The sequence below is a fragment of the Macadamia integrifolia genome, chromosome 12, assembly GCF_013358625.1.
Source record: "Macadamia integrifolia cultivar HAES 741 chromosome 12, SCU_Mint_v3, whole genome shotgun sequence".
In the NCBI taxonomy this organism is placed as follows: domain Eukaryota; kingdom Viridiplantae; phylum Streptophyta; class Magnoliopsida; order Proteales; family Proteaceae; genus Macadamia; species Macadamia integrifolia.
The window spans coordinates 25,740,760-25,812,848 of record NC_056568.1 but is presented as its reverse complement, the minus strand read 5'-3'; the positions used below and the strand labels follow the sequence as shown (position 1 = coordinate 25,812,848).

The 72,089-nt window shown below is 38.5% G+C and overlaps 3 protein-coding genes and 1 long non-coding RNA gene across 12 annotated transcripts in view; 1 reads left to right on the top strand and 3 right to left on the bottom strand.

Moving 5' to 3' along the window:
* The window catches only part of LOC122058182 (phosphatidylinositol transfer protein 3-like), a 20,455-nt gene extending 9,397 nt beyond the window's left edge, over positions 1-11,058 (bottom strand). For 2 of the 3 annotated variants that reach the window (XM_042620722.1, XM_042620723.1), the window contains exons 1-5: positions 10,760-11,058; positions 9,105-9,281; positions 8,322-8,498; positions 7,792-7,890; positions 7,414-7,656 (exon numbers count right to left, since the gene is read on the bottom strand). In XM_042620722.1, the coding sequence (XP_042476656.1) occupies positions 7,414-7,656; positions 7,792-7,890; positions 8,322-8,498; positions 9,105-9,173 (588 nt within the window). In that variant the 5' untranslated portion in view covers positions 9,174-9,281; positions 10,760-11,058. Of the gene's footprint in view, positions 1-7,413; positions 7,657-7,791; positions 7,891-8,321; positions 8,499-9,104; positions 9,282-10,648; positions 10,740-10,759 lie in introns of those variants that run through there. The other variant, XM_042620724.1, reaches the window with a different exon arrangement.
* A 28,355-nt stretch (positions 11,059-39,413) lies between these two features.
* LOC122094831 (protein FAR1-RELATED SEQUENCE 5-like) lies at positions 39,414-41,243 on the bottom strand. The gene is made up of 3 exons (XM_042665424.1): positions 40,920-41,243; positions 40,063-40,820; positions 39,414-39,825 (listed from the first exon to the last, which is right to left on the bottom strand). The coding sequence occupies exons 1-3, from the start codon at positions 41,241-41,243 to the stop codon at positions 39,414-39,416; spliced, it is 1,494 nt and encodes a 497-aa protein (XP_042521358.1).
* Positions 41,244-54,905: 13,662 nt separating this feature from the next.
* On the bottom strand, positions 54,906-56,227 carry LOC122057352. The gene is made up of 2 exons (XR_006133509.1): positions 55,497-56,227; positions 54,906-55,421 (listed from the first exon to the last, which is right to left on the bottom strand). It is a non-coding gene; the product is annotated as an uncharacterized LOC122057352 (long non-coding RNA).
* A 14,602-nt stretch (positions 56,228-70,829) lies between these two features.
* LOC122094681 (type I inositol polyphosphate 5-phosphatase 10-like) overlaps positions 70,830-72,089 on the top strand; it is a 6,553-nt gene continuing 5,293 nt past the window's right edge. For 3 of the 7 annotated variants that reach the window (XR_006144960.1, XM_042665266.1, XM_042665265.1), the window contains exons 1-3: positions 70,830-71,199; positions 71,646-71,677; positions 71,895-71,973. Coding sequence is in view for 4 of the 7 variants with exons in the window: in XM_042665266.1 (XP_042521200.1) it covers positions 71,648-71,677; positions 71,895-71,973 (109 nt within the window). In the remaining 3 variants the exon portion in view is untranslated. Of the gene's footprint in view, positions 71,200-71,645; positions 71,678-71,894; positions 71,974-72,030 lie in introns of those variants that run through there. The other 4 variants (XR_006144959.1, XM_042665264.1, XM_042665267.1 and 1 more) reach the window with 3 other exon arrangements.

The window sequence follows — 72,089 nt, the reverse complement described above, 5'->3', positions numbered from 1 at the left end:
GTGCCTCGGAGCATATGACTAGTTCCTCATACCTATTTTGCTCCTACCTACCTAGCTCTGGTAAGGACAAATTCCGGGTTGCTAATGGCTCCTTGTCCGTTATCTCCAATAATGATTCTGTCCAATGCTCCCGTACTATTTCTTTATTTTCTGTTCTTTATGTTCCAAAACTTAATGCTAACCTGCTTTCTATTTATTGTGTTACTGTTGAACTCAATTCTTGTCTCTTTTTATTCCAATTATTGTCTTTTTCAGGATCTAGTGACAAGCGCAACGATTGGCTATGGTAGGATGCGGGACAGGTTATATTATCTAGAACAACCCGCACTGATGTGCACACACCCCTTTCTACTCACACCCTTCTAGTAGTTAGTGTCCTTCAAAAAGTGCACTAATGACATCAACACCTTGGTCATCCTTCATTTCACACTTTACGTTTTATATCCTCAGTTAATAAAGCATTGTAATCCTAACAATTTTTGTTGTGAAACTTGTGAACTTGCTAAACATACTAGAACCTCTTATTCTCTTTCATTTAATAAAAGTGCACGTCCTTTTCTATTATGTCCCCATCTAGGGTTTCCAACCGTGATAGTTTTCAGTGGTTTATTTCATTTATTGACAATCGCACCCGCTTAACCTGGATCCTTCTTTTTCGTCATAAATCTGAGGCATTCCAATGCTTTGAATCATTCCTCACCATGGTCCGGACCCAATTTGATGCCAAGGTTTGGATCCTACTGAGTGACAATGGAATTAAATATATAGATGCTAGCTTCCGCCAATACCTTGATAGTCAAGGCCTTGTGTTTCAGACTTCATGTGTTCACAATCCTGAACAAAATGGTATTCCTAAGAGGAAGAACTGGCATCTTCTTAAAATCTCACTCCCTCCTGTTTACAATGAATGTTCCTAAGTGTTACTGGGGGATGCGGTCCTTACTGCTGCCTATCTCATTAACAGGGTTCCCTTCAATGTCCTCGACTTAAAAACCCCTATTAGTCATCTCCCATACCCCTCCTTTGCCTCCTATCTTCCCCATAGGATCTTTGGTTATGTCTGTTATGCTCACAACTCCACCCCTGTGCGTTCTTAACTTGATCCTCGTGCCTTCCGTTGCATTTTCCTTAGCCATGCCGCTACCCAAAAGAGCTACAAGTGTTTTCACCTCCCATCTCGACGGCCCTTTGTAACCATGGATGTCACTTTCCATGAATCTGAGTCCTATTTTCAGTCACCTCTTGAGGGGGAGACTAGTATGTCCAAGCTTCCTTCAAGTCCATTTGTCATTGACACTACTCGTCTTAAAGGAGAGCACGTTCTTTAAGCAGAGCCACCTCTCAAGGAAAGCAATAAAGGGGGCTTACTTACATATTCTCACATGGAGAAATATCCCACATGCGACCCACCACAGCAATCAATGCTCCTAGATCCACCTCCTGTGTCTCAATTAGGTAATATAGATCCTCCCATTGGTGTTACTGATATTCCTCCCACTGATGTTATTGATATGGATATTCCCATTACTGTTAGAAAAGGTGTTAGGACATATACTAAGTATCCTATTTCTAACATTGTTTCCTACTTATCCCGGTCTCCATCCTACCATTCCTTTATTTCCACTTCGTCCTGTGTTTCTATTCTGTAGGATTAGGAAGAAGCTATAGCTAACACTGAGTGAAAAGGTGCTATGTTGGAGGAGATGCAGGTTATTCAGAATAATGGTACTTGGGAGATTGTTCCTTCTCCAAAGGGCAAGAAACTTGTGGGGTGTAAATTGGTCTTTACATTGAAGACCAATGTAGATGCCACTAGTGAGGGGTATAAGGCCAGACTAGTTTCCAAGGGCTTTACTCAGACCTATGGCATCGACTACTAGGAGACCTTTTCTCCAGTGGCTAAGATGAACTCTGTTCGTGCTCTCCTATCCTTTGCTGCTATCCTTGGTTAGATATCAAAAATGCCTTCCTGAAGGGGATTTGGAAGAAGAGATCTATATGGACATTCAATCAGGCTTTGAGTCTCCATCCACTATTGGAAAAATATGCCGGTTACAGAAATCTCCTTATGGTCTAAAGCAATCTCCCCGGGCCTGGTTTGGTCGTTTTCTCAAGGCTATGCTGTATTTTGGTTACAAGCAAAGTCAGGCCGATCACATTTTATTTGTCAAGAGCGATGGTGATAAAATTACTGCTCTCATCGTTTATGTGGATGATAGAGTGATCACAGGGAATGATTCTGAAATTTCAAAGATCAAGGCCCAACTTGCAATAGAGTTTGAGATTAAGGATCTAGGCCATCTTAAATATTTCCTCGGCATTGAAGTTGCTCGATCTGACAAGGGTATTCTCATATCACAAATGAAATATGTCTTGGACCTACTTAGTGAGACAGGTATGCTTAGGTGTAAACATGCTGACTCTATTATTGAGGCTAATCATCATCTTGGCAATGATGGTGGAGACCCGGTTGACCAAAAAAGGTATTAGCGACTTGTTGGCAACTTGATTTATCTCTCTCACACCCATCTAGACATTGCATATGCCGTAGGGATTGTTAGTCGATACCTCCATACTCCGTTGTCCACTCACCTTGAAGCAGTGTACCGTATCTTAAGATAATTAAAATCTATTCCAAGGAAGGGCCTCTTGTTCTCAAACAACAGCAATGCCAAACTCGAAGCCTTTATTAATGCTGATTGGGCAGGTTCTGTTGATGATCATCGCTCTACCTTTGGTTATTGCACTTTCCTAGGTGGTAACCATGTTACCTAGAGAAGCAAGAAGCAATCTGTGCTCTCGAGGTCGAGTGTTGAGGTAGAATACCATGCTATGCCTCAGGGGATTTACGAACTCATCTGGGTCAGAGCTCTACTCAGTGATTGGGAATTGTTACTATTGGTCCTATGTGGCTCTACTATAACAATAAGGCTACTATCAATATCGCTTATAACCCGGTTCAACACAACTAGACTAAGCATATTAAGATCGGCCGGCATTTCATCAAGGAGAAGCTGGAACAAGGTTCCATTTGTCCATTTGTCACCTCAGAGAATCAGCTAGTTGATGTGTTCACGAATGGTTTTTCATCCTCTAATCTGCAAGTTGGGCATGCGTGATATATATACTCCAACTTGAGGGGGAATGTTAAAATGTCTAGGTTTGATGTATCTAGACTTGTGACTCATCTTTATGCTAGATGTAACCCTAATCTGTCATATAAATAATGGTGGCCTCTGTTATATTAGACAAGCCGAATCATTCTCTCATTCTTTTATGTTAACTTTCTTCTCACCCTGAGCCCACTTCTGATCGGTCTTCAATGCTTTGCACCTAGCTTGCTCAGTCAAGATGTTGATAGGATCAAATACACAGTTGCCAAGGGCCAAGGCATCACTAAGGTCAGGCTAGGTAGAAACTACCCAACCCCAGTAGGATCTCCAAACAATACTCCAAATGATCCCTGACGTATGATACTAACACCCCCAACAGTAACTATAAAACCCACACAAAGAACAGCAATTAAGAATCGTAACACCCTAGCCGCAGGTCACAAACTAGGTCAAGTTTGAGAAAATTTATATCTCACTTATAAGGTGTAAAATAAAACCCCAAATTACTGACCTAACCTGGAAGCTGCATGACGAGATATGAGACTTCTTGAATATAAGGGCAAAATAGGAGATTTTTATAACTCGATGAGCAGGCCTCTGATTGCCTCTCACCCTTTCCTTGGGCATCTCAACTCTCAAGTGTTTAGGCACCCCACCCCTCAGTCAAAACCCTTTCAGCCATGGAAGAAAACTCTTCAATTTCATTAATCAAAATCTGACTCTATGGCTTACAATCGGTTATAAATGTTTTTGACAGCCTTGTACAAATTGGCAAGTAATGAAATTGGAAACAACTGAAATAGGAAAGTAACATGAAAGGAAAATAACTAACTAAGAAACTAACAATTAAAACACTCCTAAACTAATCACTTGTCTAACAAGAAGAACTAAAAACGAAACAAATAACCAAATAGATTCTAACAGCCGAGATCTAGCTCCTTTCCTGCTGCCTAAGTCTCACAAAGAGACAGAATTACAACTCATCTCTTCAATTGATTGGAAGGGCTTTGGGGCTTCTAGCGGCTGATCAAAATATGAAACAAATTTTCAGTTGAAAACCTTGCTGGTGGCTGATCAAAATAGGAAACAAATCTTCAGTTGACAACCTTGCTGCCTAAGAAAGCTGGAATAGAATCCAAGAAGGAGCTTCTTGATAGACTGACGTGTCACCCATATTTTGGGCCAGCAACGGAGCACACATGGCCCCCCTCTTTGGAAGCTCAATCTACATCAGTCGCCTTGGTCACCTAAGCAGGGCACCTTGTTGGTGTCGCCTTGCATCCGATCCCCCTCCAACGCCTTGGGTTGCCTAGATGCCGTGACAATTATGCCCAAATATGATGGATTTTCCTTTAAACTTGAAGATATACTAGTTCTTGATGCCGCCAACCAGAATACCGTTGTGATACATCCATGGTCATCCTAAGAAAACATCTGTCAACTGCATTGGAATCACATCACACCATACCTGCTCTTCATAATTATTAAATATCAAAGCACGGAACATCCCTGATTCACTCTAGTGTATTACCATTAAGAAGAGAAATATTATAAGGATGAGGGTGCTTTTCTATACATAGCTTAGCCTTGTCAATAAAGGCTGTGGAAACCACTTTGACGCAACTCCTTCTGTCTACTATTACCGATTCACCTGTGACGCCTTAGGTCCACTGTTCATACAGGTATAGAATATACAATATCTCTGCCAGTCCTCTCTCTTAGTTTCTTCTACCAAGATACTGCTAACCATGTAGACCCCATATGCTTCCTCACCTTCCTCAAGATACAGCCAACCACATAGACTTTGAGCATTTCTTCAGACATACCATGGCTTTCTTTTGTGATCGAGTCGGAGGAACGGTTTCATCAGCAGCAGCAATCTTCCTCATATGTGGCATTGATATAGAGTAGGATACTAGGAGGAAGGGTGGGGTCTTTTGCTTATTTGCACCTTTGATGTGGTTTGACTGATTTCACACTCATGATGTACTATTTTGAAATTCGATAATATCAAATAATTTTCTCTGTTTGTCACTTGCACCTGCATATTTTAGTTTATTTCATTTATTTTTTTATGTTATAGTACTAAATCATGTGTGACGTAGGCTATCTTTGAGAAATACACAGGCAAGGAATGACGTACACTACCAACCTAGGGTATCAAACCCAACTAACATTTTGATTGTGTTTTTTCTATAATCTAAAGGTTCTATTGTGTTTAGGTATGCTTACATAGGGTCTCTTCCAAGTTTCAGCAAAAACTATGACCATTTGACCACCGAAGTGGTCAAAGGAAACCACGCACCGAAACCTGAAGGATTTCGACCACAACATATTTCGGTTCTGACCAAGGTCAAAACTGACTTCTTGAACCTTGCCAAACAAACCCGATATGCACCGGGACGAAGCCAGCATGGTTACTAAGGTCTGACACTCTGACCCACTGATAGACAACTAAACCATGACTTCTACCATTGAAATTCCAGCGTGTTCTGGACGTGGGGGTTTTCTAACTGATTGTTGCTTCTAGTTCTTTTCTAATTTTAAAGCTCTTTACTCTTTGTGGGCCATAATCCATAGGCCTCTTTGTCTATTTGTAGTCGTAAAACCACACAAATAGTGTTAAGGATGAACTCAAATGCCAATTCAAATCCCAACCAAGAACTTTTGGTACCATGAACTTGAGTACATATACATCTAAGCATAGTTGTGATGCTATCTAGGTGATCCTAGGCATGGTTTAATAACTCAAGCGAAACATGCGAAATCTCGCATGTTTATTTTGCATGTTTCGCAGGTATCGCCAGAGGTCGAAACGAAACCTCTGATGACTTTCAAAAATCCACTGTTTTGACTAGGTTTTGACTGGTTTCGACCATGTTTCCCTTGTTTAGACTGAAACATGAGAAATTTTGACCTTCATTTGAGCATTTTTTCTCCCAAGTGTGGGAAACTTGGAGAAATAGTGGATATTTTCATTTTTTGACTACCAAACTCGGGGAAAAAGTGTTTTGGCACATTAATAAGGAAATACCACCTATTTGAATCCAATAAAAATAGTTTAAAAATCAAATTCCCAAAGGATAAAAGTCAACCCCCTCGTCCAAGAACAAAACTGGATTTTGATTGTAGGGGCGATTTTCAACTTTTAAATGCTAGGGTTTTTCTCAATTATGAAAATTTTATAAATCCCAAAATGTTAAAACATTGCTAAAAACCAAACGTCTGGTAAAATAATCTTTTGTTTTGATATCCCTAAAATTATTTTCATTCAAATGATTTTAACAGCATTCGCGCACTTTAAAATAAGTTTGACCCGAGCATAACTATGTCATTACAACTCAGATTTAAGTAATCTTAGACTTGTTGGAAAGTTGGTTTTATGTTATACTTAATACAAAAAGTCTCATGTAAAAATAAAAATCATTTGACCAGTCAAACTTATTATAAAATAAGAGCATTTCTCTAAATGTTGATTCTTTATAACTTAATGTGACTTAATGTTGATTTTTTATGATTTGATGTGGCTAGATGTTGATTTTTAATGACTTGATGTGGATTAATGTTGATTTTTTATGATATAAGGTATATATAGCTTACTAAATAATGTAAAAAAGATAACATGCGTGCCTTGAGGGTAGTGAGTCGCTACTTGGATGGAACCGCCTAGACACTATTTGGAATTGAGTCACTACTTTCGAGTGCTAAGTAATTGAATCAATACTGTTGAGTGATGATAGATAATTGTTGATGATGTAATATTTTTATTTATTTTGGATCATTTGGATTATGTCTTATGTTTTGATGTAGATTGTATACTATACATAGTCATTACGTAGTATAGTTTCAGAATTCAAGTCAACAAGTCAGCGTAATGATTATCGAACCTTTGGTTCACCACACAAGTAAGACTTTATGTGTTTCTTTTATGAAACTAATGATGTGAATGTGTTAGAAATGTTTAAAATAGGATGTACATAAAAAATCAGACAAAAAAACACTGTTTGGGGGTTGAAACCTAAGTTTCCACCATACCGGGAAAAATTCCCCCGTATCCTTGAAATTTCCCAGCTTTTAACCGAAATTTAAGCCTCCCCAAGGGTCGAAACCCGATACCGTGAACCTTGATCCTAGGTGTAGGAGGAAGAAAGCAATCAAGACGACACCAACACAACTATGCATCTAAGTAAATTCAATTTCCAAGCTAAACACAAAAGTTCAAAGCTCAAAATGGTTGAGCAGTAAAGTAAATGAAAAATTAAGATGTTCTTAAGAAAATTAATAACAACAGGTGACATACCATCCAAAAAGATTCAAAAATTTTTGGTGGGTTATAGAGGATTGCTAGGCCCAGCCTCTCAGGGTAACAGTTCTGCAATACATGAGCTGTTTCACGAGTGACCTTCACCGATATGCTTGCCATTGTCCACCCTTGAAAGTCAATTAGCCATACCATCTCCTCCTGATCTGGAGCCAAATTCATTATGGCATTCTCCATACAATAAACCAAATATTTTATCTGGCCTCTTGTTGAGGTTGTGTTCTGTAGAAAGAACAGTCACAATTTAATCATGCTTCTCCCATAACAAAGGGAAATTAAGGAAATAACTCATTTAAACCATATGTGGTCCCCAAACATTCCATGTAATCAAAATGGTTCGCATCTCATGCTATATACCTGGAAACCAGGTCTCATGACAAGAACGGGCCTTCCATACTTGTCTAAGTAACTGGTCCTGTAGATCTTTCCTGTCTCAGCTTCACAGGCAACATCTTCCTATAAAGCATGAAAGTAATGATTTCAGTTACCAAATAAATGAACCCCATCCCTCTCTTGGAGATAATTCTGTCAGCTTGTCAGCAATTACATATCAAGCCCAATGTCACAAATTTGGGAAAATCTCACACTAAAAGCTCTAAAGTCATGAACACGGATCAGGCTTGCAAAATGCAGCTGAGCAAGTGTGCCACAAGGCACAATTCTGAAGCATCGTAAGCAGCAATAAATTTCCATTCCTCCTCCGCATCTAAAAATAATTAAAAGGTGGGAGAAGTTGAAACTTCCTTGTAGTTATAACAAAATTTGTATAAGTTCTCTTTCCAGGGTAGAGAAAAGTGATTGGAACACTTCGTTAACAGCAGAATCTTAGACAATGAAATCTTAATCATCCAAAAGAAGAACAAAAGTGCATAGCAACCGTTGCATACCCAACAGATCTTTTCTGGTTTGTAATCAAGCCTCCATTTCAATGTTTCTTTCAGCATTTTACACGCCTTCTTCGCATTCCAATTCCTTGATCTGAGATACCTTAGAATTGAAGCATCTGAACACAAGTTTGGTAGCTTGTCCGCAATAGGACCCATCAGCTGTCTAACTTCATTAATCTGAAAGAAAGTGGCAACCACCATTAGTTCCCCCAATAACAGTTTCTCTTCATTAAGTTCTTTGTCAATGACATTCCAAAAGCATTTCTCAATTAAGGATAGTCCTATACTCTAGATGGGTGGAAAACACCATGAGGCAGGACAGGAAATCTTCTACAACCAGAGAATGATGAAGCTTCCATCACTGCTCTCTTCTACGTACAGTATGCAAAAAAAAAATCTGGCACAATCGCTCATTGAAAGGGTCTGAGACCAACTATTTTGTGCATCCCAGGCAAGACATCTTCCTGACTAGATGCAACAATCACATCTCCATCCTTGGAGAATAGGGAATACAGACCAACCAGAATACTTCCAAAAGGATGACCACATTATCAAAAAAATTGTTCAGTCACAATATTCCCTTGAAGAGAACATATTTGTCATCAAAATAATTCCCTTTTTCAAGAAAAACAGTCAAGACGCAGTGAAGGCAAGAAAGATGGATTAAACGTTGCTTCCCGTCCTGACGTGTTTATTCACAAAAAAACTAAAAAACTAACATTTTAATGACAAATATCAGACAATCATTTTTGAAAAATCATTGCAAATGCAATTCAAATGTACCTTGGCTTGCTGATCTTCATATGAAAAAGTTTTCTCTACCCCACTTCGTTGCAATTTCATGGAAGACATGTTCCCCAAATTAAATGGACGTAATAAACAGCTGGAGGTGATAGTAGGAATCAATCACAACAGTTCACCAACAATTCCATGGTAGATAACGGGGAAAATGTGAAAGCTCTGAAAGAAATATAGGTAAGTCAATAAGTCCACAGGAAATAACATGTATATTAAATGAGTTCTGAAGAATGCACAATAACTTATACCAGCATGAAAAAAATCTAAGTGAATGAAGTTTTACATTTTCAACAACGAAGCTTCTTTTGAAAAGGTTGGAAGCATAATCAATTGGCTTTTTTTTTTTTTTTTTTTTTTTGGGGGGGTTGGGGGGTGTGTGAATAACAATTCAACAATTGTTTTTTAATAAAGTAAAGGTGGTAAAATCCATTGAAAGGACTTGTCATGCCCAATTTAGAGCACCCAAGTAATAAATCAGTTCATGGTTCCCCAGTCAGAACAAGGGGCAAGCCTAAAGTAACTTCAGTAGAAGTCATGGGAAAAGACATGCATGGCCTAAGATTAACAACAAATATGGCTCAGAATAGTGTATATTGGTCAAAAAGAATTCATATAGCGGAAGCCTTTAGTTGGAATAAGGCATAACTGAGACCGAGTTGTATGGCTTCCTAATCAATTGTCAAAGTATGAGTATCATCATTCAGCTAAACAATGCAGCAGAAATTGTGATAACACAAATAGTAAGTTAAGATAGATAATGAGATATTAACCTAATCTTTTAGCACCACTATAACTTGAGAATTATAGATTGACTGATTCAAATGTGTGAGAAGTTCAAAGATGAGGAACATATGTCTAAATGAAAATGTCTCTAAAGAGAGAGAAACCAGCCTGAGGGATTCAGTACTTTATTTGTTCAGTCTGGTTAGTCAAGGAGGGAGATGAGTGTGACTGTGTGTGTGTCCCTGCAAAGTCTACTTCAGTTACAATAAAACAAAGCAAACATTTATATCCTTGTCTGAATGTCAATAAGTTGTAACAGGAAAGTCTACTTAAGTTACAATAAAAATAAAAAAAATGGCAAATCACAGCAAAAATGCCCCCAGCCAATTTCGAAGTTCTACACAGAAATTTGCAACAAATTAACCATAATTTTGTTTACAAATCTAGTCACAATGTCTGAAGGCCCTTCCAAGTGATCAAACTATACAGATCAGCTTGCCTTTCATTTGACAACATCCTAGTTGGGCACCAAAAAATCTCATAATAATTGAAAAAAAGTTCCTACAGCCTTTTGGGTACATAAGAGGGTAAAGATAATTCTGGAACCCTAAGTTTACAGAATTCACACACACACACACACACAAAAAAAAAAAAAATTCATTCAAACTTTGAGAAGATAAACAGTAACCCAATCTATATAATCAAAAAGGAACGAAAAATAATCACAGATCATTGAGAAAACTGAACTTTACTGATTCTGAAAGTTGAATCGCACAACCTCAAATCTACAGAGGGGAAAAACTTACCGATGTGAAGAATCGTAATCAAACTCAAAGAAAATTGGATATATAAATAATGCTAAGGGAATGACAACATCTAAAATGGGGAAAAAAAAAAAGAAGAAGAGAAATCCATACCTTATCTTAGAGGAATTTCAACTTGTCCAACAAAGAAATAAGCTCATTCTGAGAACAGAGAAAAGCTAAGTGGAACCATGAAATGGTAAGTTATCAACTAACCAATTTTGGAAGAAATTTCTTCACCACAAACGAAACCCATAATCCGATATTTATACTTGTTGACCAGCCGATGTGGCACTGACAGAAGAAATGATAACTTCAAAATCATTCAATACCTAGACATGCGAGCATATGGAAACTGTACCATGTGGGCTAACCTGTTTAGCAACCACATGTTCATTTCCAAATCTATGGGAGGCCCTTTGGGTAATAGAATTGAAAGGGATTCCAACTGAAGCAGATGGTTTTGCCATGTGGACCTCTGCGATTTTGATCATTGATATTTGAACCCATCTTTGTAAAGCTAACATGGTCCACCGAGGGCATATTTGGCATATAACCTATGGCACTGCTTATGAACAAGAAGAAGAAGCCAGAATCAGGGGGAAAGAACGGCTTCTGGCTTCTGGCTTCTGGCTTCTGGCTTCGGGCTTCGGGCTTCGGGCTTCGGGCTTCGGGCAGAAAAGATTCCAAAGCGCCCAAGAAACTTCGAAAAAATGCACCATAATGAGGCTTTTCCGTTTTCCGGAAGAAAAAAGGTATTCAAGACGAGAAAAGAAAATAAATTAAAACAAAAAAATCTAGAAGAAAGAAGAAAAAAATTAAAAATAAAAAGAAAATAAAAAATTATGTATATTTAGCTATCATTAGAAGAAAATTAAAAAAATATATATTTTTTCTTGTATAAAAAATTAAAAATAAAAAGAAAATAAAAAATTATGTATATTTAGCTATCATTAGAAGAAAATTAAAAAAATATATATTTTTTCTTGTATTTTAGGTAAAACTATTTTTTGAAATTCAAAAAAAAGAATATTCTATTGGTTCAAGACATACCAAACATAGTGAGAATTTTTTAAACAAAAAAAATAGTATTTTTCTTTTCTTTTCTTTTCTTTTCTCCTCTTGGCTAATCAAACACAGCCAAAGAAAAATGAATCTAAAAAAGAGAAGAAAAGAAAAGAATATAAATGAAAAGCAAAGAAAAAAAAATGTGACTACCAATAGAAGAAAAGAAGAAAAAAGTTTTTTTTTTTTTTTAAGGCAAGACTGTTATTTGACAGCAAAAGAAAACTTCACAATTCTGAAGGTGAATTTTGAAATTCAAAAAAAGAATCTTCTCTTGGTTCAAAACATACTAAAGATGATGAGAATTTCTTAAATCTAGAAATTAATACATTTTTTGTACTTTTTTCTTTTCTTTTCTTCTCTTGGCTACCAAACACAACTTTAATGGAAAATAAAGGAAAAGAAAAGTTTAGAGATAATGTTTTTTGTGGAGTGTACTGTACGCTTGCATCTCCCTTTGTTTATATCTCTTCTCTCATTTATGAAGGACATATCTGCCTCTTGTTGTGGGAGGAGAAAGAGATAGACACAAGGAATGCTAGTGTACACTACACTCTTAGATAGAGAAGAGAACTCAATACGAAAAACTTGTTATAAAGACGAAAAAAGCACAACATCTATCACATCACTTACCACCATGTTCAACTTCCTAACCATAGGGCTACATGGAAAGAACCTATCCAATTGCACCATCAAGTTCTTACTACACTTCACGTCAAATTGTTTAGGATTAGGGAAGCATTTCTCTGTCTATATTTCAATTATTTTCGGTGTTAATTTTTGAAATACTATTTGATATTTTTGTTATGATTGCATTGGTAGTGAGACGATTATAAATACCTATAGGCTGGAAAGTGATGTACTCTAGTACCTACCTACCGGTGAAGGTTCGGGTACTTTTAAAATTAGTTTAAAAACATTCAACTTCCGAGGGTAGGTCCATAACCACCACCATTTTTCAAGGTTTTAGTTGAAAATTTGGTAGTTTAAAGTACCTTTTTTTCATTCCAAAAAACGCAAACATGTTTCAAAGTAAGGGTGTAAGTTTGGCCCTAATGGCTCGAACTTGCCCTGGCCAGCCTTGAGCCAGAATCGTGTCTAACCCGATTATGACGATCAACCCGGCCCAGCCCAACCCAACCCTAACTAGGGTTGGGCTAGGCCTGGGTTAAGACCTAGGCACAACCAGGCCCAAGTTTAACCTTGATCTATTATTGTGTTTAGTAATAGTGTTCCTCTTCCCCTAGGCCCACGTCATGTGTTGCACAAGCATTACACAAGCTGTCTGTATGACTTCAACTCATATCATGTGTTACAAAAACCACATACTCTTATCTATTGAGTTAAGATGACCAAACTATTTCCCCCATTTTCTTTACATAGGTTGCTTTGTGTCTCCTGCCATGTTATGTATTGATATGAACTTAAGATACAGTAGAAATCAAGAAGAATTGGGCCAAATTTTTGGCCTATCCAGTTTTTGGGTGATGTTGTGATGCCAGACGATTAAAAGGTCTATCTTATAACTAAATTGACAACCTTGTTTGCTGTAAATTTATGGATTAGGGGTTAAAAAGGGCTTGCTATAGTCTTAACATCTTCCCGCACCCCCCTTTGGTTAGTATAGGTTTAACATTTGTGACCCTTTGGAGGAAAAAAAAAATTACAGGACCAGCCAGAGTCTTGTACCCATCACTCAAAATTTCCTTGCCACAAGCTACATGAAAAAGATTTCCAAAAGCCGATAGAAAAATTATGGGTTCGGTTAGAGTTTTAAGAAATTCGGCCCTACCCAACCCTGTTTCACCCTTATTTCAATTTTTAGCTTTCATTTGAGATCAATTCGGGGGGACACATTTAATAAGTCAGAAAGATGATACATGTTTAAAATGTGTTCTAACCAACTACGGTCTGGTTGGGTCCCCATTTGGCCCCAATGTGGTTCTTCCCCCCCCCCCCCCCCGGCCAAAAAAAAAAAAAAAAAAGACATCCTTACTTTTGATAACCTAGTAAATTGTGGAGTCATCATTCCTATGGATGTTTCCTTTGTAAATTAGAGTTGAAATGTGTATATTTCATCTCTTTATCCATTGCCTCTTCTTGAAGTCTGTTTTTGGCACTCTCTAGACTCAGTCTCAACATCTTCCTCTTCTTGTCCTTGTCTTTTTCCTCATGCAATCCTTGTAAGATACTCCTAATTTGTGAATTATAAGTGCCCCCCTGCATATCCAAAGTTAATCCTTGGGGAAAATTGACCATAAAGGTATGCAAACAAATATCATAATCCTTAAAATCCACAGAATAAACATAAAAAGTTTGGTCCAAGGTTGTTACAAGATGCGGTTTCAGTTAAAGAGTCCGGTTTGGTTCACAGTGTTACAGGTAGAAAAGAACTGTTTATTAAACGGTTTTTTAGAAAATGTCACACCTAAAAACCTGCTCTCATAAGAAAATCATGAGCAATTATTTAATATAAACCTAATCCATTTTTTTTTTATTTTGAATGACTGCTTTTAGGAAGAAAAAAAAAAAAACATAAACGATTTCTTCAATATAAGATTCAGGAGGGTGTTATTCATTTAACATATAAATAAAAACTTAAATAATTATAAACAATTTAAATAGTTAAGACACAAAACATACTATTTTTTAAACGGTCTCATTTTCTAAACCAAATCTAACCATTTATTAAACAGTTTCACAATTACAGTGTAAACAGCTCGGTTTGATTTTGAATGGTTTTTGTTTGGTTTTGACACCCTTTATTTGGTCCCCTAGTAAGGGGAAACTATGGCTACAATAGGGTTGGGTTAGTTGGGCTTTTTAAAACCCCATCCCAACCTTGGATTCTTTTAGCTTAGCCCAATCTTGCCACAATATTATCATCTTTTGCTCATGGGCCTCAAGGCTTTAAAACGCGTTGTACCATGTTAAGGAGGCTAGAGATTGTCAACTAGTTCAGTAATCTCCCCTAAGCGATGTGGGACTAAAGTTTGCACACTGTCATCGATCTTCCTAACACCCTCATACTTGCCATATTCTTGGTGGGGATGCCTCACTGATCTCTCAAGTGGGTTTGGTACTCGTATTCTTGGTGTCACAATTCACCCGACTATTAAAAGGAAAAAATATACACAAATCCATTTGTCACATGTCAAACATACTACACACTAGTTTAAGCATAGAATCATTCACAAGTAGACCATCTAAGCAGAAGATAGAACATCTAATTATCCTAAAAATGCATACAATAAATTGAGTAACCTAAAACAAGGTGGGGCTCAACTCAAGGCCTCGACCCTGGTCCAACCTAGCCCTGGCATTGGGCCTGAAAATCAATCCTAGCAACCCTTAGGATTGAAAAATCCAACCCAAGACCTTTTTGAGTTCAAGGTGGGTTACGGCTCATATGACCAAACTTGTATGCCTAGGGAAAATATTATACTAAAAAATATGATATAAGATTAACTAGAGAGTTTTCCTGAGGATTAGGAATATTTATTACTTCGTTTGCATTCTCAAGTACTCTATTTTTTTTTTTTTTGAAAGAAGTGGTCCAATTTGGTCTGGTCTCACATAAACCTAGCCTAAAACATGATCAAATAAGATAATAATTTTGAATGATAATGGAGAATTTATTTAATGGGCAAAGAGTTAAGCAAGCCACCAGCTTGCCACAAGCTAGCATTAGTGCACCAATGAGGAGAAAAGCAATGAGAGGGGCATAGGGTCTTTTCAGGGGATGGGAGAGAGATAGACACATGGTTAAGCAGCTAACCAGTGTGCCTAGAATTTCCCTTATTTTATTTGTATGATTTACAAGGAACTAGTGTAATACAATTTTTTCTAATAAATATACTTTTAACAATGGTTTTTTTTTTTTCCAGACACTAATGCTTCATATATTAGTTGTATTAATCCATTGATTATACAAAAACGTAACTAGTGGCAGTTCATTACTTCATCTAAGGACTAGGGGTGTCACAAAAGCCTAGCCATCCTAAGCCCATTCAAGCTCGCCCTAAGCCTAGATAGGGGGATTTGGCTCCTCTGTGGTGCAACATAGTGGGATTTAGCTCCTCTGTGGTGCAACATAGTGTCCGGCGCATATCCAACGCCTAGAACCGCCTTGGGCTGCGTGCGACCACCTTGGGCTCCTTTCCAAGGCATTTTCTGGCTATTGAATGCACGTCGGACACTGTGTTGCGCCACAGAGGAGCTCAATCTTAGATAGGGTTGAGTGTGATGTTGAAAGAACTTTCATTGAGAACAGTATCTCTTAATGTCTACCTCATACTTTTACTCTTTGTAGGGGTGACTCATCATGACCACTCGAAGCATTAAATACCTATCACACATTTATAAATAACAAATGAAATTATTTTTAAAGCAAATAATATTTAAATAATGATCAATAAATTATAATAAATAATAAAAATCTATAAAGATAAAAATAACTCTTAAGATTGAAAACATTATTTATAATTATATATATATATATAATTTTATTAAATTAGATTTGTAAAAAAATAAAAATAGCTAGAAAAACCTTGTACACTATTAAAATAAAGTTGAGAAGATGATATAAGTTTATTTGCGCATAATGTATTTTAAAAAATATGAAGAATCGGATCACAAGAAACGGTAGTCGGTTAGGTTCCGGTGTATATGGTTCGATTCGGTTAGGTGCAAGATTTTTTAAGTGAAACCAAAATTGAACCTTTTAGTAAATAATTTCATAGATTAAAACAGAAACCATTTATAAATGGTTCTGGTTTAAATGTATGTTTTCTAATTTTTTATCCAAAAAATTCTTTACCTTTAAAATTTGTAGTGAAATGGATGTAAATTGTAACATTGAATTGATTTTTTTTTTTTTAATAGTTATTTGATGTAAACATTTTTTTTTATTGAAATGTATGTAAACTTAACATTGAATGACTTAAACTTACAATATATATGTTAATCCGTTATCAGTTTATTTAAATGGTTTATCAACGGTTTAAACTTTAAAACCAAAACCGAGTTATAGTTTCAATTTTAAAACCATAATCAAACCATTTAATAAACGGCTTCACGGTTTCAGTGTAAATGGTACGGTTCAATTTCAGTAAATGATGTCGATTTCAAATTCACATCCTTACACTGAACACCTAAACCCTTCCATAAACTAATCTATCTCAACAAATTATTCAAACCATAGAAAATTGAAAATCTTAGGTTTAAACTACTCAATTTTTCAGACGGGATCAATGATACTAATATCAGGTCACATAGAGTTTCAGGTGAAAATATACCATTTTAAGTACCACATTGTCCTACAATGATAAAAGCATAAAATTGTGAGGGGATTGTGAAAAATAAAAATCTTAAGTCGAAACAATTAAAATTTTCAAGTTGGATTTGATGACACTAATATTAGGTCAATTGGATTTTTAGATGAAAAGATTCCGTTTCAAAGTCCATAATTAACCAACAATGGTACAAACATATAATTGTGAGGAGAAACATAGTAAAAAATGGAAAATCCTAGATTCAAACCCCTTAATTTTTTTCAAGGGAATTTGATGACATTGATATTAGTGTCAATTCGAGTTCTAGTTCAAAAGATTTCATTTTAAATGTCCTCATTTGCCCAAAGTGATGGGACAAAAAAAAAAAAAAATGAAGTCGTATAGGTCTTTATGGTTACAGTTTCTAATAATCACACTCTAATTCATATAAGAATGGGGTTATTTAAAATCACGATTATTTGTTGGCTACTGTAATTACAAGGTTTTCAATTAGTAGGGTTTTAAATACCACAACAATAAGTAAGCTCTACATTGTTGCACCTTTTAACTACGATTTTTTTCCCTAGATACAAGGTTTCTTGTTGCTTTAATTTTAACTGCGATCTTATTTCTACAATTATAAGGTTTTTTGTTATCACAGTTTTAAATACCACAACAATAAGTATCTCATATTACTGTGATTTTTTTTCTTTTAGTTACAAGGAGTTTTGTTACTACGGTCTTAACCACTGCAACAATAAGTATCTTATGTTACTGTGTTTTTTAACTATGATTTTATTTTTGCAGTTACAAAACTTTCTATTCATGTGATTTTTAACTATGGTTTTGTTTTCGTAGTTACATGGTCCTCTGTTACTGCAACTTTTAAATATCGCAATACAGGTATCTCATATTACTACACATGAAGAAACTACAGTTATAGGACATTCATAGTTGCGATTTAAACAGTCGTAGTTAAATAAATATCTATAGCTAAAAGTGTGTTTTTTTATAGTGCCCTTTCACCTGTTAAAAAGTCAAATAAGCACATATCAATATGTAAATAAGAACCAATATGGTATTGAATTTATGGTGTAAAATAATAAAAGAAAGAATTTGAAAAAAATATAAAAAAAGGCTAAAGCAAGATTATTTTCTGACTGCTCTTTTTTGGTAGTTGTTAACTTTTATCATTCTATAAGTATGTCACTTCAAACTTATCCTGTGATATCCACACCCAAATATGGTCTAAGTTGAACTTTTATAGGTAATGCACTGGAGATAAGGATGTCAAAATATAACCGAAACCATTTATCAGAATTGAAACCGACCATTTATGATGGAATCGAATTAGACCATAAATAAATGATGTGATTTTGATTTCATATGTTTTATTCTTAGTTCGATTTGGTTCAAAACTAGATAACCGATGGTTGCATCGAATAGAAATCGAAAAAAGAAACTGGATATAAAGTACAGCATTAACATAAGTCGCGACTCTGAGCCATCAATTGTGGGGGTAAGTTAAAGAGTCCATGACTAGTCTAACACTAACTCTAACTTTAACTCTAACTCTAACTCTAACTCTAACTCCCAAGTCCAAAATCGCCTAATACTCTAAATATAACTTTAACTCTTTAACACTAAGTCCAATACCATATGACACTCTAACTCTAACTCTAATTCTAACACCAAGTCCAAGAGCATCTAATGACTAACACTCTTAACTATAACTTTAACTTTAACTTTAACTCTAACTCTAACTCTTTAATTATAAGAAAACTATGTTATTAACTCTACTATATTAATCAATTTTTATATCTTTTTAGTTTTGCAATCTTCTGTTTCGTTCTCTTTGTCTTCTTCCTTGGACTTTGGTGGGATTGGTGATTCTAGTTGTTGAAGACTAATTCCATATTTCATTAATAAAACTCAATCTCCTCCCTAAGGAGTAAGAACGCTCATGATGTTCCCTTCTTTTACCATGTCATTCTTTCCAGTTCACACTGCCAAGATTGTTGAGAAACGCTTCAAGTGCATAAATTATTCATGGTTCGTCAATTCTGGGAGTTTTTTACTTGTATAAAAATTTCAACTTAAAAAGTTGTTATATTTTCATTCAAAAGTTCACATGGTTTTACAGTTTATAAACAGTAGCTGACCCTTTACATCTTCCAACAATTGTAACTCATGCGAAGATAAACTCCCCTGACAAAAAGGTAACCGATTTTTATTCTTTAGTTGGTGAAAATATTGTTGTCTCTATTTAAAAAAATATATATATTGTCAACTAATTTGAATGATAGTTATGAAGAAACAATAGTCTATCAAAATAGAAGGCACATGTGTCATAAGATACATCATGGATATCAGGGCCCAACAATATATGTGCTATGACTGAAATTTCTAACACCATTTGCTATATAGAAGTATAAGACTACAAAAATAACCACCTGAAAAAATCAATCTATAACCTTTAGCACAGTAGCTCGGCATGGCAGCCACCATGTATGCAATTGCTATTTAGTGTTGTGTTATTCTTTTTTCTAATTTAATGCTCTTTATTACCTGTATCACTTATAGAATTACAGTTTGAAAAGTTAGAAAATATTTGACTATATATTGTGCTTCTAGTGCATGCATGTAAATATGGATTGAATTTTTTATTTTAAATGTGGTCTACTTATAATTTTTTAGAAATATGAGTTTATCTTAATGTGTTTAATATTTTTGCATTTGTAGTTGCTTTACATATTATATTTTCTTTCTATTGATAAAATGGAAAGGTCTAAAATTGAGATAAAAGAGTCAAATGATGGTCCTTTGGTATCACATCCCCCTTCAGTTGGGATTGTACCAGGGCTGAAATTGGAGGTTCATAGTGAAAATACTTCCCTTCCTAGAACAGCATTTTGTTGGACTAGTAACTGATTCAAATAAACAAATCCAAAAGTCTGTCCAAATGGAAAGCCTAACGCTCAGAGCACTAAATGTGGAGCATTATTCATGGTTGATCCTGACAAAAATGGCAACTCCCAAAGCCGCTTTAGTATGGTGGTTCCTTATATTTTAATTTGACCACTTTTAATAAATTGCTTGAATAATCAAACCTCAAAATAATGCAATGTTCCCACGGTCATATTTTAGTCAACAATCAAAACCGTGATCCCCCAAAACTTATAAACGAGAATTCAAGTGATTTCTTGTTTTCCTAGGGGGACTATATATTCCCTCTTTGCCTCTCTTATTTAGAAATGAATTTGATATTACCAAAAAAAAAAATCTCAGCTAAAAAGCATACACCATGGAACCTCGTCTACCAACACAATATCATTGATGAAATGTTTTAACAATAGGTAAATTTTATCAGCACATACTCTCTGGGAAATCAGTCTTCAAAGACCCTCCAATTTCTTTTCTTCAACAATCTCATATTCTACTAAATAGAGTCCTTCTCATTAGAAAGACTTTTCAATCAATTGAAGAACATGCGTTTGACACTCCTTAGACATGCCCAACTCAGTCCCCCACTCTCCGACTTAATACGAGAGTAAAAAAATTGTGACACCCAAGAATACGGTAAGTACCATTCCTGCCTAAAAGATAGGTGAAGTTCACCACCAAGAATACGGCAAGTATCAGGAGGTTTGAAAGATCGGTGAAGGTGTGAAAACTTTAGTCCCACATCACCTACGGAGAGATTACTGGACTAATTAATAACCTCTAGCCTCCTTAAAGCATAATGCGTTTTAAAAACATAGCATAATGCGTTTTAAAGTCTTGAGACCCATGGGCCAAAGAGGACAATATTATGCAAGGTTAATGGGGTCAGGGAATTACAAATGTATCAAAACAAACCCTAACAACATGTGGGGCCACAGTGGGGACGCTGTGCCAAAAGGGGAGAAATTGTGACAAGAATACGACAAATACCAAATCTGCCTGAGAGATCGGTGAGGTGTCCCCACTAAGAATACGACAAGTAACAATGGGTTTGGGAGATTGTTAAGGGTGTGCAAACTTTAATCCCACAGTGCCTAAGGAAAAATTACTAGGCTAATTATTAATCTCTAGCCTCCTTAATATGGCATTACACATTTTAAAGCCTTGAGGCCCATGAGCCAAAGATGGCAATATTGTGCAAGGTGAATGGGGCCGGGGCATTACAAAAACCAAGTAGATACTCCGCACCATCTCAACCATGATAAAATCTAAAAAAGAATTATGAAAAAGAGTCTAACTCTTAAAAGAACATAAAATATATTTTTCCAATGACAAGCCCTTTGATTTCATGTTATCTAAAATAAGAGCCTTGTCTAAATCCACATCAAAGCATAAGTTTCTACTCTTAAAAGGCTTAGGTATCCAAACCTTTCTAATTTCCATGAGGGTAATTTCTTCCTCTTCCCAGAAAACTTCTGAGCCAGAGTTTGTAATATGTAGAAACTTGAAACACTTTTCATACACAACCTCTCATATTCTTATAAGTTATGTCTTTCTCACCGAATGAAGTAATTACTATAGAAGTGGGCCAATAAATTACAAGCCCTCTCAAACTCCCTTTCAAGATCCTGTAGGAATCAATGGCCAATACTAGCCCACCATCCCTTACTTCAAAATAGTTTTCGACCAACACTACTTTGTCTACAACCACACTATATAGTTGAAGGAAACAATCCTTTAATCGCCCAACCCTTTCTAGCTACAAAAAGCTTATGGTACTTCATAATAATTTTATAGACAACAGTCACGTTATAATCTCACCTTTCAAATATGCTGAGACTATCACCTCAGTGCATTTCTTGTGACAACAATATAGTTCTTTTTTTATTAACTAAAAGCCCATGGGATATGGTCCTTAATTATTGTCATGGAATTGTTCTTCTATTTTTTATTGCCTCATCATTAATCTAAAATGGGCCCTATGTTTCAAATTAATTAGAAAGTTCACATCGGGACCAAATTTTTCCAACCCATGTTTTACTATTCCACAGTGTTCTAGTAGTGTAAAAGCAAGGATACAATATGAAATCATCCGTGATGATGCTCAGGCAACGGACATTGCTCCAACGGTATAACACTATCATCTCTTAGTTATGATTTGAATCTTCTTTTTGTTAAGGTATTTTTTTTCTTATTTATAACATATTAATTCCTTTTTGTAGAGTAATGTTGAGCTGACTGGATCAGCATCCTAATCAGCAGCCAACAATTCTAAAATCGTGGAAGAAGGAGATCAACCCCCCTTAGTTGGACCTACCGAAGTATAACTCTAATAATCTTAGTTATATATTTATGCAATCCCTTCACCAGCACATTTTTTTAGTTGGATTTGTAATTTACCTTAATCCTCCTGTAAAGAAGTGAGATTGTACACTCTAGCTAGCCCAACTTAAATGAACCATCAATGATGAACATGTATTCTGATCAGGAAGCAAACTTTTTCCCTCCATCACTCTAATTAACACCATTTGCAATGCTTTCTCAACAGCCAAGCTCTACTAGGATTTATGAGGTAACATCTAATCCCCTTACAATAAAGACCATCTAGTGTTTCGAACAATTTTCTAAGACTGATGAACCTCCTAATGGTTTAAGAGATGCCAAATGCAATTACAAATTCTCTTGAAGAATTTGGGTGTTCTAGTCAAAATGATAGTAGCACACTAAAACACCATTTAGAGAGATGTTAGCAATGTCTCTACAGAGGTACAAATAAAAAGTAAAAGCTCTTGAATTTTGGAGTAGAGGAGAATGAGGGTAAGATCACCGATACTATCTTATCTTGGATCTAGCTTGCCTCCAAAGACTGATGCTCCAATGAGCGTCCAACAAGCTTGCGGATGGTCAACATGTGGAGATGAAAAATCTGACTATTCGACAAAACTCGACCTATATCTCCTCACGCGGAACGATCGTAGAGATGAACGAGGATTTGAAATCGATCTCGTGGACTCATCTCCCTCTACTCTATTTTTTCCTCTTTCTCTCTTTATACACACTAAAGCCCTAACTTGCAGAGGGGTTGGATTCATTGAGCACTAGCATGAGCTTCAAGGTCACAGGGACTTTCAGAGGGGTTGAAGTTGTCACACCCCACTCCAGTAGAACCAACTTAACATTAGGAATACTAGCGGTGTGAATAAGACACATACCTACCTTACTAACCTACCAGGATCTCTGATAGTAGTACCTTAACATTTTCACAATCTCACATCACAAACCAACGTAAGCAGCAGAATCAGAGTATAGTAGCAGAATTATAAATAAAATGGGAAAAACGTCTAATGATAATATAATAGCGATAACTAAGTTATTCTGTTACATTCATCCATGACGTATGATATAATCTCAAAAAAATTATAAAATCCACAGTTATACCAAAAGTATCAAAATATGATATACAATCTCACGGTGTGGTGTAACCACAGTGGTCGCAAGCATAGTCTTGATCGTGCTCCTCCGCTTCTGGCATCCACCAATCGCTCACACCATACTCTGACCGAGAAGATATTGGGTCACCCGCCATTGCCACCATGGTACCTACATCATCATCTAAAAAGGGGTGTATACGTGGGGTGAGCTTTTCAACTCGCTCAGTGAGGGGTGGGGTCACATCCAAGCAAGACAATAGCAGTAATAATTTATGATGCATGATTACGAAAATTAAACACATAGTCCATGATGCTCGTGATACAATTCATTAATTTATTATCCACCTAACAATACAAACTAAGTCTGGTAAATGCTACTATAGCGCATTAGGATGTATCCTTCGTCTCAGAACCGCCATCGACTACGTAAGGATACAAACCCTAGCCATGATTAGAAGCTTATTGGTCCCCGTATGCATCCATGGGTCACCCAACAAACCTCTGATAACCCCCTCCTGGTAGTCATGGCGTCGGTACATCATCCGGCCACCTCTGGCTACAATCACATCGTACTGCGGGTATGGCATTCCAGAAAGTCATATCAAATATACCATAATGGGTTATGCAACACCTTAACCCCTGTTGGCAAGGGTTCATAGCATAGGGAGTGATACCTAACCACACATATGCTACATGCCTTTATAGTGATACAGTTATTATGAATTACACGATACCGACAAGACCTTGACCACAAAGTGAAATTCATCTCCAAATACAGTCCCGGGTACACGACACCATAGAGACCTTGGCCATAAAGTGAAACCCTAGACCGTTTACCTAATCTAGCATATATATCACAGTTGAGTATGGACTACGTGACCTCGGTACCAATCATCGGCCACGAAGCGCATCCATTTCCAAATGTAGTCCCGGGGTGCACAATACCAGTGAGACCTTGGGCACTAAGTGTAACCCATAATTATAACTAACTCTAATGCGCATAATAAATGTATGAATGCAACATACATACGACAATCACGGCACTGGTACCACCTATGCCACGCCAGATTTTGTCTCACACACAAAACCAAACACTCGACGATCACAGTACCGGTACCACCTCGGCCACACCAGATCCCGTCATACATATAATTGAACACTTCATATGAAATCCATAAGAATGTAACATGTGATAAACACCATCGTCATGTGGGAAATATAATTAAGCATATTAAATCTAGGCATGTGGACAATTCTATAATAATTAAACAATCCAAAATAAAACAACCATCCCTCACCTAGTTTACGATCGGGTGTGTTCGGGTTCAAGTACGGCCATCAATCGATGAATTCAATTTTGACTTTGGGGTACGTACGCATCATTGTCCTGGACACAAGGGAACCATACATCAATATGCATCGGGAATATCGGGAGGGACCCACACAGGTCACCCCCAAAGGGTATAGACACAGTTCTTAGGTGTCAATATTGTCACCGAAAATAGGGCATTTCCACAAGAAATATCAGTCCTATTTTCTATGGAAGTGACAGAGAGCACATAAGGCTCTATGTCCACCAGAAATATGCCACCGAAAACAGACCCAGTGGATCCAGTGGGCCGTTTTTTGTGGTGGTTCAGGGCAGTCCACTCAATTTGGGGTTTTTCGGCTCTGGCCCGATCACCAGGATTTGTTCCCTGGAGTTTGTAGGGGATGTTCCTAGCATCATTCTAAGCCAAGAAAATTTTGATTCCATCAAACCATTTGTGAGATACATTGATTGAACAATCAAAACCCTAGTTGGTCTTTTGGCAATACATGTTACGGAAGCTCACTGGGCTTGGTTCGAGCTTAGCAACAACACTGGGAGGGTAGAACACGTATTCTATGACCTTTAACATGATTCATACACTAAGATTCCACCCATACCTAGCTTTTTCTAGGTCAAAATGAAGAGAGAGAGAGTGGTATGGGAGGTTATCCTTACCTCCGGCAACGATTCCGGTAACAAAGCGGCAGCTGGCACCAAGGTAGGCCTCCAACCTTCTTCTTCTTCCTTCCTCTCCTCTTTCTCTCCTCTCCAACATTGAGCACAATGGAAATGAGGAAATTAATCCGCATTTCCTAACTTATAACTTAAGTGGACCTTAGGGTCTGTTTGGGTTGAACCCGTTTTAGACCAATCGGGTTAAATGAATTTTGGGGCACAAGGACCCGAATATTTAGGTCCATAAAGTGTTCACTCCATGTGGAAGGTGTGGAGGATGATTTGGGATCATCTAAAACCATTTACGATGCCAGTGGCGGGAACCATGGGCATCGGAACCCTGATAGCAACCTGTTAACCCACTGGAAACAGGCCTCGGATCTAGGCCCAGGCTGCTTCCGGTGGCTTGTTTTTGGTGGTCAAAATAGCTTGCTGTCCCATGGCTGGTCTCGCACGGGTGGTTGCCCTCAGACATGCTCAAGGCTATTCGATAATTTTTTATGCGTACCAAAATTCAAGTGTGGGGAGTCGGATTACTTACCCTCTGGAATCGGAAGGAATGAATCTCCTGCAGTTAGATAGGCATGCAATGCATGAACCTGTGGGGTCATCTTTACCACTTTGGAAATATAAAACTGTGAGCCAAAACCAGATTATACTTTTGATCTTCAATCCAAGGTTGTCACAACAGTTTCAAATTAGGCCGGATTAGGGCACGGGTGTAACATCCCCCCCACCTTACAAGAATTTCATCCTTAAAATTGAATATACCTGGCAGATCAAACAATCCAGGATACTGCTTCATCATTTCATCTTCTCACTCCAAGGATGCTTCTTGTTCGGGATAGTTCATCCATTTCACTTTGACGAAGGAAATAGTGTGGTTACGAAGAACATGGTCCTTCCGATCAACAATCTTCTCCTGATACTCCACGTAGGCAAAATCCTCTTCCAACTCACGAGGTATGTAAGTCAAGACGTGAGTGGGGTCAGAAATGTACTATACAAGAGATCCTATGATGGAATACAGTTGTTTTGTGTAGATGAGGAACAAGCTACAACCATCATGGAGGAAATTCATCAAGGTATTTGTGGACCCCACATGAGTGCCAAGATGTTATCTAAGAAGATCCTCAAGTTAGGATACTATTGGAACACAATGGAAGCAGATTGCATGGAATTTTCCAAGAAATGCCACAAGTGTCAGATATTTGCTAACATCATACATATCCCACCAATAGAGCTACATTTGCTTAGTTCATCTTGGCCATTCTCCACTTGGGGCATCGACATCATTGGGAAGATCAACCTCGAAGCATCCAATGGTCACGAGTTCATCTTGGTAGCCATTGATTATTTCACCAAGTGGGTAGAAGCTCAATCCTATATGGTCCTCATGTCTACTAAGGTAGCCAAATTCATCCAAGAAAATATCATCTCCCAGAAACATAGAAGACATCATGTGTACCTTCCAATTCTAGTGGTAAAGCTATCCGGTAAGCTACCAGTTCGATCCTCTCCAGTACATTATACGGTCCTATATACCTTGGACTAAGTTTTCCCTTCTTGTCGAGCCACATCACCCTTTTAACTGGGGAGATCCGTAAGAAGACCTTATCTCCAACACCAAACTCTAGATGTTTCCTCCTAACATCTGCGTAGCTTTTCTGCCTAGACTGAGCTGCCTTTATCCTTTCTCTGATCGCATTCACCTTCTCACTAGTAGCCTGTATCAAGTCTGAACCCAAAATATGTCGCTCACCAACCTCATCCTAATAGAGTGGAGTTCGGCACTTCCTACCATACTGTGCCTCGAATGGGGACATTCTGAGGGTGGCCTGATAACTGTTGTTTTAGGAGAACTCAATAAGGGAAAAATTCTCATCCCAACTATAACTCATATCCAAGGCACATGCTCGGAGTAGGTCCTCCAATGTCTGAATAGTCCTCTCCGACTGACCATCGGTCTGAGGGTGAAAGGCAGTGGTGAAAGCCAACTGTGTGCCCATAACCTTCTGCACACATGTCCAAAACTTGAAAGTGAACTTGGGATCTCGATCAGAGATGATATTAATTGGTACACCATGCAACCTGATGATATTATCGACATACAAATTGGCTAACTTGTCCATAGAAAATGTGATCTTGATTGGGATAAAATGAGCTGCCTTAGTCAAGCGGTCCACAACTACCCAAATGGCATCTATACCCTTCTATGTACGGGGGTTGGCCTATGACGAAATCCATGGTAATATTCTCCCATTTCCACTCTGAAATAGACCAGGATTGCAACAACCCATGAGGCCTCTGTCCCTTAGCCTTGACTTGCTGGCATGTGAGGCATCTAGACACATGCGTGGCCACATCACTCTTCATTCCTCTCCACCAGTAGGAGCCTTTGAGGTCTTTATACATTTTAGTGCTGCCGGGGTGAATGGAGTATGGAGAGCTATGTGTCTCTCTCAAAACTGTGTCTCTCAAATCACCATCACTGGGCACACACAATGTCCCTTTGAACTTGAGAATCTCGCTTTTAGTCACAGAGAAATCTGGGTCCTTTTTCCTTCCTGGCATTCTTCTATTAGCTTCTGCAACTCTGAATCAGTAACCTGAGCTGTAGTGATCCTATCCACCAGACTAGGTTGCACCACTAATGCCGATAGTGACAAAGTGATACCCTCTACTAATAGTTCCAAGTCTAGCCTGGCCTCTTCTAGGAGATACTCATTGGTGGTCAGTGATGTAAGAGTCAATGACTGGGATTTTTGACCAAGTGCATTAGCTACCACATTGGCCTTTCCTGGGTGATAGTAGACAGTACAATCATAATCCTTCATCAGCTCTAACCAACACCTCTATCTCATGTTGAGCTCTTTTTGGGTGAATAAGTACTTAAGGCTCTTATAATCACTGAAGATCTCACTTTTCTCATCATACAGGTAGTGTCTCCAGATTTTCAATGCAAAAATCACGGCTGCCAACTCCAAAGCATGAGTGGGGTAATTCTTCTCATAAATCTTCAACTAACTGGATGCATAAGTAATGACTTTCCCGTGCTGCATCAATACACAACCCAATCCCAACTTGGAGACATCACTATATACAACCATACCACCTATATAGGTCAGAATAGTTAAAACTATATCTGATACCAACTTTTGCCTTAGCTCCTTAAAACTCTTCTCACAAGCATCAGACCACTCAAATTTTACACCCTTTCTTGTGAATTAGGTCATCGGAGTAGTAATGCGAGAGAAGTTCTCGATAAACCTCCTATAGTATCCAGCCAATCCCAGAAAACTACGTATGTCTGCTACACTCTTAGGAGTCTCCCATTATATAATTGCCTTCACCTTGCCTGGGTCAACCTGTATACCCTTGGCTGAAACAATGTGGCCTAGGAATGCCACCTGTGACAACCAAAACTCGCACTTGTTGAATTTGGCATAGAGTTGCTTCTCCCTCAACCATTGCAGTACTAACCTTAGGTGAACGGCATGTTCCTCTACACTCTTGGAATAGACCAAAATGTCATCAATGAATACTATCACAAACTTATCTAGGACATCCTAGATTACCCGGTTAAACAAATCCATAAATGCATCTAGTGCATTAGTAAACCCAAATGACATTACCAAGAATTCATAATGTCTATACCTTGACCTGAAGGCTGTCTTACTGACATCACTATCCTTAATCCTGAGCTGGTGGTAGCCCGATCTTAGGTCGATCTTGGAGAACACCTTGGCACCCTACAACTGATTAAATAAAATCATCTATCCTTGGTAAAGGATACCAATTCTTGATAGTTAGCTTATTAAGCTCCCGATAATCAATACACAATCTCATACTTCCGTCTTTCTTCTTGACAAACAACACCGATGCTCCCCATGGAGAAACACTAGGTCTAATTGAATCCCTTCTTCAAAAGGCCTTGAAGTTGCACCTGTAATTCCTTCAACTCTGTGGGGGCTATGTGGTAAGGGGTCTTTGACACTGGTGCCGAGTTGGGGAGTAGGTCTATATCAAATTCTGCCTCTCGGTCCATGTGCAAACCTATCAGGTCATCCGGGAATACATCGAAAAATTCCCTCATCACATCTATCTCGGTCAATGGCCTAATCTCTATCTCAGTATCCATCACAGATGCTAAATAGCCTTGACATCCTTTATCCAGTAGCTTCTTCATCTGGAGTGCAGATATGATGACTTTCTTAGGTTTATTGGGCTTATCCCCTTGGAACACAAATTCATCATCATCACGAGGTCTGAAAATGCTAGCCTCCTCTGCACATAGCACACTAGCTCTGTATGCGGACAACCAGTCCATTCCTAAAATCACATCGAAGTCGATCATATCCAACTCGATCAAGTGAGCATTCAACATATGATGACCTATGGTCACCGGACAAGGCTCATTAACATAATTCAAGCCCACTACACTTCCTGTAGGGGTGCTCATAGCCAAACATTGAGTCAGTCCCTTAGGTGGAATTCTCATCTTCTTTGCAAATGTCGGTGACACCAATGAATGTAAGGCTCCTGAGTCAAATAACACATGTGTAGGAAATAATGATATTAATAATGTACCTATCACTACATCGGGTGTAGCATCGGCATATTCTGCAGTCATAACAAACACTCTGACCTATGGTCTTTGGCCCTGTGGGGGCTGCGATGGTCTAGGGGATGAATATGTCTACTGGGGCCTGGGTGGCATAGTGTATGGTGCATCACCTGGCCTTCGATGGGGCCATGTCCTCTCCATATGGCCTGGTTGATCACAATGAAAGCATCTCAGACTTGATCCTGAAGACTGAGAGACAACACTGGATCGGGAGGGCTGGGAAGTCTGACTAGCATTAGGCCTTCTAAATTGCACTGGAGTTGGGTTGATACAAGGCACTCAAAAAGGTTTGTTGCCTCCCCTAGAGTCAGTAGATCCCATTGGCCTCTTTCTATTTCCTTGTTGGGCCGTGAAGTTGTCTCTATGCCGACCTTCAATGGATTTGGCCACTTGGACCACCTCAGCATGGGTCTGCAGTTTCAACCCCACAATGGTTGACCCAATACCTGGCCTCAACCCCTTCTCAATCTTCTTCACTTTAGCTGTATCACCTCTGAGATGCTCAGGAGCAAAATGGAATACCTCCTCGAAGCGTTGCTGATACTTGTGCACAGACCGAGAACCTTGAACCAACTGAGAGAACTCACTCTCTCTCCTATCCCGAAAGCTTTCTAAAAAATATTTCTCAAAGAAGGCCCCTTTAAAGTCTGCCCAAGTGGGGTTCGGGTTACTATCCCTCAGAATAGGCTCGGTGGCACTCCACCAATCATCCGCTTCATTTTGTAATTGATAGCCCACACACAAAGTTTTCTACTCATCAGTGCAGCCCATCAATCTAAAAACCTTCTCCATTCCACCAATCCATCTTGATGGATACAATGGGTCTTGGCCCACCTTTGAGAATCATGGGGGCCTAAGCCGTTGAAACTTCTCTATCATTTTTGTCCAGTCTATCCAGCCCTCTACATGGGCTTGAGCTTGTTCCAATATTGAGTCTTGCACATGCCCATGCACTTGTGCCCCACCAGATGTTTGAAGGGTAGCCGATCCAACTGGTATTAGAATGGGTGCCGATGGAGTAGGAGGTGTGGGCGGTACATTACGGGCTTCCATTACCACTTGGATTCTATTATCAATCCTGGCCATAAACTGGTTTTATCTTTCTTCCACTTCTTGCATCATGTTATTAATGATGGATGCCATATCCTGGGCTGTAAGTACAGGCAGAGCCGGAGGCACAATGCGGGGTCTACCCTGATTCCGTGTAGGGGAAGCGGGAGGTGACGGGCATGATTGGGATTGGGATCGATTGTTCCGGTGTGACATGACTCCTGTGAAGGAATCCAATTAGTGCACATGCATAAACAAGTTTGTATGCAATTGGAACACATGCATGCATAGTGGGTCCCACACGTATATGATATTCAAAATTTGGGTTAGGGCATGCATAAGTGGGGTCCACACATATTAGGATTATGCACGTATTCCAAAGGGGCACACCATTAAAGTAACCAAATAAAATTTTAGATTTGAAAAATAACATGATTTACTTTCCAAAAGAGTCCACCAAAAATAGGGGGTCATATCACCGAAAATATAGTTTAATCCACCAAAAATATCAGTGGTATTTTCGGTGGTCAAAACAGAGGGCAAAAATCAAAATTTCCCCTTCACCAAAAACAGGCACCAAAAGCATGCCAGTGTTTTCGGTGGCACCAAAACGGCTATAAATAGGCTCGGGTCTTGGCTTCTTTATAAAAAACCCTATTTTCTCTTATGAAAAAGGTGTGAAAATGGATAAGGAGGATTTTATTACCCATTCCCTACCTTCCTCTCGCTATTTCACGATCAATCGACACTGCATTCGCACCAAAGTTATGTTTCTCCTCTCTGTAACATAGTTTTGTGATTTTCTTCTCTGTGAGCTTTACAATCAGACATTGAATCTGGTTTTTTATCCTAAATCCTTAGGAATTATATCGTAACAATATCTGGATGTTGTGTACGTACCTGACGTGCCGTTGAATAAGAGGAGCAAGATGCCACCGCTCAGTTCAACCCCATTCTGTTCTGCTCTATGGCTGAGCGAGACCGTTGGGAACTCTTTGAGCGCCACAATGTGGACCCAGGAGTTTATGGTAGGACCAATGACTTTCGTGCATTCTATCTCCGTCAACGGTTTGATGAGGTTGGGTGGTACCGAATCTTAAAACCCAACAAGTACTACTACCCACACTGGTCAGGTTGTTCTACTCTAACTTGTAATGCGTGAACCGGGGTATCGAAGAGATGCAGATCACCTCCTATGTGAAGGAGGTGGAGATCTCCTTTGACATGGGGCAGTTGGCCAATATTCTGATGGTCAGCAATACCGATGACCTAGTATACTGCCTGCCTCGGACTCCGGCATATGAATTACAGAGTCCCGATACCTTTCAGGAGATCAATGACATGCTGACTAAGAAAGCCAAGGGATAGAACCGTTCAATCAACTATTTTTCTACTTCAAAGGTTATCTACGGTGCGATTCAGTTGAATGTCCTCTCCACTTGCAGACATTATGAGGAGGTATCAGCACTGCAAGCTTATGTGACCTACTATGTGTACATGGGGGAGCGGATACGTCTCCCTTACCTGCTTATGTAGACCATGGTTCTTTGGTCCGAAGGAATGGATCACCAAGTGGGAAGCCTATGCTATGGAAGGATACTCACTGACATCTTCTACTGCTTTGGGGTGGACTTAGAGGGAGAGGCACACTTGGGTGAAGAGGTCACAGACTTCAACCAAGATTCCCTAAGGAAGATGACCATAGATCTACGAAAGGTGACCCCTATTCCAGGAGAGGGTGGCGATGCTGGTGATGTTGGTAGTGCAGAAGGAGAAGTTATAGGGATTGGTGGGCTCCACCACATGATCCCCAGACTATGGGTTCTATGGTTGCCTCTACTTCTTGAGGCACTAGGGGTGCGAGGCATTACGGTCTCAATGATGTTATGGCCCACCTAGACACCACCGCATCTCTGATGAGGAGTATAGATGGCCGCCTCAATAGCATAGACAGGACCTATTATCTTTTGGACAATAGAGTGGCCTCCCTAGAGGCATAGATGCAGGCAATGGTCTTCCATCTGGGTATTCCAGTGCCTCCTCCAGGAACGCATGGTCTGAATCAGGATCAGGGCCAGGGACAAAACTAGCAGTAGCAGTGGCAAGAGCAGCAAGAGTAGTGGCATGTTTGCCACTGTAGCTTTTGGGATTTTCCTTTCCATATTTTATTTGAGTTTGATGTTTTAGGTTTAGTTGAACTTTTACATTATGTCATTTGCTTCAGTTTTTAATTTCTTAGACTTAGGCTATTTAGGATTTTCTGCTTTCAGTACTTTATTTTTTCTTATAAGAGTATAAGTTGGGTATTCAAGTTCTCTATTATAATGAAACGGCTTTAACACCTATACTTGTCTCCTATTGTGCAAATTTCTATTCTTGTTGTCTTGGGATTTTTATTTAATCCTAATTTTCCCAAAATCATGGTTTGGTTGAGATTGTGAGTTAAGGCAGAGCATCGCACTCTGATACCATAGCTGTCACACCCCACTCCAGTAGATCCAACTTACCGTTAGGAATACTGGCGGTGTGAGTAAGACACATACCTGTTTTACCAACCTACCAGGATCTCTGACAGTAGTACTTTAACATTTTAACAATCTCATATCACAAACCAATGTAAGCAGCGGAATCAGAGTATAGTAGCAGAATCATAAATAAAATGGGAGAAACATTTAATGATAATATAATAACGATAACCAAGTTATTCTGTTATATTCATCCATGACGTATGATATAATCTCAAAAACAATATAAAATCCATAGTTATACCCAAAAGTATCAAAATATGATGTACAATCCCACGGTACGACATAAGCACAGTGGTCGTAAGCATAGTCCTGATCGTGCTTCTCCACTTCTGGCATCCACTAGTCGCTCACACCATACTTCGACCCAAAAGATACTGAGTCACCTGCCATTGGCACCACGGTACCTGCATCATTATCTAAAAAACGGTGTATACGTGGGGTGAGCTTTCCAACTCGCTCAGTGAGGGGTGGGGTGAAGCACATCCAAGCAAGACAATAGCAATAATAATTTATAATGCATGATTACATAAATTAAACACATAGTCCATGATGTTCATGATGCAGTTCATTAATTTATTATCCACCTAAGAATACAAACTAAGTCTGGTAAATACTACTACGACGCATTAGGATACATCCTTCGTCTCAGAATCTCCATCGACTCCACAAGGATACAAACCCTAGCCTTGATTAGAAGCATGCTGGTCCCTGTATGCATCCATAGGTCACCCAGCAAAGCTCTGATAACCCCCTCCTGATAGTTATGACACCGGTACATCATTGGCCACACCAGACAGGTTCCCACCTCTGACTACAATCACATCATACCATGGGTGTGGCATTCTGGAAAGTCATATCGAACATACCACAATGGGTTATCTAACACCTCAACCCCTGTTGGCAAGGGTTCATAGCATAGGGAGTGATACCTAACTACATATATGCTACATGCCTTCATAGTGATACAGTTAGTATAAATTACACGATACCGATAAGACCTCGGCTACAAAGTTTAATCCATCTCCAAATACAGTCCTCAGTACATGATACCAGAGAGACCTTGGCCACAAAGTGAAACCCGAGACCGTTTACCTAATTTAACATATATATCATAGTTGGGTATGGACTATGCGACACTGGTACCAATCATCGGCCACGAAGTGCATCTATTTTCAAATGCAGTCCCGGGGTACACAATACCAGTGAGACCATGGCCACAAAGTGTAACCCGCAACTACAACTAACTCTAAATCACATAATCAATGCATAAATGCAACACACATACGATAATCATGGCACCGGTACCACCTTGGCCACGCCAGATTCCGTTTCACACACACAACCAAACACACGGTGATCATGGTACAGTTACCACCTCGGCCACACCAGATCCTGTCATACATATAAATGAACAGTTCATATGAAATCCATAAGAATGTAACATGTGATAAACACCATCGTCATGTGGGCAATATAATTAAGCATATTAAATCTACGCATATAAACAATTCTATAATAATTAAACAATCCAGAATAAAACAACCATCCCTCACTTGGTTTACGATCGGGTGTGTTCGGGTTCAAGTACCGCCACCAATCGATCAATTCAATTCTGGCTTTGGGGTATGTGCACGTCACTATCCTAGATACAAGGGAACCGTACATCAGTATGCATCAGGAATATCGGGAGGGATCCACACAGGTCACCCCCAAAGTGTATAGACATAGTTCCTAGGTGTCAGTACTGTCACCAGAAACAGCTACTAGAAATAGGGCATTTCCACCAAAAATATCAGTCTTGTTTTCGATGGAGGTGACAGAGAGCACATAAGGCTCCATGTCCACCAAAAATATACCATCAGAAATAGACCCAGTGGATCCGGTGGGCTATTTCTGATGGTGGTTCAGGGCAATCCACTCAATTTGGGGTTTTTTAGCTCTAGCCTGATCGCCGATATTTGTTTTGTGGAGTTTATAAGGGATGTTCCTAGCATCATTCTAAGCCAAGAAAATTCTGATTCTATCGAGCCATTTGGGAGATACATCGATCGAACGATCAAAACCCTAGTTAGTCTTTTGGTAATACATGTTGTCGGAGCTCACCGAGCTTGGTTTGAGCTCGACAACAACACCGTTAGGGTAGAACACGCATTCTATGACCTTAACATGGTTTATACACTAAGATTCCACCCATACCTAGCTTTGTCTAGGTTGAAATAAAGAGAGAGAGTGGTATGGGAGGTTGTACTTACCTTCGGCAATGATTCCCGCAACAAAGCGGTAGCCGGCACCAAGGTAGGACTCCAACCTTCTTCTTCTTCCTCTTATTCTTCCTTCCTTACTCTCCTCTTTCTCTCCTCTCCTACATTGAGCACAAGGGAAATGAGGATTCATTTCCTCATTTCCCAACTTATAACTTAAGTGGACCTTAGGGTCTGTTTGGGTTGGACCCCTTTTGGAGCAATCAGATTAAATGAATTTTGGGGCACGAGGACCAGACTATTTAGGTCCGTAAAGTGCTCACTCAATGAGGAAGGTGTGGAGGATGGTTTGGGATCATCCGGAACCATTTACGATAAGAGTGGCGGGAACCATGGGCATCGAAACCCCGACAGTAACCTGTTAACCCACTGAAAATAGGCATCAGATCAAGACCCAGGCTACTTTCGGTGGTTTGTTTCCAATGGTCAAGACAGCAAGCTATCTTGACAGATTGCTGTCCCATGGATGGTCTCGCACGGGTGGTTGCCCTCAGATATGCTCAAGGCTATTCGATAATTTTTTATGCGGGCTGGAATTCAAGTGTGGGGAGTCGGGTCACTTACCATCTGGGATCAAAAGGTATGAATCCCCTCCAATTAGATAGGCACACAAAGCACGAACATATGGGGTCATCTCCACCCCTTCGGTAATGCCAGCCACGAGCTAAAACCCGATTGTACTTCTGATCTTTGATCCGAGGCCTATCACAACAATTTCAAATTAAACCGGATTAGGGCATGGGTGTAATAGGAGTTGTTGAGCTCAAGATCACAAAGCTTCAGGGTCGCATAGTGTCCAATCTCTCTTCTCGCTAAACATCCATAGAGCTGTCGAGGTATGCTTCATCTCTATTTCTCTCTCTCTCTCACACACACATTTGGGGTGATGGTTTCAGAGGGGTTGGAGTCATTGAGCTTTTCTTCATTGTTGCCCCCTCCCCCATACCAAAAAAAAAAAAAAGAAAGAGATGAAGCTGATATGCAGGGACATTGCTGGGCACACAGAGTTTTATAGGTGATGGTTCAATGCAAGGATAGATTGGTTCATCATTTATGTTCCAATTGGCCTAGAATTCTCATTGAATCATGTATTTATAATTTTCCTATGTTCTAATTTAAAAGAACAAGATATTGTTTTACATCATTATCTCCCTCCTAATGTTTTCAAAACCGGGGAATCACTGTTTCGCAGCTACTGGTAATCCAAGTTTTTCCTAATCAATTTCAGCTTGTTCTGGTTTATAATTCCTTGATACACTCTGAAATACATGACCATCATATTTATTAGATTCTTTGGAAATGAACTGAGGTTGAGTATTTTCTTCTCTTATCAGCTATAACAAAATGGATGGATCAGCACACTGACACAAATAAATAATAGGATTGTTTATCCCTCCCTCCCCGTCTCCTCTTTTCTAGTATCGCATGGAGAGGATGGATGTAAAGTCTTGCAGTAAGGTTTATTTGTACTAGCCCATAAATATGTCCACATGAGAATGCATGGGTTGGATATGTTTTATATTGGTTGAAAATATTTAACATTCTAAGGACTACTCTCACTGTTCTATCTTTATGGGGAAGAGTTCTCAATCTAGGGGTGGAGGATTTCTAGGTCTGAAAGGAAGTGACTGGTCTTGGTTGTGGAGGATTATCAAGAGGGCCTTGGTTGTGGAGGATTTCTAGGTCTAAAAAATATTAGGATTTCCTTGTTCACTATTCCTATTTGTAAGCATGCTTGGGTGTTCCAAGGTCATCTAGCTAGAACATCTGCACCAATTAGAGGTTCAATAATTATACTTTGGAGATCTGACTAAAGCTTGTTGGGATGTTTTCAAGGATATACGGCTGTTTGAAAGGTAGTGACTGGCATCTCAAAATAAAAGTATAAGAACTTCAGCTCAATATCTGACTTTATCCTCCAAAATCATTTACAAGGTACTTAGAGAGTCCACAATCCAAAAGTCTCTTAAGAGATCAGCAAACTTAAAGATGGATGAACTTAAAATTCAATCATTCAAAAGGGTTGTAAAGATTGTGTTTTTTTGGACACTATGAGAAAATACTTTTGGGTTTATGTCTTTGTTTTGAACCCAGAAACTGAGAAGGCAATAAGAACTACTCATGCCATGCATCAAGAGTCTTCTTGTCTCTTTGTTTATCTTTGACAACAACCTTTGCATTTATTTAATGGACACTTGTATTTAATAGTGTCCACTTCCATACAACCTTTCAATGCATTTAAGTTTCAGATTCATTCCATAGCAAATGGTTTTGTGAATCATATCTTTTGTGTGGCTAATTGATGTCTGTATTTTTATTTTGCAGATCAAATGTCTATCTCAAGTGTTAATTGTAGTAATCCTGATGTACTTAAGCATAGATGCATTAGGTATCAATGTAATCGAAAAGATACAATTAGGATCTCAGAGACTGCGGATAATCCAAATAGACTCTTTTACGGGTGCCCAAAGTTTATATGTAACTACTTCGCTTGGTGTGATCCTATAAATGCACCAACAACCGAGCCTCCGTGTAAAGAAGTCCCAATAAACAATCTCGCACATGACTTTTGAGAGATGCAAGAAGAGGTGAGGGGGTTACGAGAGGAGGTGTGGGTGTTGCGAGCGTTGCAAGAGGAGGTGCACAGTGAAAAAATTAGAATGTATGAAATAGAGAAATTTATTGGATCAGTGAAGGTTGCTATTTTGTATTTTTTTTTTTTTTTTTAGCCAGTGTATTTGTAGCAATTGTGATTAGTAGAAGAATGTGACGATGTTATGTAACTAAAAGAGATGTGAGTAATAAAATGGTATTTTCTTTTTTGGTGTTTTATTTTGGATTCTCTCTTTATTTGATGAATTATTTTTATTAAATGGATTGTTAGTAATGAAAGGAGATGTAAGCAATTCCCTCAAGAGTATGTAAATCATCAAGGTTTAAAATTCAGCAATGTTTGAAATAGAAGTGACACTAATGATATGCTCAACAACAGATATTGAGTCTTGATGGATTCGAACCACCATCCCATGGGTGTAACCCCATGTGCTCTTCCGATTGAGCTAAAGACTCACCTAGGGGCATAAACCATGTTAGTTTCGAAATATAATAAAAAAATTTCAGCAATGTCACATATAATGGATCTATAACAAAAAGAAATCAATTTCAAAAACACATTAGAATTCCATAAATGCAACTGAGGCATAGGTTCCCATAAATAAGAAATGAAACTTAACAACTAAGATTGATCAGACACTATTTGAATGGGGGAAAAATGTCATTATTTCTTGAAGTTTGGGATGATATTCCTTGCAAGTCATAAGTACCCTGTCACAAGGCAACAACATTGTCCAATACATCAATAGTGAATGAATAACATGATTGTAATGGAAAATATATCGATACATTTGAAACATTCCAGCAATATAGATCTGAAACTTTGATTGTCATTCAATTGGTCAGATTCAAAAGGTGCATGAGCTTGTTGTATTTCTAAAGGTGAAATTGAATGGTGTATTTCAAAAAGTACACAATCTTGTTGCATTTCTTGTGAAGAATCACCCATCATTCCCATAACAGTTTTTTTCTTTCCCATTCCTTGATTTTTCACCCAACTCTTCTTACGTCTACCACCTTCTTTGGACCATCTTTTTTCTTGAGAGTTACTCCACTGTTGACAACAATATCTTTAATTAGAACCCTTTTATCATCCTGCCCATTAAAACTAATATTTATAGTTTTCAGATGTTTACAGAGCTCATCAGCAACATTGTCCACATAAGCATAACCCTCAGATGAATTTGATGCTATTGCCTCAATCCTATCCAGTTTAGGACAAATACGTCTATACATTTGTGAATAATCCAGGTGGACATCTTCCACAACAACTTTTCCTTCAGTATCATGTACAACAGTATTTCTTGCTATCCATGTCCATCTCCTCAATATATATGTATCTGGAATATATTTGAAATCATCGACATCTAGAACTTTAAAAATATGATCAAATTTTTGACAACTACAATGAATAATATACTCCTTTAGGTTGCACGACACTATACATTCATCTTCTTTTCCTAATGTTGAGACTACATATTCATAACATATGGCATTCAGAATAAATTTATTGATGTAGCATGCACTAATCCACTCATACTATTTCTGAATTTTCTCAAAAGTCTTAGTAGCTACATATTCATAACAGGTGGCATTTTGAATAAATTTCTTGATGTAGCATGTACTAATCCACTCATACTATTTCTGAAGTTTCTCAAAAATCTTAGGAGTGTAAACTCTTGCTGCTTGATTCATAACAGATGATTTTAAGAATAAAATTCTTGGAAGCTTATTTCTTGCATCAAACTCTGCCTTCAACTCATTAGCTCGCTTGTCAGCCACAATCCTTTTGAAGTGCTTGAAAAATTGTACAAGGTGAAGAGTTGAACTTAAGTAATCCTTCATGTCACCATTTATACTTTTACCTAGTTGTGTACTCCGCATTCCTATAGTCAATGTTTCCTTCATATAACACTTGGTCCATTTATATTTAAGACAATAAATACGGTCTAACCATGAATTTTCGTTAACCTGATAATCACTCCTTAGTTTATCCCATGCAATTTCAAATTGTGATTCATCATCATAATGGAACATACACTTCTTCAAATCTGCTAAAAAATTTAAGCCATCTTTCATCATGTTGCCCATATGCTTTATGCCCTTTTGCATTAGGTGCAATATACACAAGCTGTGCTTGGTCTCAGGTGACACCTCAGTCAAAGCCTTCCCCATTGCAGCATCTTGATCTGTAAAAATAGTTATTGGCTTCTTTTGTCCATGAGCTTTCAGAAAAACCTCAAACAAAAATTTGAACGAATCAACCATCTCATCATACAAAAGTGCAGCCCCAAATATGATGATTCCCCTATGTTGATTGAATCCAGCAAATATCCTAAAAGGTCTAGACTCTTTGTTCGTAGAAAATGTTGTATCAAAGCTAACAACATCACCAAACTATGCATCACCAAATGTTGTATCAGCCCAAAACATGTTAGCTATCTGCTTATCATTATCCAACTGCAATGAGTAAGTAAATGATAGATTTATCCTAACTTGATTTTCAAAATATAGTAGCAAACTCTTGGCTTCACCATAACGAAGGTCTCGTTGACTCTTAGTTCGAAGATAATTCTTTTGATCTTCCCTCAGGCACCCAATGCTCTGTTTGCCACCTATATGCTTACTTATATACTCAAACATGTCCTTAGGTCTAATACCAGAGTCATCTGCCAGATCAATTTCAAATGCATGAAATTCAGAAACAATCCTTTGTGACTTCATCAAATGACTAGTTGATGGCAAGTGAAGTTCATGATTGTGTTCTTCAACAAATTCAATGCAATTGTACATCCCATCAATATTCAATTTAATTCTCATATGTGCAAGACAATTAGTTCTTGTCTCTGCTCGAGGCTTCACAATATTATTATCTCTCTATCTAGTTTCCTTTTTCCTTGTTTATTACATATAAATACCTTTGATGTAATGGTCTTGTTATCTTTGATACTCTTATGTATCAAATCTGTTTTGATACTAAACCCCTTTGTTTCTCCATATCCATAGTAGAAATCATATGCCTCTTGCTCATAATTAAACACCATACCAACATAAGGCTTAATCTCACTATGTGCAGTCATTGGATCTTCCATTTTTTTGCCTAAATGTTGAGCAATTGAAGTAACAATTAACCAAAGTAAAGGATTGAAAATGTATGAGCAACCTTCATTTTTAGATTTTCACATAGAGACTTGATCAAGATAATCCCACATAGAAAATGTTAAAATGGAAAAAGAAGAAACAGAGCCTTAACCCGGAAATAATGAAGAAACATTACAGTATAATCCAAAAAAGGGGGAGGGGGCATAAAGGATAGTATTAAACACCATACAAAAATTATATGTTTTAGAATCTTTACCAATTTGTTAGTCTCTTCTCTCACTTCTATTTGATGCTAAACAAACATTTCAATACCCAATAGTCTTTAATTCAAATCTTTCAGGATATCCAACTGCTAAGACTATTCCCCTGTTTTTTTCTTGGGCCCTGCTTTTCATACATAATTTAACTTCTTTGAACAATTTCCAAATCACTACTTTGAACAAACCCATCTTGGATTGGACTAGAAACCAAACACTTGATTACATTATGAACTCAAATACATGGGCATTTAATTCGAGCTTCCTAACCCATATTCTCTATTTTAACTTCTCAACAGCCATGGGTTCTCATATTTACTTCCCTTGTATATATGTTTATTGATTTTTTGAAGATGCAGGCATATATTTGATGTTCCAATAATAAAATTTCTTCTTAATGGGTAGAAAGGTTCATAAAAGTAGAGGCTCCCTTTATTCATTGTTTATTTACTACCCAAGAAGTATCTAATGGGAAGGTAGATTTGGAAGAACTAGAAAAGCTAGACAAAAATTTATGAGTGGATTAAGAAAGGAGATCTTATATATATATATATATATATATATATAAAAAAAAAAAAGATTAAGAAAGCTTGTTATGCCACTTAGCTGAGATGATGGATCGAGAAACTCAAATCTGTGTTTTGAAGATGTAGAAAAAATCCATGGCATCCGTGAACAGTTTGGTATGCCACTAGCCCAGATGGTTGATTCATTATAGTATAGTGCATGGTATCTTTACATAGTGCCAACTCAGAAATAAAGCTTCCTAATAATTGGTTTAGGAACTAAGAACTGCCTACTATAGTGCATGCAATCTTTACATCTAAGGGCATGCCATGAAATTTCCTAGCACCCTTGGGTGATGTCCAATTGTACAAGGCACAAAGTAGAAACAGCCATGAGTTCCTTGAATTTCTAGCACTTCTTATAGAAAAAGTTTTGCCCCTGCAGGTAATGAATAAGTAAATCAACTTTAGCTTAATGTTTCTTTGGGAGTGAAGAACATGTTTCAAAATATCCAAGGAGAAAAGTCAAGCAGGGAAAGAAAGCAAATTTAAATGGAGTTTGTTATGGGAAATGAATTCACAACCCAAGGTTTATGAATTTGGAATTGTAAATTTCTAGCACTTCTTTTAGAAAAAACTCTGCCCTGTAGGTAATGATTCAACCATCCACTTTAGCCTAATGTTTCTCTGGGAGTGAAGAACATGTTTCAAACTATCCAAAGAGAAAATTCAAGCAGGGAAAGAAAACAAATTTAAATGGAGTTACATTCAGATTTAGATTTCAAATATCAAACCATCTCGACACGAAGGCAACACTTATTCTTACAAGAAATTTTTTTTTTTTTTTTTGGGTATGGGTGGGGGGGCAACAGCAAAGAAAAGCTCAATGACTCCAACCCCTCTAAAATCATCACCCCAAATGTGTGTGTATGAGAGAGAGAGAGAGAGAGAGAGAGAGAGAGAGAGAGAGCATACCTCGAGCAGCTCTGCAGTTGTTAAGCAAGAAGAGAGATTGGACACTCTGCGACCTTGAAGTCCAGTGCTGCAAGTTAGGGCTTTAGTGTGTATGAAAAGAGAAAGAGGGAAAAATAGAGTAGAGGGAGACGAGTCCACGAGATCGATTTCAAATCCTTGTTCAGCTCTGCGATCGTTCTGTGTGAGGAGAAATAGGTCCAGTTTCGTCGAATCATCGGATTTCTCATCTCCACGTGTTGACCATCTACAAGCACGTTCGACACTTGTTGGAGCGTCAGTCGTTAGAGACAAGCCAGATCCTCTCATCTTGGATATTTGATTTTGAATTTTTTCAAAAGTATTTTGCTCATATGATTATCATGGATAATTACCTTCCCTAGTTGTAGAGCGAGAGGTGTTTAGAACATTTTGCAAGGCTTTAAAACCTAATTCAATCCTTTGTCACATTACAATTTAGCAAATGATTGTTTTACGTTAAATCTTGATGAGAAAAAGAAGTTCAAAGATAACTTAAAAATAATGGAACAACGGGTATACCCTATTACTGTAATGTGGATTTTTATCTGAAATCTTGGTTATTTGTGTTTCACAACGCATTATATGACCAAGATTGGAAGTTATGAAAGAGGATTATTCATTGTTTTATAGTCCCATTACCATACACTGGAAAAATTATTAGAAATGCTCTCAAGTTCTGTTTGATTGATTGGGGTTAGGAGAAGTTATACACTATTATTGTGGATAATGCATGTAACAATGATGTAATTTGGAATTTAAAGAAGAAAAAAAAAGAAAGAAAAAAGAAAAGAGAGAGAGAGAGAGAGAGAGAGAGAGAATTACAATGATTGAAACAAAGAACTTCTAAAGAAAAAAAAATTATAAACTAGTGGAATAGGAGCAGTCCCCACCTACGGCAATGCCATTAGCAAGGAGCCTACCTACTGTAAATCTCTATTTTTTAAGAGGTTTATACGATTGAGTCACTTTTAAACAATTGATTAAGAAGTGAAGATGCTATGCTTTGTGATATTTCATTGGCAATGAATGAAATTTGTAAGCAAACATAGGGATAGCACTAATAAAGTATATATCATGTTGGTTATTGCTTATATTCTTCATCCAAGTTAAAAGATGAAGAATGTGAAATTTTTGTCTTCAAAATTATATCCTGAGTCTGAGGTTGATGTGAAGATTAAAAGATTAGGAATGTCGTGGATTGCCTTTTAAAGTATTATCAGATGCATGAGTGGACTCTTCAAACATAAGTTTGAAAAGGGAATTTTAGGATTCATTGGAAGAAGAGGAATGTTTCCAAGTTGGATTAGAGTTAGTTCATTATTTATTAGAGGGTGTTGAGAAAGATGATACTGATATAGTGGACATCTTGAAATGGTGGAATGTCAATAGTTTAAGATTTCTCATTTTAAGTATAATGAATGAAGATGTTTTAGTAATTCTAGTCTCAATTGTTGCTTCAGAATCTGCTTTTAGCACTGGTAGAAGATTCTAGACCAGTTGTATAGCTCATTGACGCCTTAGAATATAGAGTGAATATAGAGTCCTTGGTGTGTTTATAGAATTGGCCGCTACAGACACCAACCCCTGTTAATGTTGAACAGAGATTAGAGGAACTTGAGAAGATTGAATTAGGTAACAAGTTTTCAAGTTACCTTAAATCATTTAAAAGAATTAATAACATTATGAATGATGATTAACTTTCCTTATTTTTTTGATTGCACTAATTATACTTCAGTTTTTCTTGAGACGGTGGTGCTATTAATTGATCTAAAGCATAATAACATTTGGTACCCTATTTCGCATTTTCAGGTAAGGCCATGTGTAGACACCGAATTTTGGTCTATGATATCTACACCATGTAGTCATAAATAATTATAAAAGATTGTTTTTCTATATTTGCATATAATTAATATTTTTTTTATCTTTTAGTTGTTATTTTTTACTATATAAGGATCCAAGCAACGTAAAATTTTATTTCATAGATAATTGAAGATCATTCACGAAGTTTTTTTTTTTTTTTTGGTGGGGGATGGGGGAGATGGTTTGAACTTTTAAATTTGTATATGAACTATGAATTAATTTCATTTTGATATTTGCATTTGCATGTTATTGTTGATTATGGATCTATGTTTTATCTTGATTTATACCATTTAACAACATTTTATGGATAATTGAAGATCATTTTCATAGGTTTCATTTTTCCTTAGTGTGCATAGGGACACAAATGAAATATAGGGGCAGCCCAACGGGATAGAGTCAATCAGGTCCAACAGGGTCAATCAAGGTTGGGCTAAGCCTGACAAGGGTGGGCTAAGATTTTCCAGCCTGACCTAGGGCTAAGCTGGGCCTAGGCTAAATTAATAGGCCTTAGGGTTGACACCCCTACTTGATGGTGTCAAAATGGAACTGGAACTGTCTATTAGAATCGAAACCAACCATTTACAATCAAACAAAACTAGACTGTGTAGAAACGATGTGATTCTGATTTCATAGGTTTTATTTGGTTCAAAACCTGATAACTACTGGTTCCTCCAAATAGGAACTGGGAATAGAAACTGGATACAAAAAACTTTAAAAACAACAATTAGCTTATGGAAGTACTAAACGGTAAACCGTAAATATGTCAAACGTGAGTTCTAAATCGTGGGTTGTGGATTAACTAAGTGAGCACTGTCTAACACTCTAATTCTGACATAATTAACTTACTATTATTATTTTTTTAATAGAAGAACTAACTTAATTAATTATTGCTATTCTATTAATCCAATTGTACATTTTTCTTTTCTTTTTGAGTAGAAATTTCATTCCATCTTGACGACGAAGAGAATATAGTGTTAGGGTGGATTACAACATTAGCCTTTTCAATTGGAAACTAAACAACAGTCACAATCTTCCCTCAATTCAATGATTTCAAGAAACACAGATCAAATTGTGAGAACTATATTGAACTCCTATGGGTGGATTATATTTGCATGATCGTGAAAAGACAGGGATCATGCTCAAAAATTTTTTTTTTTGGGGTAATGTTACTTGAATTCATAGAGAGAATTACTTTTATGTATAACTTGAATTGAATAACATTTAATGTTAGGGTTTTGCTTCAAACCAGTACTATGAACTGGATGTAAATAGGTTGTGAACCGGATGACAAAAACCGAATAAAAACCAATAAAACCGAATCACAGATAAAATGATTTTGATCTTATTATTCTTATCTGATATCGTTTTGATTTCTAACTTGCAAATTATGCATCAAACTGAAACCAAACCGAATAATCAAAATCGGACCGTTTGACATCCCTACCCCTATTTAGCGGCAGATTTACGGCAGTAAAAAAAAAAGCCGCTAAAGGTATTGGAGGCGATCATACTACCTTTAATCCTTGATTTCTTGTAGTGATACACACGTTGCTACTGAAGATAACCTTTAGCAATCCACTAGATATACTATTGTGGTGTTATAAGGAATTTCTAATCAAAAGGGAAGCTGATACAAAGAGGGTTCATTCCGAACCTTTCTTCCTTATCAATCAATTGATGCGAATGTCTCCAGTGTACTCAAGGGCGATAAAGGGGGTAAAGATAGGGAGTTGCCATAATTTTATTGAGCTTGGGCTTGGGCTTGGGCTTGGGCTTGGACTTGGGAAGGTTTTTGGTTACTTTGTGCATCTAGACAAGCCCAGCTCAATCAACATTTGGGCTCTCTCCATTTCAACATAACCCCCAACCCAAATATTGGGCCCAGATAATCCAGCTCAACCTTGGGTTCTTTCCCAATCCTAACACAGCCCATGGACTGGGATCCCCAATATTGTCCAATTAAAATCAGGCTGTACCCAATTGGGCCTGATCTATTTTGGGCCAAGTATCCGTACCATGGAAGGGAAATAATGTGGAAAGTTTTGAAATTATTATCTCACATGGTTGGGTAACTAATATCTATATATTTTTCAAATATGACTAGTAAATTTACTATACTTTGAGGTCAAATCCATTTTGACTTGAAAAGTAAAATAAATATTACATTGAAAAGTTCCAAATATCACGAGAGCTATAAGTATACTATTCAATCTTGATTACAAAAATTTTATTTTTTTATTCAAAATTGATTTCACTTTCCTTTCCTTTGTTTGCAACCGAGCAATTGGAAGTTAGATTCCATGCACTAATCATCTACCATGTGACAGCAATTTGACATTCCATCGTGTCAAGGATATAGAAAATGTTTAAAAAGTCAAAAAAGAAATGATATAAATAAAAGCTCGCAATAATCTTCAAAATAACCCAAGTAACAGTCAAGATAGGCGACCAAATTTTTGTGATGGCATATCAAGTCATAATCCCCCATTTATCTAAAGGACTAAGGGCATTGGGATTCTACAAGAGGGGAGATTGGGTGGGGAGTGAGGAGGCCACATCTCGACTGTCTTATCATTCATTTGCCAGCACTGGAAAACTTTCTCCATATCAAAAATTAAATTATAAATCATCATCTGTCAATAATAGTGCAGGGGTGATAGAAACTAGAGGTATAAGTTTGACCTTGATGGTTTGAATCTGCCTTGACATGCCCTGAGCTTGAATCCTATCTAATCTGATTATAAGAGTCAACCTGACCTAGCCCGATCCAACCTGATTTTAACATGATCTATTATTGTGTTTCTTTTCCACTAAGCCCACATCATGTGTTACACAAGCCACATACTCTTACCTATTGAGTTAAGACGACCAAATGACCAAACTATTTTCCCCATTTTCTTTACATAGGCTGTCTTTGTGTCTCCTACCATGTATTAATATGAATTTTAGATACAAAGCAATCATGAAGAATTGGGCCAAAAGTTGGCATGCCTAGTTTTTAAGAGATGTGGTGATACTAGATGATTAAAAAGTTATCTTATAACTAAATTGACAATCTTGCTTGCTGCAAATTTATGGATTAGGGGAGGAAAAGGGATGGCCATAATCTTAACATCTCCCCACCCCTATTTGGTAAGTATAGGCTTAATATTGGTGATCCTTCATAGAAAAAAAAAAAAAAAGCTAGCCAGGGTCAACCTAGTCCAACTGTGAACCTAGAAGGATTAGGCCTGAGTATGAACCCAACAGGGTTGGGTTGGGCCTGGGTTGAGTTTCGGGGATCTAAGGTTGGGTTAGGGTTTTAAGAAACCCGGCCCAACCTGGCCATGCTTCACCCCTAATAGAAACATTATTTGGTCTTTTCAGGGGTTGCCCAAACATTAGGTTTTGGTTTGGGTTTATGACACATGACCATTAAAGGCTTAACTGACCTGGATTCGATCCATAATCAAACCCTAGTTGATTTAACCAATGATCACCACCAGCCCATTGTTTTCCGTGGAGATCTTCAATGGCACGACACGACATGTAGCACAGATCTAAGAGCTAGAAGCATAAGGTTGCGTGTCTAGATCTTGGGCTAAATATCTAAGGATTCTAACCCTTGAATCTGTACTCCACACTATGTCGCGCTATAGAGAAACCCAATCACTTTTGTAATAATACGTGCATGCAAGGGAAAAAAATCGTCTACAATTCCGATCTCGTACAATTCCGTGCAATACCATTTTCAGGGGGTGACACGTGTATTGATTCCAATGCAATGGTCCAGATCTGATTTAAATGCTTCTTCACTGATTTAATGTTTTATAAGTTGTAGCAGATCTAGACCATTGTATTGGTATCAATACACGTGTCATCACCTAAAGGTGGTATTGCACGAAATTGTACAAGATCGGAATTGCAGAGGATTTCAACCCGCATGCAAGACTTCTCTTACAAAACGTGAGTTGACTAGTCTAGTCTTTATTGATATCTATCTCTATTGTCCTGTTGGAGATGAGCTGTGGAGGCGGAAGGTCTCCAAGTTGCGGAGACCCCACGTTAGGGTTTCAACATTGGTAAGATGCCCTAGAACGTGTGATGTAAGTAATTTATTCCGAGGCGCATGAACGTGGTAAGTCTAATTTGTCAAAGAAGCACTATAGTGCACGGTGGTGCGTACTACGCTATGGTTGTGTTGAGGTCAGGTTTGTACTCTCATCTTCTTTTGTTGGTTAGGGCAGAGTTGTACATAAAGACGAAATAATAACAGGCGTTAACTACATGAAGTAGAAAGCTATAACTAAAGTGGGCTACACACACCGTTGGATTGGAATATTTTGTAAATACATGTCTAGAGTGTAATCTTGGCTCTAAAGCAGAGGACTGGTGGGAACTCAGTTTTATATTGAATTAAAAGATTCCATTCAATTTGAAAATAAAATATTCCATTCAAAATGGCGCTATACAAAGGATATATATGTTTTGAGGAAATGAACATTACCTATTTGCATGGTTCTTGCACCCAGGAGCGTACGAAATTATTGTCTCATCCCTCAAGAAATAAAAAAATACCTTTCATATTGATACTCTTGTGTACATTCTCATTGATCCTCTATGTTGGTGCAAGACTATGCAACCAAGTGACAACCTCTTTTTTATATATTTTAACTCTTTTTTTTTTTTTTTGATAATATATGTTTTTAACCATTGAAGAATCGATCCGTGGGTTGCTCAGATAGTTAGAATGAATTAAAGATTGTGTGGATAGACGCGTACTCCTAAATTCGATTCCCCATCTATACATTTACGATTTAAGTGGAAATCAGTTATTATTCTCCTTCATAAAAAAGAATCTTTTTGTTGTTTTATTTATTTCTTATATTTTGTTTCTTTATTATGGGATAATCTAGGTGTAATGGAAGGTTGTGACAATAATTTGTCACAATTCTATGTCCTATGTGGATGAAAAGAGACAAAGCCTATTTTTAAATAGGACAAAACTCATTAATGCAGATAATTTCTTCATTTTTCAAAATAACCCTCATATTATACAGTTTTACTACAACCCAAGACAAAAATATTCAAATAAAATGTCCCATGTAGTAGAAGTGTCGAACACAAGTTAATTAGCTTTTCATGATCTGACATGATTACATAGAGGATTAGGGTAGGGCATAGGCATGTTTCGATTTAGCCATTTAGGAGAATATCCTCCTCTAGGGTAATGTGTTAGACTCATTAAAAAAAAAAAAAAAAGAAGAAGAAGAATAAAAATAGGAGAAGGTTTGTAATCAGCGAGTGTAGTGGTTGCATTAGCGCGAAGTCGATGAGAGCATATTTGGAAATATGTGTTTCATAGGGGGCAAGGTGATCATTCGTCTGCCTTTATGTCTGGGTATAACCCCTATACGTTCTCAGAAAAAATATATTACCCTTAGAAAGATAGTCATAGTTATACATCACTAAGATAGGCTATACTGTTAAAGTTAAGAGTTTTTTGGAATATGATCAATAAGTCTAAACAAGGTTGTAAGCCCTCTTTTCTATAGAAAAACATATATATTTAATCAAATAATTGAAACGTTTGAAACTAATAAAGATCCAAATTTTAATACAATATTTGCAAAATTTTCAGAATTATTATTCTCTGACCCTTGTTTTTGACTTAATCAATAAAAGACCTTGAGTTTCATTTAGACTAATATTTATGTACGACGAATCACTAGACCCCTATTTTTGGCACCTACCATGTGTGTTTAGTTTTCTTTTATCTCCCTGTCATGGCAAAAATATACGACTAACAATAACACGACACCTATTGAGCTACGTGGGGATAGCCGAACGGCTTAGGAACAACGGGGTCATCTATGGTTCATCCAACTTGGGGTAGGCACCCAAGACAGAAATTGATTGGCCGAAATCATTAAGGAAGCATTAGCACCCGAACGGCTGAGCCAGTACCAGGGTAGAAGGGACATCACGTGTGGGTCACTCGTGTGGCTACCCGCATTATTGAATGGGCCCAACTGCATGGCCCTCGATTGAACAATAGGATTCTAGGAACTCTAATCGTCGGATGGCAGGTGCATGATCAATCACTTAAGGCAAGTAGCTCAGCAACCACGTGCGGTTATCCTTGGTCGCTCGACCCGAGAACTCCATAGATCACCATCAAAGTATGTCCCGAAAAGGGGACTAGAAAAACCTAACTGATAGACCGCAAGTTATAGAATGAATCCTAGTGGGACTCTCACTAGAACGTTGAATCTCCCCTCGAAGGAGGGGAATCTTGCCATATTCCCCGGGATATGGCCAATACGAGGAGTTCCCATAACAACAATGTCCTCTATATTAACTTTCCTACTGCAACTCTTGCTATGTTTAGACTCCTACATGCAAGAGGAAGCTACCAAAGCGTGAGCCTCCCTGAGTGGCTGCCACTTTTAGCTATAAAGACACAGGTAAACCTCTTTCCAGAGGACCATTTTTTTCCATTCTAACTGGAACTATCCATTTTTGAAGTATATGACTTAGTCATCAGAGAGTCCCCCGTCGGATCAACCTGACACTCACTCTCTCATGTTTGTTCTTCTCTGCAGAGTTCGAAGACTGTTTAGGTGCAATTTCCTAACACAACAAATTGGCGTCGTTGGTGGGAAGAGCTACTAGTCTGGCCAGTTTCTCAGAAACATGAACTTGCGTAGTGGACAATACCTTTCTTGTCCCCTATAGTGCCAAGAGGACAAGGAAACCAAAGAGATCCACTAGTAGGACAAGCGGATATCGGGACCCACTAACAGGGTAACCTAATGTCGAAGACCCTCTAATAGGACAGATAAATTTTGAAGCTCTTTCTCTGCTAGAAACCTATATTGGATTGTCTCGCTCACAGCCATGGGAGAATTGCCAGCCAGCTAATGGCCAAGCATGACACCCTCCATCCTTTATTTAGTTAAACCCCAGGGGACCAACTACAAACATGCAAGTGAACGACCTACAACTACAGTTGATGGAAACCAATGACATCGTTCGGAGATTTATCTGATAGTTTGGGCCAACTCTCCCTCAGGAAGGAATACTCATCGTACATCTAGAGAACATATTGCGCTCGAAACCTGCAATTAGGCAATGTAATGGGCAGGCAGAGTTCACCACGGACGACATCTGAGCCCCGAGGGAGCTGGCGTATAGAGAGATGAAGGGAGTCGCACAAGCCACCTGAACGGGCATCAACACCGTAAGCCTCAGCCCTCCATGCCTATAAGGGCCATCAGTAGGCAATCATAGGGCGAAAACAAGAGGGGCCGATCAGGGGAGGTATGAAACCCATGTGAGTTTATCCAAAGATCTGAACCATGAGCTCCAAGCCCCATGCACAGGACCAACCCCCAAGGGGTGATAGTATTAAAGGAGCTGACCCATCACCAAGAGCCAGTTCTAGGAGAACAGGTCTCTCAAAACGAAGATCACCGGAAGGTTCTGCACTGAGGCATAGAGTTGAGCAGCGACACGTATGAGAACCACCCTGACCAAACCCTCATCACACAAAAGAAAGGTTTGTGCCCCCAGGGTTCTACGAGAAGACGTGTCAACCTATGAGCGACATGGGAGATCAGGGAATGACCATGGGAGACATCGATCTCCCGAAGAGTCCCAAAAATCCAAAGCTGAGCAGACAGGCCCCCTCCCTTGGAAGCTACCTATCCCCATAAGGAAACAAGTCTGGAGTATCACATTTGTGAATTGGACTAGAAAGTGAACAATATGAAAAAGGCAGCGATAGGGGTCCCAACCGTCTTTACACACAATTGGTTGTCAGTCGAACTCGTAGATGCCGAACTTCCTAGAAAATTCAAGACACCCACTTTTACTCTCTATGATGGGACGACCGACCTGATGGACCACCTTCGGGATTACAGTATAGTAATGTCCATCCAAACTTGCTCGGATGTAGCTCTCTACCGAGCGTTCCCCACCTCACTCAAGGGAGCAGGAATGAAGTGGTACTCTAACCTTAAGCTCCGATCAATCCGCAACTATAACGAGTTAGGGACTACTTTCATCTCTAGATTTCAGACCAGCATTCGACAGTAGAAAACTATGCACAGTCTATTTGCTATCAAGTAGCGTCAGGATGAATCACTCCACGGCTATGTCATTCGCTTCATCGAAGCAACTTTGGGGATTGAAGACCTAAAGGATGGCAATGCCTTCACTATACTCTACCAGGGAGTAAATCACGAGTAGCTAATTGATTGCCTTTCCAAGAACTACCCCACAAACCTATCAGAACTTTTGGCTAGGTGCCAAAAGTATGTGACGATGGACGAAAATTTGATAGCAAGTAAGGTAATGATCTAGTTGCTTCAATAGAAGAAAAGGGTAACCTTGCAACCCAAGGATGACGAACGGGATATAAAAAAGACAAGGGCCACAAGCCCCGAAAAATCACCACTCGATCAACTTGATAGGGCACCCACCAAGTTGTTAGTTGAAATTAAAGACAAGAAGTATCTCCACTAGCATCGTCCGATGTTATCAAAATCGGAAGAGCGCAACCTAAAGAAGTACTGCAATTTCCATAAGGAAAATGGGCATTACATAGATGACTATCAGTATTTTTAGAAGGAGTTGGAGAAACTAATCAATGTAGGGTACCTCAAAGAGTACCTCCAGAGCCCCGAAGTTGATCTGGAGAAACACAAAGAACCAGTGGAAGGTCAACAGTAGAGTAACCCACACAAGCCGACCAGTCCTACTATACGTGCCATCCTGGACAACCTAGGGAGCGAATTTATAAGGAAAGCTAAGGTGCATGCTCATTTTGTCTACGTGATAAAAGAACCGCTAAAAGCTGCTTGAAAAAAATCCAATATCACTTTTTTAGATGAGGACCTGCAAGGCCTAAACTGACCCCACAACAACGCCATCGTAGTCCAACTGGTGGTTGCGAATTGTCCGTTCCATCGAATTTTGATCAATTTAGGATCCTCCATGGATGTCATGTCTTACGACGTAAATAAGAAGCTCGGCTTAGGGGACGACAAGCTAAAACCTACCATGGGAACCCTGTATGGCTTTGCTCGAACAACGGTATACATCGAAGGATGCATCAAGTTACCAATAACTATCAGAGAGGCACTCTGCTTTGCAATGGTGCTTATCAATTTTATGGTCGTAGAAATGGAATCGGCTTATAATGCCATCTTAGGCTGACCCTCTTTGAATGATCTAGGAGCCATAGCCTTTGCCAAACATCTTTAAGTTAAGTTCCCCATCGATCAAGGAATTAGGGGGTGCCGTTCGAGTTAGAGGATTCATGTGAATGCTATGCCAACTTCATCAAGGAGAAAAAAGGCACTGGTTTGTCCCAATGAGCAGTGTCAAAACAAAGTAAAACTAAAAGGTAGGGAGCGTGAAGAAATCGACAACAGGGCCGCTATACTTTATTTTTTGCAATTTTATTTTATGCATTAGTGTTAATTTGAAATAACTTTTTTGAATCTTTAAATTGAATCTATTTCTTATGGCATCATGGGAATTTCAAAGACTAACTTCGAGTTGGCAACTAAGCCTGATCTATATTGATCAGAAAAAAGTCTAAAAGGTAGACTCCGAATCAGTTACCAAGCCCGGTTTATCTTGATCAGCAAGTAAAACCTAAAAAAAAAAAAAATGCCAACTCAGGTTTAGTGATACGCTTGAACTGTACTGGTCGACAGAAAAATACCAACCTTGGGTTGGCCACCCTTAAAAGACACAAATTATAACACCACATGTAGAAGAAATATCAGTCATTTAAGGAAGGTTTATAAAAAAAGAAAAAACAATATATACACAGGCATTCAAGTCCTGATGCCTCCACCCACTTCACCTTGCCTGACAGACTATTGGTCCTGCAAGGACCTAAAATCGACTTTCGAACAGGGCACCCGTTGCTTGATTTCTTCCCTCATTGCACATTCGCACTGTAAGGTGGCATCTCCTTCTTGGAAATGAGCTTTAGTAGAGTCTAAATCTGACTGAACACTTGTAAGGCGATCGAGTAACTCTCTCTATCTGATCACCAGAATTGCTTAGCCCTATGAGCTTCTACTACCATTGGAATCTGGGCTTCAAGAATGGTCATCCATTCTTGTTCGATCGAGCGGATACCATCCCAGTTGACAAGATGTTTAACTGCTCGGTCAAAAAGCGATCTTCTCATTCTTCACTGCAAGGGAAGCATGAAAGGTCTCCGCTGTGTCTAACAACTTCTCCACCCGATAGTATGCTTCAGTGACACGCACAAAAACCTACACGAGTTAAAGAAAAGCATGTTAAAAAGAAGGAAAGGATAAGGGAGGAGGCAACTAAGGGTTAACACTTACCTGGGGGAGAGTCACCCTCCACTTTTGGCATAACATGTGTGCCGGCATGTTACCCAAGCTTAGACGGTCCTCAGGAAAGCAGTACATCCGAGTCCAAACACCAACTATGAATTCATCTCTGAAATAGATCACTAGTCGAAAGGCACGATCCTTAGCCAGTTCTGCATTTCTAAAGCCACACAATCGCCCCTGACCTCAGCTGCCTCAATCTATGCTACCTCTTCAGCTATAAATACTCGCATCATGGAGACATGACCCATAGGGGATGGGCTATAAGGGGTCATCCTTTCTGGGGGAGGCATGGTTTCCCTTACACGGCTTGAACAACCGCCCGGTGTGATGGGATGATCTCGTGAAGGGTCTCTCAGCTCCACAAACATGGGCAAATCCTCAACAAGGGACGAGCCACCAGCGTCCTAAGTAGAGATACCTTCTTCGGTCACCTTGATAGGTACTAGCTGGGTTACCTGTTCTGCTAATCTAACTTAGACCACCGGTGTGAGGGTGACACCCCAGAGCAGGGGGCAACTTATGTCCTAGGACCAATAGGAAGGTCTGGGGGTACCCCAGTCCTCCTCTTCTTTCATCGTCTCTCAAGGGGATGGTTGGAGGCCATCGAGTCCGTTTCTCTCTCAATCTTCACCCTCAGTGCCATTCCCCTGCTCCAAGTTTTACAGTCATGGAGGGCAAAGGCCTCTTGGATTGAGCGACAAAACGACACTATATAAAAGTGACACAAGATTAGCATCCAAAAAAAAATAAAGAGAAAAGACCACAAGTAAATCACTTGGACTCAAGCCGCAGCGAATGAGAAAACCCTCATCTCCTAACTCAACGGTGTTGATGACCTAACCCGAGTCCATCAACACTCGAAAGATCAATTCATTTGAAGCCATAGGATGGGGCTACTATTCAAGGAAGCGATGTCTAGTTCATACCAGTTATTATTGATTGACAACCCTTAGAACCCAGAGACAAAGAAGAATTAGGTTTTCCACTCTTTAATCGAGGAAGGATTTCCTTCCACAACTATAAATCCTAAGCACTGGCTCAAGGAATACCACCCTCGTCGGCCGCTGAGTGAATTTTGGTGGAAGCATGCTAGGAATAAGAAAAATGAGGTCGAAAGGTCTAACCTATCGACGAGGGGGCAAAACCCCTACAGGTTGTGCCAACCGTTCAGCTAAAGTTGAGAGGGCTAATACCATAGTATGTAAAGACCTTCCCAATAAGCGGATGACTGGGAAGATGAAGCTCGGCCCTGAAGAACTCTTCATGCATGCATGCCTCATATGCTAAAGGAGTATAAGCAAACTCGCTCTCCAATAGAGCCCACAAGACCACTGAATCGGGTATATGATAGCGGGATCAGACCCTTGGCATGTCATGACCTGTTCATATAGAACCAGACTAGTAATCGGGTTCCCTTCGGGTAACCCAAAACCACCAGGATCATCTAATACAGTAACCACAGCACAATAAGCCACAAGTGACATGGAATATAATAATGTAATTTAGCAGAAGTCTTGTCATATATAATTACCTGTAAATCCCCATATACTCTTGATACCCAAATTGTTATACATAGTATATTTAAATGTGGGCCTGTAGGCATGATATTTACACAAGAAATAATAATTTAACTATCGAGAACATAAAAGGGAAAGTATACTAAAAGAATCAAAAGAGAATTGTAAATAGAAATCTGCTACTACTGCCCCGCAACATAGTTCTCGCATAGGCATCCGTATTTGTGGTTAAAACCATCTGAGACGACTAATCCCCCACTGGAGGTTTGTCAATGGGATCCGACGTGGGTTCCTTTATGGAGTAACTTATAAAATCATCTAAAAAGGTGTGTACATGAGGGGTGAGCTCACTAGCTCAGTAAATGGAAAGAAAGACTCACACAAGCAATTGCAATTCAAAATGGTACTATATGCATGGGATTCATTTTAAACCTATTTCACCTAACCAATCATTACTAGGTCATAGGTTACATGCTACTCACAACCACAGTGCATGTATGCCCCGAGTACTTATAAAATCATCTAAAAAGGTGTGTACATGAGGGGTGAGCTCACTAACTCAGTAAATGAAAAGAAAGACTCACCCAAGTAATTGTAATTCAAAATGGTACTATATGCATGAGATTCATTTTAAAACTATTTCACCTAAGAAATCATTACTAGGTCATAGGTTACATACTACTCACAACCACAGTGCGTGTATGCCCCGAGTACGAGACACATTCTCCATCCCGTGATATGCCGATAGGATTATCAAAGAAGGCCAGCTGTGAGCACTCAAAAAAGTAAACCATGGCTGAACCACCATAGAAATGTAAATCATGGCTGAACCACAGCAGAAAATAAAAGCAGTACGATTGGCCCTCTGAATGTATCACCTTATCCTAATGATCAGCCAGGTGTACTTCTAACCACCACGACGGTCCACGATCGACGCTTCTCCCCAGTGATAACCCAACACGTAAATCCCTATTGGGAAGGGTCGTAGCATGAGAAAATGCAAAATCTTAACCACATGCTTCTATATAAGATAGTATGACTGTATAGTACTTTCGCATCCTATACCACGGTGTACCAATGCATTCGTTTACAAGCCTACTATGGCATCTATTATAGGAATCCCATACATGTTCGGTAAATCTTTATCATAATTCATCAATAAATAAATCCATGATTAAGATTCACAGCAACTAACAATTAATTAGAAATCCCAAGATACAACATCTTCAGTTCTAAATGCATCCAACAGTAGTCAATCATATAAATGAGAATGGCAATCGAAATGTCAAGTTAATATATAAATGAATAAGATGCCAAAAACACTCTCAAAATAAAATCAAAGTCCTCTCCCCACTTACCTATTCTTGTAGGAGAATATGCATTCGTGATACGGGTAAGATCCTGAGTAAAGATGAATGTTTCGAACCTAACACATATAGGAATTTAGAATACATCCATTTCAAATTTGTAAAAGATGTAAGATATGGTCACGACGCGTTTAATAATGCGAAGAAGGTTGTCAGTAAGTTTGAGTTCGATCGGAGTTCATTTGGGCTACAGGTGGGTTATATATGTGGGTAGGTGAACCCACCTATGCAGTCTATCCAGACTGGTGGGTCATACCCAGAACTGGTGGATGCTACCAATCCTACCCATCAGTAGGCCTATAAGAGACTGGTGGGTTATACAGGTGGGTCAGGGTACCTATCGGTCTTATCCGCCTGTTAGTCTCTAAGCCTAGGTAAGACTGGGGGTCACACTGGTGGGTCTGACTACCTACCGGTGCTACCCACCAGTGTTTTACGGGTTTTGCTGAACTTCTTCTCTCTTTCATCCCACCTCTTGGGAACCCAAGGGGGTTGTCCCATCTTCATTTTTCACACATTTTAGGCTTCATCTACTTGATCATTTCATAGATCTAAGTTAATATTAAGGTTTTGGGAAATGAAATCATACCTTAGCTCAAGAAACCCTAAAACTTAAGATCCTCTTTTCAACTCAAACTGTCACCTCAATACCTCCAAATCTTAGTTTTCCTTCCTCAAACCTTTAAAGACATCACATGAGGGTTCTATTATCTCTTTGATTTGACCATACATAGAAGGGTTTCATCACATTCCAAGGGTTTATGGCGTCACTTATCTCAAAATGTAGATCTCAAGGCATCGGACACTATTCCGACGACAAAAAAGGTAAGATGCGGCTCCGGAACCCAAGGGGGAACCTTCTTCCCTCTTCCTTCTCTTCTCCTTCCTCTTTTCTCCCTCTTCTTTACTCCTCTCATTAAACTTGCTGAAATCATAAATAGGAGAGAGAGGGAGACATAAATGCTATTTATACCTTGGTTAATAAATATCTACTAAGGCTTATTTGGTTTTGCCCCTTTATGGACCAAAACACATTAAATTCATGGTTTCGGGTGAAATAGCCGACATTATCAAACACACATGATTTCATTATGACGAGGAACCTGAAATACACGTGCTCGCCCAAGTTGGGCTTGTTGGGGCCACATTTCTCCTACAAGTGGGTCACACTGGTGGGTTTCACACCTACCAATGACCACCCACCAGATGGCCAAAATAAGACCAAATTTACTATACTTCGGAGAGAAATGGAATCTTAATGCATATCTCTCTCTCGCCACATGTTGTGGACTAAGTTCTCATCATTTAATACGATAACATACCTTTCCTATTCGTATATGGCTTAATGGTACATGTAAGGGCACGGCTTAGGCATGCGAATCACATCGGGTATCGGCTCAATCTTGTCTAATCATCCTGCATTTGATGTTGCCCTTGCTGTTATACACCGTAGAGCACCTGCGTCAACCCTTTCCAATTCAGACCCTGCAAGATCAAACCAAGCCATCCAGTCAATAAACCCGATTTAGGGAGCAAGGCTCTACACGGCATGTCCTCTTCCCTTAGGCAATTGTGGTAATTCAAGGCTTCAAACCCTAAACTTTCTGAGATAGGAACCAAGTTGCGACCTCTTCGGATGCCACATCAGTATACTAAGAATTTGCCACTATAATACCATAGCAATAATCAATGTTGCTCCCCGGAGGGGCATATAGCAGAGTAGGGGCAAAAGATGTGATAGGTTGACCTATCTACGAAGGAGATTGCCCCCATGTGCACTTTGCGGACTCTGATGAAAGTCCACAAGTGGCAATGGCCAAAAAATGATAAAAGAAATGTGAAATCAATTGGATAAGAAAATAGGAAGAAAAAAACTTTCTTGGAAGCTAGCAAAACCCTCAACATAGATGAAAAGCATGGTAACAACCGCAACACTCCTGGAAAGATAAAGTTTGAGAATCATGAAAAGGTAGAGAGGCAAGAGTGATGAAGTAGCGAAAAGTCAAAAAACTAGAGAAGTGATGAAGAATGCGAATAATAGAAGCCTTAAAAAGACACTCTTCACCATCCTAGAAAGTACGGGCAATTAATGTTGAACTGACGAAAAGACACCCATTGTGAGAAGAGGTGCGAACTGGACCAGTCAAGCATGTCGTTTCGCCTCCCTCACTCCAGGATAGCAATAGGAACGCTGACATAGCAACCTTTATTCATCGAGATGTCAAAGAGATCTTTTTAAACATAAAAGTTATCAACGTTTCGACGTCACTCCTATACAATCCATTGTGGATTAAATACTAAAAGGGGTGTCATTTCGAAAGGTGAAGGACTAGGCCCTTTGTGGTGGTTATTCACCACACTGGCTAGAGCACTTAGCTGAAATGATAAAAGAACCATTGACCTGACTGCAAGATGTTGTAGCCCAACATACTCCAACTGACCTCCAATGGCTTTGTAGGAGTTGGGGGGGGGGGAAACTATTGTGGCAAAATTATATGACCAATAACAACACGACACCTACTGAGTGATGTGGGCATAGCCGAACGACTTAGGACCAACGGGGTCATCCATGGTTCACCTAACTAGTGTAGGTGCCCAAGATAGAAGCCGATTGGCTGAAAATAGGATTAACATGCGGGTCACTACGTGGCTGTCCGCATTATTGAACAGGCCCAACTGTATGGCCCTCAAGTGAACAATAGGATTTTAGGAACTCTAACCGTTGGACTACAGGCACACGATCTATCCCTCAAGAAAACTAGCTCAATAACCATGCCGCTTATCCTTGGCCGCTTAGCCTGAGACCTCCATAGATCACCATTAAAGTATGTCCCAAAAAGGGGACTGGAAAAACCTAACTCACAGACCGTAAGTTATGGAATGAATCCTAGTGGGACTATCACTAAAATGTCGAATCTCCCCTTGGAGGAAGGGAAACTTGCCATATTCCTCTGGATATGACCAACACGAGGAGTTCCCATAATGGCAACATCCTCCATATTCGCTTTTCTACTACAACTCTTGCTATGTTCAGACTCCTACCTGCTACAGGAAGCTACCAAAGTGGGACTTCCCCTCAGTGGCCGCCACCTTCATCTATAAAGACCCAGGTAAACCTCTTTCCAGAGGACTGATCTTTTTCTATTCTTAGTGGAATTATCTATTTGTGAAGTATTTGACTGAGGAATCAGAGAGTCCCCCATCGGATCAGCCCAACGCTCAATCTCTCGTGTTTGTTCTTCTATATAGAATCCGAAGACTGCCTAGGTGCAATTTCCTGACACAACACTCCTATACAACTATATAGAGTTTCCTAGCTTCGACGACTTTTAAAGGTGAGAAATACATATATTTTGATGTTATTTATTATTATTTTCTTAAGGTATATTATTCTTATTGAAGTTATAATGCATTGTTAGTATACCTCCTTTTTTAAAAAGTCTTACTACTCGGTATGAGGGCAAGCACTTCAGTGGAGTAAAGTTGATCGTAGAGCATCGTTCTATAAATGTGCATGTTGTAGTTTTTCAACTAACTCGAAAGCCCCACCTCTAAATCAAATAAGAAAAAAACAACTTTATTTAGTTTCATAAGACACGTTCTCTTGTTGATTTTGATGGGAAGAACGTCGAGGAGGGACCAAGAAAGAGCCTAATGAAGAAACAAATGGTTAGTCCTGACGAAGGATAGAATAACACTACTTCGTAAATATTGATGACTTGCTACCCATGGTGGCTACTTTTGATCTTGTTTGATTGATTTCCCATAGGAGAAAGGGTGCTTTAAACTCCGTTATTTGGACCTGAATCCTCTCCAGTGCCACAGTGTGCCCAATGCGCATCGGACGACTGATAGCACCCTGAGATGCACACTTGGCCAGTGGATGTGCACTAGGCATTGTACTTGCAAGGATCTGGTTCCTTGTTACTGTCTATGCTAAATGAAAACATTTTTTTTAACTAAAAAAATAGTTTTTTTATTGGTATTACTATCAGAGAGAGGGGGAGAAAGAGTGAATATATACTATTGGGGGTATATTGTCACACCCCACTTCCACTAGGATATTTGTGGTGTGACTAGGATGCATACTGTCATCCTACAATACTGCCAGGATCTCTAAAGGAATACTTAACTGCCACAACTCCACAACTAAAGCATTCTAAAATCATTGCAACAGAATCAAGGTATATAATAACAAATCTCAATTCATGGTGATTCACAAAATGATACTATTATATTCATAAAATTTTATATCAAACACTATCAAGACATACATAGAATTATCCACATTATAACATTCAAAGTATCCACCAAAATAATAATGAGAAACACAAAGCTCAGTCACAGCCTACTGTAGGCACAGACATTGCAACCACAATCCATGTCGTGCTCCTTTGCCTCTAATGTCTACCATCCCTGCCATAGTTAGTCATAGAAGAGGATGTGTCATGTCACACTCTGCTCGTACAGAACCAAGCCGGTGACCGAGTTAACTCCGGTTAACTCACAAACCTACCAGGATCAATAATGCAGTAACTGTAATACAACATACATCTACTAAACTAAGATAAGACCTGTATTTTCAGATGAAGACTTGTTCATAATAATACTTATAATTGTTTCCCAAAAACTTGATACCCAAATTGAGTTATAAAAATTATATATATTTGGGTCCGAAGGCATGATATATACACAAAAATATAACAATTTAAGCATTAAGTCATCAAAAGGGAGTACATCAAAAGAATTAAAAAAAAAATCACTCTGGAGTCACTGCTGCCATGCGGTATAATCCTCGCACGTGCAATCGACACTATACTCGAACTCATCAGGGACCTACCAGTCCTCAGAGGAAAACTCCACAGTGGGGCCTGGCTCCTGATCTCTAGGCGGGTAACCTATAAAATCACTTAAAAAGAGTTGTGCACATGGGATGAACTCACTAGCCTAGTAAGTAGAAAGGAAAACCACACAAGCAGTCACAATACAAATGCACCTATATGTATGCAATTCATTTTAACCCTATTCACCTAACAACATTACTAGGTTATAGGCTATGTGCTACTCACAACCACAGTACGCGTATGCCCCGGGTATGAGCCACAGATCCCATCCTGCGATATGCCCATAGGGTTATAGGAGAAGACCCACCGTTGGTACCAGAATTGAAAATGCAAGTCGACTCCCAACAAATTTAAATGATAGAAAGTAAATGGGTGACTTCACAAAAAATAAAAGCAATACGATCAGCCCTCTGAATATGCCATCGGGGTTACCGATTGTCCTAGCGATCAGCCGTGCATACTTCTAACCGCTGTAGGAGTTCGACAATCGCAAGCCGATGCTTCCCACCAATAGTAAACTAACCCGTAAACCCCTGTTGGGAAGGGTCATAGTACAAACGGGGATATAAATCCTAGCCGCATGCTTCTATATGAGCATAGTACGATTACACGATGGTACCACGTCCTATTCCATGAGCCACCATGCACTCATTTTCAAGCTGTCTAAGACATCTAATCTAGCATACATATCATGTCTATATGAAATTCTTCCATCACATACATCAAGACATAAAGAATATTCATCATAAAGCAAAGCATAGCATGTTATGTAAATGCACTTACAATACATAATATCTAGTCTAGACACAAGTAACATGATGACAGGGATAGACTAACACATGTTAAGTAATGCATAATATTCTGAAATTAAATCAGAGTCTACTCCCCACTTACTTGTATATATACACGGTGCTTGTACCTAGCACGCAAGAGATCCGATGTGTGGGTTCGCGTATAATGAGTGTAACCTATTATAAACATAATGATTTATCATTTCACTATCTTAGGGTCAAAATCATTATGTTTGAACACTAAAATCGGGTTTAGAATCATAAATGGGGGTTACCCATCAAATTTGGACCCATTTTGGGCATTCTGGAAAGACAGGTGGGCATGAGTCAAAGACAAGCGAACCTTGGAGCCACCGATCTTATGCCTGTCAATTACACCAGAGGCTTAGAAATTGAGTTCTGGGAACTCAGGTGGGCCAGAGACCCAAAGATAGGTGGGTCTGGAACATCCCCCAATCTTGAAACTAAATTCTTCCATCATCTTCCCCATCTTTTCTCCGGCTTAGGGAACTTGTTTGGGATGATCCGGTGATTGAAATCACTTATCTAAGGTCTAATCATGTATCCTCAACCTAGATCTAAGATCAAATCAAAAGAAAAAGGAGATTCTTACTTCTTTCTTAAGAATACCAATGAAACCCCAAATTTCACTTATTTAGCTCAAGAACTTTTAAATACTCTAGATCTTCACCAAAATTCTTTTCAAATCCTTCGAAATCATTGTACATACCTTCTATTAGGCCTTAGATTTGATTATCCAAGTAGGATTAGCAAAATCCAAGTGGGTTTTTTCCCAAAAATCAAAAAGAGGGTTTAAGAAATGAGTTTTTCCAAGAATCCTTGGAATATGTACAATACTTATCTCAAATCGAAGATCTTGATGAGCTGATTATTAATCCGATTCAAAATACCAAGATATAGCTCGTGAAACTTTACGGTCGATTTCCTTTCTTCTTTCTTTTTCTTCTTCTTCTTCCTTTCTTCTTTTTTTCTCTCTTCTTTACTCCCCCACCAACTAACTATCATTAATGAGGAAAAAACAATAAATGTCTCATCTTTTATACCTAGGCCCCCAAAAAAATCTTCTAGTCATAGGTGGATACATCTCAGGTGGGTATATCTCAAGTGGGTATTCTCAAGTGAGTATATCTCAGGTGGCTATTCTCAGGTGGGTATATCTCATGTGAGTATATCTCAGGTGGGTATATTTTAGGTGGGTATATCTCAGGTGAGTATATCTCAGGTGGGTATATCTCTGGTGGGTATACCATTCTAGTCAGCCCATTGCTAGTGTTCCACTTAAACTTCAATGGGGTCAAACTCATACTTATAATTAAATTGCGTAGGCACCCAAAATTATTAGCATGTACATTTATTTCTTGTACATGGCCTCGTGGTGTGTGTAAGTACAAGGCTTGGGTGCACATATTACGCTTGGTACCTGCTCGATTCTGTCGGGCTAACTTGAGGTCAAGGTCACTCTTGCTACCATATTCCATATGGTACTTACGTCAGCTCCCTCCGGTTCAGGCCCTACATGATCAAACCAAGTCAATACGGGTGATTAGATCGGCTTTAGAAAGTGGGGTATCACATGTCACTACTCATCAGTATAACAATTCCTACATCAACATCTAAAAGAAATATGCACATGGTGTGAACTCCAACTAGCTCAGTGAGGGATGAGATTAATATAAGTAGTCATAAATGATTTATGATGCGAGATGATGTAGTTCATTTTATTATTATTTACCTAACATACAACTAAGTCAGGTTTATGCTAATACGACACATTAGGCAGTATCTATGGTCTCAGAAATCGGATATCGGTCACTCAACAATAAAAACCCTAATTTATAGTAGTTTGGGAGCTTGTAGATCCCAGAATGCACCATCAATCACTCAGCAAACCCTTGATAATCCCATGGCAGCCATGATACCAAAATTACCATCTACCACACTAGGTTAGTTCCCCGCCTCCAGCAATAATCACATTGTACCACGGGAGTGGCATCTCAAAAAATCTTATGGAACCTACACAGTGGGTTATCCAACACCTCATCCCTATTGGCAAGGGGTTATAACATAGGTTAGCTATATCTAATCACAATAGTATACATGCCTTTCATAATGATACATGTAGTATAGAATACTGTACTGGAATTCTCATCAGCCATGCATCCATGTCCAAACTTATTTAGCATATTAACAATTAGTATGGGATACATAATACTGAAATTTCCATCGGCTACACCACTTACCCATATCCAATCCTAGCTCTAATGAGCACCCAATGCATGCTGTAATTATAACGAGGTGATCATATTACAAAAATTTCCCCGGTCAGACTGGATCCCACACATTCATACACAGTTCAAATATAATCGTTTATATAGTTTATATAGAGCATGATAAGAAATCTTAAAAGTACATGCTTGGCATACATGATTTCTAATATTAAAACACTCTAAAATTAAGGTAAGACCACCACTCACCTTGTCTGTGGACCAAAGTGATATAATTTTTCAAAAGAAGTCCAAAGTATACCCCACTAAGCCTCACCAAATATGATTGTCTCTGTCCTAGTTACAAGGGTAAATGAGCGTTAAAAAGTATCTAAGAAGGTCCCCCTAGAAGAACCCTCAAAGTTCCCCAAAATTGCCAATTTGATAGTAGGTGTATGTCCTACCAGTGGATGCTACTAATGATGTGGACAGAGGCTAGATAAATCTCAGACACAACTGATTGATCATGTCTATTCTAACCGGTGGCCTCAATCAGTGACATAAATAGAAGCTCATCTTGAACAGTAGACTCACTAGTTGGTAGTAAACCTACCGATGGACACCTTCTGATGGAAGACCCCAGAAAGTGTTGAACACTTTAGGGCTTAACTAGCTCGATTCCAATTGCCAAAAATTTTTCTATGGGGTTTATAGAGGGTTTTCCCACCTTTCATTTAAGTCTGGTTAATCGTGTTTTTTTACTGGACCATTTCGGAGTTACATCGATTCTTTGAACGAAACCCTAAACTCTCATTTCGGGAAAATTGCTCTTGGATCTTGGGAAACGCATTTGGAGCATGAAAAATGCATGGGGTAGTGTAGTGTGCACATTCCCAGCCATCCAAAGTCACCGGGTTCAAGGTGTATCCCTCCAACTCGGTAAAACTCCGATTTTCCACCTACCTAAACCCAAAATAGAAGAGGAAAAGAAGTTGGGGAAAGTGTTCCCTTAGCTTTGGAAGCAACCGATAATAATGGGATGTAGCCAAAGATCCTCTCTCTCTCTTCCTTCTCCTTCATTTTCTCATTTTTTTTCTCCTCTCTCAAGATTTTTCAATTGGAATAATAAATTATGGCTCATTTCTTCTATTTATAGTCAAGGCCAGTAGGCCCTTTTGCCTGCCCAGTTAGCCTTGACCAAATTGGCTTAACTTGATAGTCGGACTCATGAGCATCATATGATGGTGTGGAACATGCATTGCATCATTTGTACTGTGTTTGCTTGCCTGCCCCCACTCCTCACTAGGCTTGTGGAGCTCATCCCATTCTTATGTTTTTTTTTTAGATGGGGAAGTTACTGAGTTGCCAGGTACTAATGCTGATCCTTTGAGAGTTACTTTGGATACTTGAATAGTCGTTCTAGATGCAAAGTAGCGCATGAACCTGGTGGTTGCGGGTTTGATGATTGTGCCTTTTGAGGCTAGAGTTGCTAAGTTCCTTTTGGAGTTAATGTTATGTTATGTATATATTCCCCTGCTATGTAATATACTCTACAGATATGTAAAAACCTATGGAAACGGATGTGTGCTTCGCTTTTTGATATGTAAATATACTGGAGTATCATGTAGGCGGGGTGTGACATCCCCATTATTTATTTATGTGATGTGTTCATTTAGAACCTCATTCCTAAAATTTTTGGATGTAGGTATTTGTACCGCTTCACATTAAATTCCTTGTATTATGTGTGATTGTTTACTTATCTTTTTTTTTTTCCCCTCATGGTTGGTTGCGTATTCATTCCCAACAATTAATCGTTCTATAACTATTCCTTCTCTTAATATATAAATCTATGCTTCATTAAAAAAAAAAATAATAATAATAATAGTAAACTATGTTTTTTTAAAACAAAAAGAGAGAAGGAACCCTACCAATTTGATGTAGATAACTCCAGTGCATGAGATCATGGGAGAGTGTCCAATCTACTTGCAAAGTGAGGGACATCATAGTCTTTTCACATCCACCTATGGTTGAACATGAGCAATACTAGATTGATGAAATTCTTTATCCCAACAAAAAGTTTTCAAAATAATTAATTATCACTAGGTGCTTAGGAATGCGCTACAGAAATGTCTTAGAAAATCATTTATTGCTCAAAGCGAATGGTTATAATGCAGACTGTATAAACTGTATAACAGCATTTCCACTAGACCTTTTGTCTTTTCTATCCCCTTGGTTTGTCTGTTTCCTAATCCATAAATTCAGGGCTTTGGCAGTCCTTGAGAATTTTATTAATAAAGCCAAAAAGTAGGTATATTGTGGAGTGGGGATATCTAGCCTCACCTTATCCTCTATGTTGTTTAATACTTTAATTTCCATTGGCACAAATAATAAAGTCTTAAATCTTGACATAGTACCATCAAATCCTTACATTGAGGATATTGCTACCACCAAAACATGGGCAGTTTAAGGGAGCGGATTATTTATCTAACTGACCAGGTTTTAAAAGCCCCAAACCCATCTGGTCAGATTTTTGGTAACTTCAGGCTATGATTTTTAATTCCAATTAGTATTACACATCACACGCTCAAAAAAAATATTCCTTCTATGTTACAGATAAAAGGACTTGGTGGCTTGACTCTTCTCTATATTAGGGTTGCATGAAGAGGATTAATAAAAGAGATTTTCTAGCTGACATTCTTTTCTTTTGTGTGGAAATTGTCTGTAATCACTATATCGGTACAGTGAGTATTGAATGACTGAAAATCCCTTGAGACGTGTGTCTAGATGCTCTCAATCGATGGATGTTCACTGTACATCATTGCTCACTGCAGATAATTAGAACCCTTTTTTTTTTTTTTTTTTTGTAAGACTTATGACCCCTTAAGTATCAATTATTTATAATTTTTTTTTTTTTTTACCCTTTTAATGAATAATAATTTTTTGTTAAATGAAAATAAGTAAGGCTACATTTGGTAGTCATTCATTGCCAGAAACAACGTTTTCGGTTAAAAAATAGAATTTTCAGTTTATGTGTCAAAATGCCATTTTAAAACAAAAAAATAGTGTTTGGTGAACCTGTTTCAAGTACGATTACCCTAGTCGTTCTCTTTTTTTTTTTTTTATTTAGAACGAAATCATAATGACGGAATAAAGTTTCATCGTTCCACCATATTTTTTTTTTTCATTTCAAAAAAATCAAAAAACACTAAATTGACACCAAACGCTTTATTCCATTTTTTTGTTCCCATAGAGACATTTTTCTGAATGACTACCCAACGTAGCCTAAGAAATCTTTCATATTCAACACTCCCATAACAATTCCCTCAGAGAATTGCACAAAAATTATAGAAGGATTTGGTAGCTTGATTCATCTCTACATTACAGTTGGCTTACCCTGAATGGTTTAAACAAAAGCTATCTGATCCTTTACACCCAGTGATTGATGACATGAAATGACTCATTACCAGCCCTAATTACCTGGCCAGCCTGCTTTCTTTCCCTTCAAGCGCCATCATCTCTTCTAGTATAGCAAATGTGCAGAGCAGGTAACAATAATTATCAGGGTATTTGATCTAATTGGGCCTCTATGGCATGCTTTCTTTTACTATAAATATCTAAGCAAACTATTAGTTATTGACCAACCCAAAAAGATTTCAGTTACTAATTATAGGTGGTGAATGAATGGGCAAACCACCCCTTCATGAGGGAGTAGTTTTCCCACTCAGTGTCAATTATTAGTATGTCCATACAAGCTTGGGCAGGATATTAATCTGATTCCAAGCTGATGTACAGAAATTCATCCCAATCATGAAGAAGAAAAATAAATCACACTTATGAGTAAAATATTTGCATACAGACCCTTTTAAGACTCAAATTACTTTAGTAACCCCCAATAAAATGTCTTATGTACCCCTTCTTATTTCAGCATTTTTCAGTAATATTTTCTTTCAAAGTTCGAAATTACACACTAACAATATGCAGAAATTTTACCCCTTATATTATAAGTACCAAAATGGAGATTAGACTGAATTCCTCCATGGCGTAACAGGGTGTTTGACGCGTATCCAGCAGGAAAAAATGCTTAGATACAGAGCATAAAACGATAACATGCATCCCAATACATTTTTGAATGTTAGATATGCATGGAACACCCTGTTACACCACATAGGATCAAACCTCTGATTGATTGGCTTTCAAATGGAAAAACAACCCTCACTCAAATTACAAGCAGCCGGCAGATCTCTCATTGATGATCTTCCCTTAAATAATACATTAAAAAAAGAAATTATTGACGAAATAGTTGTTAACTCCACATCATTGTGGTGATGTTTTAGTCCCCCACAGTGTTAGACAACACCCATTGAAAGTTGGAAGACTGCTTCAAGTTGGAAGGACCAAACAATCAAGTTTAAAGGACCAAACAAGTCCCCAGAAAAAAGCTCTCTCCAGAGTCTCTGCCTTCGAATCTTCCACCCTTTTTGGGGGGTTTTGTATTTTCGAGAAACCTCGTGTGGACAATTGCAAAGCTGGGTTTTATGTAAACCACCCACAAAAGGAATAGAACGAAGAAGTCAACAGGAAAGTAAAAAAATCTCATAATCAAACTCCCAAAGAGAAGAGATTTTCAATCTGAAATAGTTTAGAAGTCCCACAGGAGAAGAAAACAAGGAGAACCCAGAAGACATAACGGCGTTTCCAACGACGTAACGGCGTTTGCAATGGATTTTAGAGTTGTTGGGACTGGGGAGAAATGGTTTGGAACTCCCAGAACCAGAAGTTCCTTCCACTGTTGATTGCCCCACATTGTACCTTTCAATGGTTTTGAACAAAAAGCTGAAATCTTAACACTTGAAATCTTCCACTCAGAATGGGACCTTCAACTTTTAATTGAAGAATCGGTTGTTTGAGGGAGACAGAACATGGAGTCTTAGACAACGAATGTTGCAGGTTTCTTCTTATTCTTTCTCTGCTTTTAGATTCCCCTCTCTCTCTCTCTCTCTCTCTCTTAGTTTCTTCGTCTTGGGGGCAAAATGGGCGGCATTTGGTATTGTCTAACTTGACAAATCTCTCTGGATTTGTAAGTTTTTGTTCGTTTTGGTTGATGGGTTTTCGTTACTTTTACGCATGAATGTTTGCTTGATTCCATATCATGCATGAAAACCTTCTTCTCTTTTCATAGATCTTTTCAGTTCTTATTGAGTTTTTAGTATATGGGTTTTGCTTCTTTGTCTGGTTTTAAAGAATTTGAATGAGAAGAAATTACCCTTTTTCTGGCCCTGCATTTCATTTGTGGATGCAACAGGATTCTAGGTTGGCGCCATTTGGGTTGATTTGAGAATTTTTTTTCTTTTTTTTTTTTTTTTTTTTTTTTTTTCTGGCATCTGGAATTGAAGAGATGATGCTTGGCAGTGACGAAAGGAAAAAGGTTTGGTGATTCCCTTTTTCATTTATTTTGATTCTAATGCCTGGAAAATTCTTTTTTTTCCTTTTTTTTCTCTTTCATGGCTTTAATCTCCTTCTTTATTCTTTTCGTCTTTTGAACGGATCATAACTTGGGGAACCTTTACTCGGTTTAGCCAAATTTGCTTGATGATGGGTTCATGCCACTAATCCCAAGTTTTTATTTTTTATGCTTTTTTCAGTTTTATTTGCCAAAAATGTTTGGAACGTGGGAGAAGAAAGGAATGAAGAAGATGGAAGAATACTCAACTGATTCCTCTGGTAAGTGTTGGCAACTTCTTTCTTCTTGATGTTGTCCTTCTCTTAAATCCAACAAAAATCTTGGTTTATTTGGATACATGGCAAAGTTTCTTCTTCAGTTTCTTTGGTTCCCCCTC

Excerpts from the sequence above, each read along its gene's own strand:
- LOC122094831 (XM_042665424.1), bottom strand. The coding sequence starts at position 41,243 with ATGAGAATTAAATTGAATATTGATGGGATGTACAATTGCATTGAATTT. Across the intron at positions 40,821-40,919 it reads TACTATATTTTGAAAATCAA|TTTGGTGATGTTGTTAGCTT; the intron begins GTTAGGATAAAT and ends GGTGATGCATAG. Across the intron at positions 39,826-40,062 it reads TTTGAGAAACTTCAGAAATA|TTGTCAAAAATTTGATCATA; the intron begins GTATGAGTGGAT and ends TATTCATTGTAG.